Raw genomic sequence first — 67,180 nt, 5'->3', positions numbered from 1 at the left:
AAGTTAGAAAACTTAGTTTCAACAAAAATATGGAGATTCAAAGCTAGAAAGCTTGAATCTTGATTGTTCTTGAAGATCCTTGAAGCATGAAGCTAGATCTTCAAGTTACATGAAGACTACAAACGCAAGTTTGAATCTTTACAACAAAATACAAATATTAAAAGCTAAAGAGACTTAGATCTATAAAATAAGTGATGATTCAAAGCTAGAAAGCTTGAATCTTCCATGTTCTTGAAGGATTCAAACCCAAGTTTGAATCTACAAGATATAACAAGATCAAAAAAGCTAAAGAGCTTGATCTTAATGTTGATGATGAATTTGTGATGATGAGAAGAAGAAGAAGAAAAGAAATTCAAAATACTTACGAGTTTTAGACTAGAGAGAAAATAAATGAACAATTGTGTGTAATTTGTGAATGAGAGTAAGTGTGAAATGAATGGGATATGCTTGGTATTTATAGAGGGTGAGGGTGTGGGGAGGTGGTGGAGGCCGTAGGTGGTGGTGGGGGACATGGGGGGACACCTTTTTGCTTTTTGGTTAGTGGTTGTCTAAAGTTGGTGCTTATGTTAGGATCCCATGTAACATTAAGGATAATGCTTAACAAAAATGCTAGCATGTTCCCTCTAATAAATGGGCATTTGTCTTACATAATATTGGGTCACTAGTTACTTATAATTGGCTAATTAAATAGTCCACTAACTAGAGTAGGGTGGGCTAAGGTCCAACAAGGTAGAAAGTCCAACAAGACTAACTAGTGTGCTCCAGTAAATTACTAAGCGTAATTAAGCATCCAAAATCCAAGTAATTATTATTATAAAATAACAACTAGTATCTCGTAGTCATAATATTCCGATTATGACCAAAGTCAAACGTGTACCGACAAACATTGCTTGTTCAAAACGTTAAGTGACACTAATGGTCGTAAAAGCTTACGGGGATCAAGTTAAGTAACCTACTTACTTAAAGACACGTTCTAACATATAAACGAAAGTAATCCACATGTAGTGAGATCCCAGAGTATAATATAGCTCAGTATGCATAAATACGCAGTTTCGTGAAAGCACAAAGCACAAAAGCAAGTCGAAAAAGCCGGGTCGTTACACGTAAGTTTTGGTTTTCAGGCCCTTTTTCGTTTTATGACTAGATTAAACAAACGTGGCTAAAGTCAAACATAATAAAGATCGAATACGCACCTTTGAACTTCGTACGTCGACCAAAACAACATGCCAAAGGAAAAACGGGGTGTTACATTCATTTTTAAATGAGTTTGGTAATGGCTTTGGCCCTTTTAGCAACATGTGAATAATTACCACTAGCTTACTACTCGGTATTAATTTTTAATATAAAAAAGTTACTCTTAAAAGTTGCTTTTACCCATGACTTCAACAATTACTCAAATATTACTCCAATGTTTACAAAATGTACCTAAAACACCAACACTGTAGTAAACAACAATAAAAAGAAGAAAAAAACAAAACAAAACTATTTGTAACTATGATATAAAATCAGATCTTTTGAATTACTACACCATTTTAAACCACTTAATAAATGAACTCGCAGCCAAGTGTGGGCATCTACATGAGTGAGTTACATTCAGAAAGGTACAATATTAATATTACTCATGGTAATTAGTATAGTACATATACAATGTAGATTAAACTTTTTTTTTTTTGGATTAACATTTTTCTTCGATTTTTTTCACCCTTTATTTATAACGATTTTTTCACCTTTTATTTACATTTTTTTTCACTTCTTTTACATGCCATTATTTTGACCGCTAACCAGCTAAAACCACCGACCGTTAACCGACTGAAAAAAAAACTTTCCCCTTTCTTTACAACCTTTTTTTTCCCTTTTATTTACAACCTTTTAGTAATTTATTTTAATGTCCAATTAACCGATCGTTAACCGACCAATATCGCCAACTGTTAATCGACTAAAACCGTCGACCGTTAACCTACCGAAGCCACCCCACAGCAAAGTGCGGGTGTATTTTCCTCGTTTAGATCTAAATGTGAATATCTGACATGTTCTTCTCTTGTTCCTCCCTCATCTTCTTTTCTGATGAAACCCGCCGCTTCTCTTCTGATGAGACATCAACGTTACCAGGTCTAAATCTTTCCTTCCTCCCTCATCTTCTTTTTCTTTTTCTGCTTTCATTCCTCATCTTTTCTCGTTTCCGGCAAGTTTTAAGTATTCCTGGCGAAATTATTGATGCTCTGGAGAAATTGTTTCTGACTTTATGTTAATGTCTAATAGCCGATATCTTTGATGTAATTAGAATATATTTATATTTAGGAAAGATCTTGTAAAACCAATTCCCAAAATAGTGGAATGGTTGTTAGAGTTATATTTCTAGATGATTCTATGAGGGTGTATATATACACACACGTATTATTGTTAATGGGCAGACAAGAGATTATACTTTTATATGGTATCAGATTCTCCTACGATCCCTCCCCTCTAAACACATCCCACACGTCTTCTTCTGTGTTCTTCTTTACAACCCTAATCGCCAACTGTTTTCAATGGCAGACAACCAACGAATTCATCCCGCTATCACCGTTAACAACATTCGAAACTTTATCCCTATCCAACTCGAACTCAAGGATGGCAAGTACGAATCATGGGCTGAACTCTTTCAGATCCATTGTCGTGCGTTTATGGTTCTTGATCATATTATCCCCGGTACTGATGCAACATCTTCATCTTCTTCTTCGGTGACTGATCCTCCTACCACCACCGACGAAGCTCTTTGGAAACGACTCGACGCCATTGTTCTCCAATGGATATATGGCACGGTCTCGACTGAACTTCTGGGTACTGTTCTCGTACCTGGATCTACTGCTCAAGAAGCATGGGAACGCCTCAAAAATATTTTTCATGATAATAAGCATACCCGAGCAGTTTACCTTACTCATGAATTTACAAACACTCGTCAAGAATCGTTTCCCAACATGTCTGCATATTGTCAGGAACTCAAGAATCTTGCCGATCAATTGTCCAACGTTGGTCCAAAGATCGATGATGACCGTCTTGTTCTTCAATTAGTCACCGGTTTAAGTGAATCCTATGATACTATAGCCTCGCAAATCAATAACATGGAAAAGCTCCCCTCGTTTTATGAAGCTCGCTCCAAACTTATTCTAGAAGAAAGCCGAAAATCCAAACAAGCTCAACAATCGGCATCAGGTTCTACCACTGCCTTGCTTTCTGTTACGCCTCCAACTGCTAGTAAACAGCCTGTTTCTTCAAATCAGAATCAAGGAAATTATCGTGGCAATAACAGTCAATATGGTGGTCGCGGGCGTAACTCAAATCGTGGAAATTATCGAGGTCGTGGTGGTTTTGGTCGAGGTCGTGGTGGCCGCAACTCTTGGAACAATCCACCACATGGTTATTCCTCTGGTTATCCATCTAATGGATCGTATTCACAAAATAATTCTTTCCATGGTATTGGGCCGAATTCAACATGGCAGCCCAACAACAACACTTGGAGCAATCAACATCCGTGGAATTCTCCACCTTGTCCATACCCATCGAATCCTTGGCCCAGGCCCACTTACCCTACTGGACAGGCTGGACTTCTAGGCCCACGACCTTCTACTCCTGGCTATGCACAATCTGGAGGTTCTCAAACTCCCACTGATATCGAGTCTGCCATGTATACGATGAGTTTGCATCCACCCGAAGACAACAATTGGTACATGGATACTGGTGCTTCTTCTCATATGACACGATCACAAGGTAACCTTTTGTCTTATTTACACTCGGGTCATCCCAAATATATTTTAGTTGGTAATGGCAACAGGATTCCAATTAATGGCTCAGGTCATTCGTATATCTCTTCCACTCGCAAGCCCCTAATTTTATCTGATGTTCTTTATGCACCTCAACTTGTTAAAAACCTAATCTCTGTACGTCGTTTAACCACTGAAAATAATATTTCTATCACTTTTGACCCTTTTGGTTTTACTGTGAAGGATTTTCCGAAGGGGACCATCATTCTACGATGCAATAGCACTGGTGACCTTTATCCGCTCCACTCCTCCATGCTACAACAACTTTCGTCTCCATCAGCTTTTATTACTTTAAGTCAAGATTTATGGCATCATCGCTTAGGTCATCCGGGTGGTGATATTTTAAAATCTCTTAGGAATAATGATTCGATTCTTTGTAATTTGAATTCTAGAAATAAAGTTTGTCAATCTTGTGTTTTTGGCAAGCATATTAAATTACCTTTTTATACATCGCATGCTACTACTTATTCTCCATTTGATATAATTCACAGTGATCTATGGACATCACCTGTTGCAAGTAGTAGTGGTCACAAATATTATGTCTTATTTCTCGATAACTTTACAAATTTTTTGTGGACTTTTCCCATCAGTCACAAGTCACAAGTACTAAACATCTTTAAATCCTTTCATGCATATGTACGCACCCAATTTAATCTTCCTATCAAACAATTACAATGTGACAATGGTACCGAATATAATAATAAACTATTTCACTCTTTTTGTGACCAACAAGGCATCGTGTTTCGCTTCTCTTGTCCCTATACCTCGCCTCAAAATGGTAAAGCGGAACGCAAAATTCGCGCCGTCAACAATATCATGCGAACCCTTCTTTCTCATTCCAACGTACCTCCTACTTTTTGGCACCATGCTCTAGCCACTGCTACTTATCTCCACAACATTCTCCCAAGTAAGCTACTTAAAAATCTCTCCCCCACTCAAGTGTTATACAATTGTCTCCCCTCTTATAATCATCTTCGTATTTTTGGATGTTTGTGTTACCCTCTCATACCTTCCGTCACTATCAACAAATTAGAATCCCGTTCCACTCCTTGTGTTTTCCTAGGCTATCCCTCTAATCACCGTGGTTATAAGTGTTATTGTTTATCTTCCCATAGGATTATCATTTCTCGTCATGTTATCTTTGATGAATCTATTTTTCCCTTCCAAAATTCACTAATTTCTACCAAACACACCTATAATACCTTCACTGATGAACCTAATCCCCTTCTATATTCTCCACATATTTTTACATCTACTGTTCCTACGCCTCCTACCCCAGTCGGCCCAACAAGCCCAATATCACCCCCATTACATGAGCCCAATTCGTCCCCTCCTACTAGCCCACTTACTACTCCTTTAATTGCTTCTGATGATGTCACTGAACATACTACTCCTCTCTCTACTCCTCCTATAATGGCCACAATGCCACATTCTGTTCCCACAACTACGTCCACTATCCCCAACATATCGCCACCACCACAAATTCCTACAAGAACTATTCAAACTCGAAGCATGTCGGGTGTTTTCAAACCCAAACTTCCTTTTAATCTCTCTTCAACTACCACTCTTTCACCTATTCCTACTAACCCCAAAGACGCTCTTGCGGACTACAATTGGAATCATGCCATGGCCGACGAATATCAGGCCTTAGTGGACAATAATACTTGGGTTCTTGTGCCTCGTTTACCTAACATGCAGGTTATTAGGTCCATGTGGATCTTTCGTCATAAATTTAAATCGGATGGGACTTTTGAGCGATACAAGGCTCGCTTGGTTGGTGATGGTCGTTCTCAACAACCGGGCATTGATTGTTTTGAGACGTTCAGTCCGGTTGTTAAACCGGCTACTATACGCATGGTTCTTAGTATTGCTGTATCTAAATCGTGGCAAATTCACCAACTTGACGTTAAAAATGCCTTTTTACATGGTCATCTTAATGAAACTGTTTATATGTATCAACCAACAGGTTTTCGGGATCCAAATTATCCCGATCATGTGTGTTTACTGAAACGCTCTCTTTACGGTTTGAAGCAAGCACCTCGGGCGTGGTATCAACGATTTGCTGATTTTGCATATACTATTGGATTCACTCATAGTAGATGTGATCATTCTCTGTTTATTTTACATCAGGGACACGATATCGCTTATCTTTTATTATACGTTGATGATATTGTTTTGGTCACCTCTAATGACAGGTTAAGGCAACGACTTACGTTAATGTTTTCTCGTGAATTTGCTATGAAAGATTTGGGTCCTTTGCATTCCTTCTTGGGTATCTCGGTTACACGCTCCAATGATGGTTTGTTTCTTGATCAGCATGCCTATACCAAAGATATAATCAAACGAGCTGGTCTAGTTAACTGCAATGCCGCGACAACTCCAGTGGATACATGTGGCAAGGTTAGCTCGAAATTTGGTAAACCATACTCCAACCCGACGAAATATAGGAGCTTAGCAGGTGCTTTACAATATTTGACTTTCACCCGTCCGGATATTTCCTACGCAGTTCAACAAGTATGTCTCCATATGCATGACCCACGAGAATCTCACATGTTTGCACTCAAACGGATTGTTCGTTATCTGCAAGGTACTCCCACGCTTGGTTTGCACATACCTCGCTCACGCATGCCATCGTTAGTTGCATTTACTGATGCTGATTGGGGTGGTTGCCCCGACACGAGACGTTCCACATCGGGTTATTGTATCTACTATGGTGACACTCTTATTTCCTGGTCTTCCAAACGTCAAGCTACTTTGTCTAGATCTAGTGCGGAGGCTGAGTATCGAGGGGTAGCAAATGCCGTGGCCGAGAGTTGTTGGCTTCGCAATCTTTTACTTGAACTTCGGTGTCCAACAAACAAGGCTACGCTCGTTTTTTGTGATAATGTTAGTGCTATTTATCTTGCTGGGAATCCTGTTCAACATCAACGCACGAAGCACATTGAGCTTGACATTCATTTTGTTCGAGAAAAGGTTGCAAAGGGTCACGTCCGAGTATTTCACGTTCCGACTCGTTATCAGGTAGCAGATATATTTACCAAGGGCTTGCCTCGACTTCTCTTTGAAGAGTTTCGATCCAGTCTCGGGATTCGTTCCTCTCCGGCTTCGACTGCGGGGGAGTAATAGCCGATATCTTTGATGTAATTAGAATATATTTATATTTAGGAAAGATCTTGTAAAACCAATTCCCAAAATAGTGGAATGGTTGTTAGAGTTATATTTCTAGATGATTCTATGAGGGTGTATATATACACACACGTATTATTGTTAATGGGCAGACAAGAGATTATACTTTTATAATGTCGTATAGATTTCTGGAGTTGAAAAACCCTTTTATAAAGACTACATAAAAGATAAATTAGGCGCCCTAATTTTAGCTGCCAGATGCCTTTCCCGCTTTTTTCTGCTAAACACAAAGAGGCGCACACCTCACAAATCAAACCGTCTCTTCCAATAATCGATCAGCCTCAGAAAAAAAAAGGCGTACGTTTAAATAGAACACAGAGGCATACGTTCCAAAACGTTTTTTTTTTCGAAAACGCACTGAGGCGCGCCTCGAGGCGTACGCCTCAACCATTTTTTAAAACCATGATGATATTTATTGCTATTATTGCTTTGAGTAAATATAGACCTCGTATATATTCATGTTTGATAAAGATACCTCTCTTAAGTGAGTTTTGATATTAGGTCATAGATAAAGAAAGATAATTTGAGTAAATGATTTACGAACTCAAATATAAGGCAGAAAAGCAATATAATAATTGTTGCAGCTAGTAAAATTGTCAACTTATGAATTCAAGCTTTTTAAGTAGGCCCGATTTCACTTTATTTCTCAACTATTTACATTCTTCGTGTAATTAAATGTTCAAAAACATTTTTACTTCTACTAAAATAACATTTCAGCATAAATTTTTAGATAAACATTAAATCACTTATAACTTCAAAAAGTAAGCGTATTTTAGACTATATTATACGAAGAAATAAGGTCTATGGTGAGAGAAATCATCATCTGAAAGTGAATCAATGCTGATATCCACATCTAAAGCTTGCACCACAAAAGTTTCATTTTCGTCAACTAAACATTTCTTTACACTTGAAGATATGATAGCAAAGATACATTATCGTACATTAATAATTAATAATACTATCATGCATAAGTTGTAACTTCCTTGAAAGGCAACCATTTGAATTATCTTTAACCCTCACAAATCCAGTGATTTAACACACATTGCCCGAATTTGATGCCTGAACCCTTCAAAATCATATAAATATATAACCTTCAAATTAAAAATAAATAAATAAATAAATAAATACATAAGGTAAGATATACATGGTCAATGTAAGCACAAAAACCCCTAAATCAAATTAATAACGGACCATGTTTTCGTTATCAGGAAACCAAATTTCGGAATCAAATGGTTGAGTTTCATCTGCACATTTAGGTAGTTAACAAAACATGTGAAGGGATAGCATTATACCTGATAGATTTGAATTGCATGTCTGATTCTTGAATAATCGGATCTAAAACCTATAATTTGTATGTAATCGTATGTTCTTTGTCATCCACGTCGGTTTAAATTTCTAAGGTTTATGCGAAGAAGACGAAGCAGAGACGATTTAATTTTCTAGGGTTTATCTGGAGGGGATTCCAGTGAAGGATCGAATGAAACTTTTCAGTTTCAGGGTTTCACAGTTAAAGGGAAATTTGAACGCGTTGGTTTTTTGAACTACCCAAGTCATACTTTGCAGTAACTTCGGTTAATGATAAAAGAGACAACAATAGAAAGAAAAGTAGCAGGAGGCGTAAAGAGTTGAAGGCTGAAGGTTATTGAAAAAAGAAGAAAACGTGAGGCATGTTTTTTTTAAGGTTTAAAAGAAGGTGATTAGTTTTTAAGATGTAGTGATCACTCCGTATCTATTATATTCCTTTGATTATTTATTACTAAATTATTTAAGAATTATGACATCATATACATGGTCTCTAATTTTTTTTTATTTTTTTTAATAAAAGAAAAAGCTTATTTATGATATCATCATTTTAAGATACTAATAAAAACTATAGATAGATAGATAGATAGATAGATAGATTCAAGCGGTGTATATAAAAGGTATACATGTGAGTAAAACCTATAATCTACAATCTTTGCATTTTACTAATATATAATATAATAATAATAATAATAATAATAATAATAATAATAATAATAATAATAATAATAATAATAATAATAATAATAATAATAATAATATGTTTATGACTTTAAATTTAATTTTAATTTAAATTAAAAAATAACATTTAATATAAAGCGAGTTATGTGGAATAATTATAAAAAATTCATCAAATCTGTTATTGAGCAATTTTAGTGACCTCGATGTCGGCGAGCTAAAGATAACCCGATTGAATCCGGAACTTGAACGAAGATGATCGCGATGAGGAACAAGATGGTGGAGAGCGAGCGACTAAGTAAAGCAGCAGACACATGTATCAATATGTCTACTACCTTCGTTGAACGACTTTCGTTAAAGAAAATTATATATGATTAAGTATCAAATCTTTTTATATTCTACCAATCTCGCCGGAATCAGGTCACCGAAATCATTTTCTAATATATCGCTGAACAGATCTAATTAAGTGATTTCATTTTTTGATGTTGAACACAATTATAATTACTCCGTACAAAACGTCAGGCAATCAGACATATATTGATTATTGGGTTTTGGACTTTTGGTGGGTACAAAACAACGACCAATCATATTTTAATTGGTGGATTTAAATGTTAGATCATGTGTTTGGATTTCGTGTATAAGGTGGGTTTTTTATTTAGATTTTGATTTTAGATTTTAGTAAAAAGACTTTTTATTTAAAGATGAATATGTGAGAGAAGATGAACGGAAGAAGAAGATAAGATGAAGATATAATAAGGTGAAGAAAAAGATATGCAAATAGACGAAATTAGCCTCACATGATTATCATGTGACTAAAGTTAACGAATATATTTAACAAGCGTTAGTGATAGGGGGTGACTTTGGGATTCAAAAATCACTTTAAGGACTAATTTTGTAGTTTATTTTTGGGAGGGATGAAAAGGGATAAAAAGACTTAACACAGGGAGGATTTCAGCAATTTAGTCTTAACTGGTTGTGGAGCCCTCGCTTCGCGCCGGGGGCTCCGTTTTGAATGCGAGTTAAAAAAAAGTCTTTCCTTTTGTGGATCTATTTTGTAATTTTTTTTTTCGACATCTAACATTGAAGGGTTGTTCCTTTTGTGAAAGTTGCTTCTTTTAGCGTTAAAGTTAGTTAATCTATTTTGTAAAAAAAATATTTTTCGACATCTTTTGGTAGCATTGAAGGGTTGTTCCTTTTAAGAAAGTTGCTTCTTTTATCGTTGGAGATAAAAAAAATATGTAGCACAGTAGTGGCCTATGTGGGTCCTATTGTTTGAGTACAGTGTAGAAGCCGGTAAAGCGTGGTGGGTGTTTTTGGTATTAGTGATGGGATAAATAATAATTTATAGTTATAAAGTAGGGGGCTCGTTTTGTATTTTAATAAAAGTTAGGGGATTGGTTGGGGGGAAATTAAAAATTTAATAGTACTATTCATTAGACAAAGTTTGTCTGGTAGTTATATTTGTAATGTAATGTAATTTTAAGTGAAAACCATAGAGAAAAGTTGCACACATATCCGATTATCGGATGGCTTAAAAATACGACCAAAGCAGACGGTGATTAACGATATTCACTCACCGGAACTAAAATAATAATAATAAATAAATATGCAGCAGCACTTATCATTAGCATCATCATCATCGTCGTCTTCATTAATGCTCCGCCGCATTTGTTCTTCAGTTTCTGCCGTCCAATTTTCAACTGCTGCTTGTGTTGCTAACAAGAAAAAACTTGTATTCTTAGGCTCTCCATCGGTAATCTCTACTCTATTCCTGTAAATTAATACTCACTTAATTACGAATTTATGTTTATTATGAATCTCGATTTAATTATTTTAGGTTTCTGCTTCTGTTCTCGACAATCTTCTAGATGCTTCTTCTACTCCTGATTCATTATTCGAGGTACTTCAATTCATTTTGCAATCATTTATATTTAATCTACTGTGCGTCAATTTTAATTATCATTAAATATATGTACGTACAATACAATGTATATAATACACATGATGCTAATGAACTTAACCTAATGATAAAACAAATAACTTAAATATGCTCATTGATACACAAATTGTCAGGTCACTCACTGTCTTGTCCCCAATATTTGGAGTATTTATTTTACCTTAACTTTGCTTACTTGAATCTTGCCCTATATACATTTATAATTATATTTCTCTGTATCTATATAAACCGATGCACAGAGCATTTACTGTGTAGTGATATTTGTGACTAGACGACTAGTTAATGGCTTGGAATATAAGTGGTAGATGATGATTTTAGGTGTTATATGTAAATTAGGTTTCAGCAATTGTTACACAACCAGCTTCAGGAAGAGATAGGGGACGAAAGGTGATGCCGTCACCTGTTGCGCAGCATGCTCTTGATAGAGGTTTCCCTCCTCATCTTATATTCACACCTGTTAAAGCCACCGAGGTAACCACTTTTTTAGGTTGTTACATGCTTACCAACTTCAGTCAATACTTTAGTTAATGAATTCCTGTGAAGAGTTGGTAGATTGTATATTTAGCCCCCATCCCTCCTAAAGTTAACCAATTCACATTTATTATAATAAGCAATAAAATAAAATGGGGTCACCGTCAAGGCTAACGATTTCAATTTACATCAACTTCATAGTAACCAATCATAATCATCAAAAAGAAATCATCATTGAGCTCTATTACCTACCACATTGTCTTAATCACTAGTTTCTTATGTATGTCACTTTTAGCAGGAAGCATTTTTGTCTGACTTTAGTGCAATTGAGCCAGAACTTTGCATCACTGCAGCATATGGAAATATATTGCCCACCAAGTTTTTGAAGATTCCATCTTTAGGTTGGTTTTCTTTATCAGAAATTTCTGGCTTGTAAATATGTCACGATCTTTTTTAGCTATACAATCAAAAGTATCAAGTGTTGAAGAAGTTTTTAATGATTTACTTGAATATGATACAAGGCATGATCATATTAGAATATTTTTAGGGACTGTCAATATACACCCAAGTTTGCTGCCTTTATACCGTGGAGCGTCTCCTGTTCAAAGAGCTTTGCAGGTTTGTTCCTTGACTGCATCTTGAGTTAAACAAGTAGAATGTTTTGTATGCCATTGTAAGTGAAACACAGAATTCATCATTAAGGATGGAGTTAAAGAAAGTGGTGTATCATTGGCATTCACTGTCCGGGCATTGGATGCTGGACCCATTATTGCATTCCAAAAATGGGATATAGATGACCATATTAAGGTATGCAATTTCTCGCATTCTTTTTTCAAGCTTGAAAAAAGGTCATATTTGTAGGCTCACTCCTTGCCACCGATGAAGGATGGTTTGATACTCAGCTGTGATAAAAATGGGAAGTATTAGATTTTGTATGGATGTGCCTTTGCTTTTTGAAGTTTTAACAATCTCCAAGTTGTGATGTTGGTGGCCTGTCCATGCCCCGTATGGGATTGGTGCAGGTTTCCTCCTGGGCACGCAGTTGGGGGTGGGTATAATTGTGTAGGAGATGAACGCGTGGGTGGCTAAGTCCCCCTGGGTGATCCTAACAACTGTCGAAAAAAAAAAAAAAAAAGAATAATACCAAAAGGACATTCTTGTGATTTTTTTTTTTTTTTTGGAATGTCAAGAAAAAAAAACAGAGATATCAGTTTATGAGATGGGAGTAAAAGTTATTAGATTTAGGTTGGGGAAATTAGGCAATTTCGATGAAGATTCAAAGATTCTAAAATTAGTTACCTTTGATGATCAAGAAAAAAGTAAAAGCGATATACATTAACTCCTAAGTCCTAACACACTAAACTAGAGCTGGTAACACATTCATGCACAAAAATAGTTTTTGCAGACCATGATCAATGTGATGATCAAGTTGATAACATAGAGTGTAACTTTTTTGCAGGCTCCAGAATTGCTTGATCTGCTATTTGCAAAAGGTTGATTGTTCTTCTCTGCTTATTCGTTTCTAGACCAATGTTCTTTTTGCTCGTTCCTAAGATGAACTCCCAAACCAAATATCAACTTGGGCCTGTTTACCCTGTTTACGAGAGTTGGTAATAATATATGGCAGGTTCTGAACTTTTGCTTCAACAACTTCCCTCTATATTTGATGGTTCGGCAAGGACAAAAGCTCGAGAACAAGATGACTCAAAAGCTACTTTGGCTCCCAAGGTATATTTATTTCATTTGCTACACCTAATTTACTGATTCTGTTGGGGACTAGTCGGTCAGGACCTTAGAGGGAATAGTCGGTCAAGTCGGGGACAAGTCGGGGACTAGTCGGGCGTTGACCAACCATGACTTCTAACATTAGTATATTACTGATTCAATTTCTGATTTATAGCTATGTATATGGTGTTTTGAATAGATAAATCAAGAGGAGTCTTGGTTATCATTTGACCAAGAAGCTACAACTCTACACAATAAGGTATTATTCCCTTGCATATCTATATATTTTGTCTTATTCCAAGTCTGTTATCATGATATACATACAACATTGTAGGTGCGGGCTTTTGCAGGTTGGCCTGGAACCCGAGCCAAATTTCTTGTAATTGATGAGAAGAGCGATAAAAACACTGAGCTTGAGCTCAAAGTTATAACTTCTAGAGTTTATGAAAAGGGTAATGATAACAAAGATGATGAAGTGACCTTCACGAAAGGGTCATTGATCGTACTATGTGGCGGTCACACGGCACTTGAGGTAAGCATCCATGTGCATTTTATCTTTTTTTTTTTTTTTTTTTGAAAGATCAACAATTTTATTAAATAAGCGGATATTACAAAGGGGAGGCATAAAGCCCGAGAATACAAACACGAAAGGGAAACTATAAATTACAATTATAAACAAGAGGGAAACTTGAAGCAACTGTGTGAGTAGGAAAACCATTTATCATTCATAACAGTTTGAGTAGAGATGTGACTTGTGACAACAAGCTGGGGAGAATGTACAATACAGTGTCAGGCAAAACCAGCTACAAAGTATCTCGATTCGCCCCAATTAGCCTCCAACTCAACCTGATATATGAAGATATGGGATGAAAAACCTACTCTCAAGACTATTCCTTTTTTGCCACTGGATTGACATCAAATATCCTCGGGTTATTTATCCAATTTTGCTATTCAAGATGAACTTTTTTTTGCTTGACAATTAATCCATTCAAAGGATTTAGGCCAGAAACAATTTTCGGGGGGCACACTTTATTGTTACCAAAAGTGTAGTCGTTACGGTTTCTCCAAATGAGATAACTCGATACCCAAATAACAACTTGCCAAATGGAGGAGCCCGTTGAAGTATAGAGAGTAGGATTGGAACCTTTCGCGAGTTCTGAGCAATTAGAGAAATATAATTGGTCAAAATTCCACCAAAGGCGAATTCTTTTCCATATATCTCTTGCAAAATTACATGTTAGGAAGGTGTGCTCGAGCGTTTCAATCCCGTTATCACATACCGGACATCTTGTTGAATGTAGGCCAATTCCCCGGTCGTCAAGCGCGGATCTAGTCGGGAGTTTGTTTTGCTTGGCACGCCAAATAAAATTCCAACCTTTTGTGGTACCAAATTATTAATGATCGTAGGAACCTGTGATGTTGAGTTTGCGGTTTGAAGTTCAAAGAGTATGTTCACTAGTGATTTACAAGTATAGAGCTTATTGTTACAGAATTTCCAGGACCATTCGTCGCAATTTTTATTCGAAAAGGTCGGATGCTGCTCTCCACTTCGGTTCTGCTGTCCAAGACCAGTTAAAGGTGATGGACTAATCTGCACGGATGGTAAGGTCTGCTAGGGACTGATCTGCACGAATGATATGGTCTGCTACGGAGGCTTCTTTAGATGACTCGAGTCGATATAATCTTGGAAAAGTGTCTTTGAGAGGTTCGTCCCCTCACCATCTCCCGTTCCAAAAGCCGGTGTCCGAACCATTACCTATCAGTTTAACAAATGCGTTACTAATATCACACCCTAATTTGTTTAAAGTGTGTTCGATGTTGATAATATTAAACCAAGGTCTACTCGAAAGATTTTTAAAAACATTTGGCAGTGAAGGGGAAATACAACTCAAACCGCCATTCTTCCCGTAAATACTTTTAATTACCCTAGCCCAAAAGAGTTATTGTTATTTAAAAACCGCCACCACCATTTTAGCAAAAGAGGAAGGTTTTTATAGTTTAAGGACCCCACAGTTAATCCACCCGCATCATAAGGTAATAAAATTTGTTCCCATTTAACCCAAGCTATTTTTCTATTTTCCGAAGAGCCCCCCCCCAAACCCAAAAAAAAAAAATCCTGACGCAAACCTTCAAGCCTTAATCACACGAGACGGGGCTTTGAAAAGAGAGAAGTAGTATAGAGGGACACTACTTTTAACCGATTTAATTAGTGTTAGTCTCCCTCCGAACGAAATTGACTTAGCCTTCCAATTAGCTAGCCTTTTTTGAATTTGTCAAAAACGGGTTGCTAAGAGTGGTAAAGTTTAAGATTAGCACCAATCGGAAGGCCAAGATAATTAAACGGGAAGATACCTTCTTGACACCCGTACCACGAGGCAAGGAGACTAAGTTCATTATTAGTAGTTCCAATCCCGTACACACAACTCTTGCTCAAGTTAATTTTAAGGCCCGAAAGATCTTCGAAACATTTTAGGATTTTTAGGGTATTTCTTACTTCCATTTTGTTCCATTTACCAAATACGATCGTGTCGTCTGCATATTGGAGATGAGACACGATCACATTATCTTTTCCCACCTCGACACCCTTTATAAGGCTTTTTGAATGGCTTTGTTTAGAAGGTAGTTTAGGCCTTCACTTGCTATAATGGAAAGGAAAGGGGAAAGTGGGTCGCCTTGTCGTACACCCCTTTTAGGAAAAAAGTGGTCAGTCAAGGTGCCGTTTATGAGTACGGATATGGAAGTCGAGGATAAAACCCATGAATTGCATTATGTGGGCGAGGAATTCCCAATTTAAACAGTCGAAGGCCTTTTCAAAGTCAACTTTGAATATAAAACTTTTTTGCTTTTTTGCTTTTAGGTCATCAACTAATTCGAGGGAAATTAAGACGCCGTCTAAAATGTATCTATTACTAATAAAGGCACTTTGCTCGTCCCCGATTAATTGTCAATTAAGACGCAATCCATGTGCATTTTATTGTTATGGGATTTGTTTAAAGTTCCTGTATAATCTTTTTTAAATCAATTTAAATGTAAAATCATATTCTAATATTGTAGCTTATATTGATGTCATTGACTTTTAGATTTTGGAAGTCCAGCTACCGGGTAAGAAAGTGGTAAGCGCAGCTTCATTTTGGAATGGTTTAAGAGGTCAAAAGCTGAAGAAATTGCAGTTATAGTACTATTTTTTTTAATTCAACGTACTTAATATATTTAATTTTAATGAAAGAAGAATAAATTGTCAATTTTGGAGTTTTTGTTCAACTTTGTTGGTGAAAGAACATAAATTAAACTATACTAGATGGAGTGATCTAATTGAGTTATATATTGTTCATCAGAGTAGGGATGAGCAAAAAAACCGAAAACCGAAACCGTACCAGTACCAGTACCGAAATACCGTACCGATGGTATTTGGTATCTGTATCGGTTCCTAGTTTACACAAAAAACGGTTTCGGTACTATGCAATTCGGTACCGGTTCGGTACCGGTACTCCTGATATAAAAACCGAAATATAAAATGAGTATTATTGGTCATGAATTCATGGGTCATTATGTATGTAAACTTATAATTTATTAGAAGTGAAAAAAAGGTTATCAAGGTGGGCAATCTTTAACCCCATGCACCCTTTGGATGCCAACTGTACGCGGGTCAGCACAGCCCCAGGCAAGTGTGGTCGGAACCAACCCCTGTTTCAGCGCCTAATACAACTGGTGGCCGAACCGAGATTCGAACCTTCGCCATATTAGAAGTGAATTGCCAATTGACTAAGTCAACTGAGCATTTGCGGGGTACCCTGGCCACCCAGGCTATGCCCGGATGGTTTGTAAACTTATAATTTATAGAATGTGTTTTTTTTTTTTTTTTTTTATCTATGGTCATCAATTCCTAGTCATAGTTACACTTACAAAAGTTCATTTCCATTTTTTTACTTCTTGTTAATTATCTGGTCATATAAAATTTCCAAGTTATGCACACCAAATTTATAGTCTATTTGTTTCGTATTAACAATATAAAGGGAAAAAATAGCTAGTCAAAGTATGGCAATCCAAATTGAAAGAAATTTGTATTCTACACCATTGTTAAAAAATAGCGGTACCAAGTGGGTAAAAAATGAGAAATACTGGTCCCGTATCTGTACCGAAACCGGTACCGTATTGAAATTTCGGTACGGTTTCGGTTTTCTATTTTACCCAATTTCGGTACCGGTACTAACCGGTTTCGGTACGGTTTCGGAACCGATCTCATCCCTACATTAGACAGTGACTAGATTTTGCGAATCTATTCTATCTGTCTGACATATCAATCAATTAATCTTGGCCCTATCTGTCTATATTGAACAAACAATCAATAGACAGTATTCTCTGACTGCTGTTTTTCGATCCATAACCACAAATGTTTTAGAATCTCAATAATTCGAATAACCACAAATGTTATTTAATTATACTAGTATAACCACCACAAATGCTATCTAATTACAATCCAGAAAACCCAGGTGGCTTCCAGCTTCCATACGAGGCTTTACAAGGTGAAGTATCACCAGTAAGATAGATCACAATAGAAACAACTGTTTAACTATTTCTCATGAACAAAATATGCATACATTTACATAAACATATACACCTACACCATAATAATAATAATGTACTTATAAAGCTTTCTTGCTGCGGTTGAATTTTCCGGGGTCCCATAGCTAACCATCCTGCTTACATTTTTTCAAATTGACCGATAGATCATTCCACCTGACTTAATGCTCCTCCAGTCTCTGACTCTGACCAAAGTGTGCTCCCGTCTCCAACTGCATATTAACAATTTTTTGATTGAGATCAAATCAGGTCAGTTAGACTGGGTCGACACCGAGCACATTCTGTCCATATTTTGAATGTTAATAAATATTTTAGTTTTTTTAAATAAATAAATAAATAATTTAGTTAGTTAACATATGATAAAGTATCCTATTAATAATCTAATACTTGAGTAAAGCAAATGAAAAAGAGGTTATAGACATCAAAAATATGCTTTGAAAAAACTCTGCACCAGTTAAAAACCATTTGAACCCTTTTCATTTCAAGTAAACTTTTTGACATCGCAAATTCTACTCGTTAATGATAGAAGAACATAACCCAAATGAATGGGTCAAAATCTCCACTTTTAAAGTCAAATCAATAATTTGCTATGTATGATTACCTAGCATTTTCAATGCTGACATCTGTATACAATATGAAAATCAATAAACCATTGTTCAGTTGTCTCACATTACATAGATGATAAATCAACAATGAAAATCAGAAACAATTATTTGTTGATGAAATCTCGCAAAACAAAAAGGAAATGCAAGTGTTTTTGGACATCAGAAAGAGCTAATTTTGGAATTTTAGTGAAAGAAAGATTGATTTTTAACATAGCATGATAATTTTTGAGTTGAACCCATTAACGTTATGTTGTTTGCAAACAAAAATGAATATACTTGTAACTTGTGACCAACTCACAAAATTATTTAAGCAGTAACAATCCATAAGGATTCATGAAACCATTTGAGCCTCTTCAACATAAACACATTCAAATATCTTGAACAAGTTAATCGTGTTCTTTATCCATAAACAGATTAAGCCATTAAGATTTATACATTAGTTCATTGTTTTAACATTTTTTATTTGGGCAAACAATCAATAGACAGTATATTCTCTTGACTGCTGTTTTTTGGATCCATGACGCAGGTCAATTGTAGCATTTTTGGCTGTTTCTTAGTTAACAGGTGAAACTAGTTATAAATCATTGAGGTTTTGAAGGTATGATTCATTTAGGTTAGATTCAACAAAAGCGGATCAAATTACGTACTAGCATCTATATATGCACTTTTTAGCTCATTGTTTATTATGTCTTGCTCTGCATATTTTTAGAAAATCGTTAGGTTATCAAAAATAACCAAGCCGCGGAACCAACCCGGTTTCAAATAAGCCGACTCTTATTTAACTCGAGTTATTGGATAAATAATAATCTAAATGTTATTTGATATGCAAATATAACCATAACCATTAACCATCTCTACTTCTCTACTACACTAATAAGAAAATGAGTGACAAATCCACCTAAAAATAAATCTTAGCCATCCATTCTTAAATAATACTCTAATCTAATCCATTCATTTCAAAAAACTACCCTAATCACGTGATTAAGCAGTTCTTAAAGAGTTAAAATCTCCTTAACACCCCTAGATACCCAAAAACATACGTACCAAAAATTGAAAATAGGGGTTTACGCAATCACTTCTCATGAACGCCAACATTCAAACAATATCTCAACAATATCGGCTCCTCCTACAATCACTAAATTCGCAGATTAGGTGTGGTGGGAAATCAAATCATTCAAGTATTTATCCTGAAACAAAGAACAAAGATAAAGCTCTCCCCAATGCAATCTGAACCCTAATTTTCTCCCCAAAAGTCTAAAATCATATTCCGGTTTCGTATACTTAATCGAACCTTTTTAATCAGTTTACTGTAATAAGAAAACCGTATCGCTCTTTGTAACCCAAATTTCATCATAATGTTTGTATGCAACCTATATCCTCTCTGCAATCGAGAACGAAACCATTGTTCGATGTCACCATTCTATGTAAGTTATTGGTTTATAATCATCAGCAATAATCGATTGAGCTATTCATATTGATTTTGAATTGACAACGGTTTGTATCTTTAATTTCTTTTTGTCGATTTCTTATTTTTGAGTGTTGATATATTTGAACTAATATGTTTATTTGATTTGACTGAGCCCCGATTAACCCAAAACCTCGCTTTTCTGTAAAAATCGATTTTGATTAACATGTGTTATTTTGAATTATTTGATGCTGTGAAGATATTATCAAAATTATCTTTCAATATCCAGTCATTGATTTAAGATGGGGGGACGTTTATTCGTTAGAAGTATGTTTACTACTCAGTTAAATTCGAAAATAAAACTGTTGAAATCAAATAGGGTAGCAGTTATGAGTTTTCAGTGGTACTACATGATTTTGAAAACATGTAATTGCCTGAAGTTTTGTACCTAAATTTCATCTAGGTTATTAAAATCAGAAACTTTGTAATGTTATTTTCAAGGTTTCATACTGCATTTTTTAAATAGGTCATTTGAATACGTGACTGATGGGTGGTTGTTATGTTAGGAACCATTGAGTATATGAGTATTAATGGTACCTCTTAACTAATTTTTTTTTGTATAGCTTATATACGTGCAGGTTATATATGATTTCAGTCATTTGTTCACTTCTTTATTTGTTTATCAGACTACTATCTATTCATAGGTGTACCATGAGTGCATCTACTAACTGTTAGAACAAGAACTTCAAAATCATACATTTTAGTTATGATTCTTGGAACGCATATGATGAGTTTGTTGAAATGCTCACTATATAAGAAAAAACCACCATGTCAAATACAAGTTAGTTAAAAGGTTAATGACTCAGATGGATTGTAAGTTGGTCATTGTCTAATGTCTATTATTAATGAGTAAATCTCCTAATCATTTTTTTTTTTTTTTTTTTTTTTTTTTTTTTTTTTTTTTTTTTTTTTTTTTTTTTCAAAATGTTGGATTGTTTGGTTGGTCATTATTTTCAAAATGTTGGATTGTTTGGATAGTAATGTTTTCGGAAAATCATAGTATCATAGTAAACTTTGAAAAAAAAAAAAAAAATTTCATCATCATCATCATCATCAAGTAGCCAAGTCAGAGTGGCAACTTCTCAAAAATTCTAACTTTATTTCTTCTACATTCAGTTCAATTTGCCCCATCTCAGCCGAATATATCGCATTCCAACCAAATAATACCCGAACCCATACGTAAAAGTCGGAGGCCCAGATTCAGAGCATGAAAAGCAGATGTTGTTCCTTTCAACTTCTCCAGGTTTGCTGCAAACGTAACTACAAACTGAAGTTGGTCATGCAAAAGATAAGTTCAAGGTCTTTCGAAAACGATACTCCTACATTATTGAAGTTGCACCTAAATGGCTAAGTGGAATTCAGGTAAAACATATTCAAGAAGTTTCTTTAATGATATTTATATATTTCACAAAATACGACATATTTTATTGATTCAGATAACATGTTTTCACTACTCTGTACATATCTACTACGGAGTATATTTTAATTCATATAATTGTTTTTGCTGCCTAAATGAATGTTGTAAGCATATTTTTTACACTAGCAAGAAGTACAGGGTACAACATCAAATCAATGCAAGCGTCTATAAATATTGCTTCTAGCGTGCACCCACAATTAAAGTTAAATATCTTATCTATATTGCATATCATGTAAGATTGTGTAGAAGTTGCAGGGCTGACACATCTTTCAAGTCCATAGGAAATGTACCTTCTTTTATAGCGTCTACAAAGGCGTATGTCTTATTATGGTGTCTGAAGATCTCCATTTTTCAATTGCCTATATAATCCTATATGTATATATAATTATAGTTATAGTTATTTGAAATTATAAGTTTTTGGAATTAGTTGAGAAAAAGTAATGAGGATGTCGAAGAAGATGATGACACTTTTCGTGAATACAACCTAAAGTTGAAATCAGAAATGGGTGTCGCTGCTCCTGAAGGTTTGTTATTTTTTAATGTTATTAGTTTGTATTTTTTATTTAAATTTCAGTTTATTTATTATTTATAATTTATAATTTATAGATAATAAGTTAGAATATGTACAAAACCTTATTTCTTGAGCCCGCTTCTTAGTTAGTTCTTTTATGCAAATCTATTTTTTATTATTACGTAACATCTTTATGATGACATATGTTTTGAAAACGGGCATATGGCGAAAGAAGTAGTTCGGGCTCAAGTGTGTTGTTGGTCGATTAGTTATTTTTTTTTTCTTTCTATCTTTGGCCATCAATATGAAGTTATAAGTCTGATGTTCCTCTGACTTCATTAGCCGTTTTTGAAGGAGCTGGTCATTCGATAAAGGTGGTGCTGAAGAAACTTAACGAGTTTCACTTTTTGTTTGTAGATAAAGGATCTGACTAAGGAAGCGTTTCTGCATATTCTGCATCGTTAGAGCACTGGATTCTTTAGAGGAAACTCAAAATCACGTATGAGGTCATTGAAATCTCGAATGGAAAATCTTTTGGAAAGAAGTGAGAATAGTGAACTAATTCTTAAACTTACAATATCTTAACTTTTCGTGATAAAATTAATGCTTATTGGTGTTCATCCAGTTATTTTTTATTTTTATGTTGCCTTCAGGTACATCTACCAACCTACTGTTTGAGATTGATATTGAAGCTGCAATATTTGTAACCAATCTGATGTTCATTCTTTAATTGATCATAAGTGAAAGGGGAAATAAACTTTTGACTACTTTTTGCAGGGTGTTTTTATCAACCTCGAGTTCGTATAGCCATTTTGACTTACTTTGATCGAGGTGAGTCTTCTGGATAATATTTTTACGGGGTATTTTACACTTAGGTACACATGCCTGAATAGTATAATTAGCTTTACTCATTGTTTTTCATATAACAGGGGTTACCAATGGTTGCCACAAAAAATGGAGGTCCTGTTGATATACATCTGGTGAGTTATGTCTGTTTAATTTTAAGGCCGATTTCTTAGGGAGTTATGCGCAAGTCTCTCGATCTTACGGGTCCGCTCTGGTGCTACGGTATGCATTCTGAATTCTCTTTATATATATTTCACTCCAGGCCATATTTAAGTCAAGAAGTGAGAAATTTAAAATTTTATTTTACCAAATATTATGGATATAATGGATAGAGAAAATAATTTATAATTGTGCAGAAGTTGTTTGATTTTGGACCTGAACGGTTTCAAGTGGGCCCAATCGCTTTGGAACCATATGGATTTCGGGTCAGTTTGTTCATCTTCCTCATTCCGAGTATAATGGGTGATGGTTCATCATTGTCACAAAATAACTTCACATATAATCTTTTAATCAAGTTATCTTTTATAAGAATGGATGCAATAGTGTAGTTTTTCAGTTTTAACAGTTCATAGTACATACATTCATACTATTTGCCTAGGTATAATGACAAAACCACATATATTACATGTGATGTTGTAATCAGCATTACATTGCTTTGATTTATTAGGATGGTTATAAAGATTCTCACGTGAAAGCTATTAACTTTAATACTCCGTGTTAATTGGCTGCATTGTTTATATCCTAAGCTTTGACCCAAGGGAGAGGATAAACTGATGATGTTACTTTTGTGTATACAAACATTTATTCAGAGAGCAGAGATATAAGTAGCAACTATGATAGTGCAGGTACTTAAATACCAAAATATTTTGTCAAAAATATAATTGCATGCTTTTCCTTGAACAATTTTTGATTTCACTACACTGATTACATATGGCACATGTTAACTTATGTGATTTGAAAAGTAGTCATACACATAGTTACGTAAGCAAAAAGGGCAGATGAAGCTGAAAATAAGATTTTCTTTATACACAGCATTATATTAGAAATTATAATTAAATTGAGTGTTTGGCACATTCTATGGTTTATGAGTGAAGGATATTATTTTCAACTTTATATAGGTTAATTTGAAAGATTGGCTGGGACTTTGATTTTAAGATTAACTTGGACATTGATTCTTTCACACATCTGTGTTGTGGATGTATGAGCATACTTTTCTAACTACATATATCGATAGGCAGTACATAGCAATACAAGGATTAGTGATTACATGAACAAATTACAAAGGATCAAGGGACACATGGTGTAGTCATAGGCAGAAACAGAGTGGGACGGGGTGTCTGCAAAAGTGGATTAGAAATTTTCTGGCCCAAAAAAAAAAAAATCAAAATAGAAAACGATGATGAAACTGTGGGGCACTGCTCTCTTTTGAAACTTATATCAAGCACTCAGAGTGACAATTGTAGGTTTATGTTTAGAATGTTTTGAAGTGACCATTTAGTTTCATTATGTTATATTTAATTTAAATCAATAAGATACGTTCATGTATATGTATAGCATATTTAATACTGTTATTTGAGTATATGTAGAAGTGATATGTAATATGATACATTCATCTATATGTATAGCTTAACTGTTATTTGCATATTATAATTCATTATTATTGTTCCATCATATTTTAATTAAATGCTTCTTACTTCGACATAGAGTAATTCAGATTTAACCTTTATCACATGCATCAACTAAGTCACCACAGAGGACTCCACCAAGCTGACTGCAGATCTCTATTGATAATGTATGATTTTCTATCACTTTTTTGTTTTATGTTTTTTTATATTCTAGGTTGTTGAGTTTTATGATCTATTTAGCATGATTTTGACTTTTAAAGTGGTAAAAGAGTTGGTGCAATTTCAAATGGGTCTTAAAACAACCTTTAATCTACATTCAAAACGAAGTTGAATTCAAAACAAAATCCTAGCCATCCAATCTTAACACAACCTTAAATCTACAACTTGGAATTAAAATGTCTCGCCTAATCACGTGATTAAGGCAATCTTAGCATTCAAAATCTCCTTAATACCCTTATTAACCTAAAACATACGGGAACTCAGCTGAAATTAGGGGTTCACACATCTCCTACCCCATCACTTCTCATACCCAATTGAACCCCAACATTCAATGATTATGCTTTCTCAAATTCGTTTGGATTCTAATCTCTCATAATCAACAATCGTTGGTCAATTATACTGTCGTTGTGTTGAATAAGGTACCGGCGACGATTAGTCGATTAAGGACGTCTTCTCCAAATGATTAACCAGTTTGTTCTCCAAAGATTACTTTTGGGTATGCACTTTATCCAATTATGTTATAATACCATATTGACATGCTGTTTATAAATACTATTAATAAATTAGCCTTATGTACTTTATAATTTATAATACATCTCTACTATACACTAATATGTGTGTTCATGGGTTTAATTTTCAGGTTCCTCGGTTTATTGTCAAGTTCCACTAACTAACAAACTATGATTTTGAAAATATATAGTATATTGAAAGTATGATCTTCACCTTTAATTGGGTCAAAACGTGAGCATACTGAAGTCGGAAAATGCAGGCGACATAAGCTGTTAAGGAGCTGCACATCCATAATTTCAACTACCTTATTAGTTGTATATGATTATTCAACTTAATGCAAGAACTATTATTATAAAAATGAAGTTTTTGAGGTTCGAGACTACTGTTAATTATTTTGAAGCAAGGTTTACTTTGGTAATGCTTTCTTCCAATGGTGCATCCGAAAACGAGCATCGATATGATACCCCAAGCACTATACAATCTAGGGTGAGTACTATTTTTTGAAAATTTACTTGCCAAATTCTCCATATAAATTTTGAGCAAAACTCTTTTTCTAATTTGTATGTATAGATCAGAAATCGCACGACTTGATTATGAGGAATTCTACACACACACATGGTCTTGGAGAAAGATGACATGTTACTCTGTGTAGCATGCTTAAGGTACCTTTGGTACAATTTTCCAGTGTCATATAGCCATATTAGACTCTTATTCTCATTTTTCGTTTATTTATTGTGATGTATTTTAGTCCATTATTATAAGGATAAATAAATTAATAAATTATTACTCGTGATAAATGATAAACTTCATATGATATGTTTGCATTTTAATACAGGATTCATGGGCCAGAAGTTGCAGACCTGTCCCTCGTTGCAACATCCAGCAAATATCAGGGAAGTTGTAGGTTTACTTGGTTAGTTCTTTTATGCAAATCTATTCTCTATCAGTGAAGGAAGTAGTTCGGGCTCAAGTGTGGTGTTGGCCGATTAGTTGTTAGATTTTTATTTCTATCTTGGGCCATCAATATCAAGCTATAAGTCTGATGTTCCTCTGACTTTAATAGCCGTTTTTTAAGGAACGGGTCATTCAATGAAGGTGGTGTAAGATACGGGCTGCTGACAATGCGTTTTATTGATGGGTCGTGTGGTTGAAAGAAGATCATTATACATATAGAATTCTCAATTATTTCTTTTATATGGGTTGAAAGTTACTTATACATATTCGTAGTGTTTGGAAATTGCTCATCCTTTGTTGTTCTCTTTCTAATATGTCTAATTTCATTGTAAGATACGTTATAAATGTATAATTTCATTGAATATATGACAACTAACACTACCACTTTAATTCAATACATTCATTATAAACATTACTTTTGATTAAACCCTCACAAAGTCCCGCGAATTCACGGGTCTTTAGCTAGTATATATTATAAAAAAATTATAAATAATTTATTTGAAACCATACTCGTCAACTAATCACATCGGCCACCATTTTTTTTTAACCATTTACTTAAGTAATTCACATATGGTTCTACTTAAAATGATCAGTGAGTGCATTATTAAAATGATTCATAATACTAATTAACAAAACAATAGTTACCATATCCATGTCCGAGATACTGAGATGATATAGCATTTAAAATATTCGTTTGATGGTAAATATAACTAAATTTAAAATGCAGATATAGAAAAAGAAGAGATGCACCTGAAACATATGGTTTCAAGAAGTATATATCTCATTAAAATCCTTAGCAGTCCATGATGCTGGGGATATGAGAGATGAGGGGCCAGTAGTCGTGGCTTCCTCCTCCTATTCGACTTTTACTTTTACTTTTACTTTTACTTTTACTTTTACTACACCTTTCTTTCAGCTTTGGGCAAGAACTGATTGTCAAACTGAGAAGTGAAGGCAACAACATTTCTGGTAGATCTTTCATCTTTGGAGGGAGGTGAGGTGTTCCAGTCCCATTGATATCGTTTCCAATTCCTTAAAGTCACACAATCCGAGTGAAGTAAGAGATGATGGAAGAAGACTAGACATCCAACAATCGATTGACCATGACTTTCACCAATGATGGAAGAACACATTCTGATCACACTTTATTATTTCAAGTTGTCTTAGTGAAGGTAGTGCTTCGAGTGAAACTTTCACCAGACAAGGACACTCATTTATAACAAGCTTCTCAAGGCACGGAAACACATCCCTACAATCTTTAAAACTTAGAACTTTAAGTGACGTGAATGACATACCATTAGTAGTACCACCAGTAAACTCCATACCCACGTTTTTCACCTCATACATGCCTTCAATAAACAGCTCCTCAAGTGACATCAACTGCCCAAGCGGCGGTAAACGCGTACACTTTCTACAGCCGCGTATCTGTACATGTGACAACCTAACAAAAGAGGGATCCGCAACCCAATTTGAAAGCTCGTTTCCTCCATATGACACTATTTTGAGTTTTTTTAAATTATCATTGTGAGGCCTCAGCTCTTCTAGGAACTCCTTTTCAAGCTGTTCTTTACGAGAATCATCAAACACATCACTCCATTTCAACTCTAACTTGCTAATCATCTTCTGGGAAAAGTTTACCTCTCGTACATCAATTGCATTTTGCACTTCATGTAACCCTTCAACGGAGATTTCCCCGCACAAGTTTTTAAATTCTTTCAGCTCGTTAATTCCAAATCTATTACCAATAATTATTTTGGAGAGTGTTTGCAGGCTTTTTAACTTACTGATTCCTAAGGGCATCTTATTCAAACAGTCAGTTTCCCTGATGTCAAGGTGGTGCAAATTCTTAAGATTTGAGAAGCTGTTGGGCAACTTAGCTAATTCTCTACAACGAAACAGGATTAGTGTCTGTAAATTATAGAGATTGCAAACATTTTCTGGTAGTTGTTTGATACGAGTTCGAGATAAATTGAGATACCTTAAGTGCCTCAAACTACCAATGGTATCTGGTACCTCACTTATCTGAAAGTTACTTAAATTGAGAACCCTTAACAATGGTAGCTTTGGAAGTAAGTCAACGAGAATCTTGTTAGATAAGTAGAAGCGTTTCCACTTATCTATCACCCCAACAGACGTTGCCATGAATGTTCTCAAACTTGTAGCTTTTTCGAATGCCTTAAACCTATTATAGACTTCATATTCCTCACGAATAAATGACATATGGCGATACTTTCCTAATGCTTCACTCCCTTTATCCATCTCCATATCATTATCTAACCTGACAAAAAAGTCACCAGCAATTGAAGTCCCCAAGTCATTTATCAAGTCATGCATCACAAACAACGATCTATTGTCGTTTGGCGAATGTTGAAAAAACGCCCTTGACAACAACTCTTCAAAACATTCATAACCAAATTGTTCTTCTGTAGATTTGTTTAGAGTCGAATGGTGCAAAAATCCTTCTGCCATCCACAACAGAACCAACTCCCTCTTATCAAATATATAGTCTTTCGGAAAAAAAGAGCAATATGCAAACAGCCGTTTCAAACACGCAGAAAGATCATTGTAGCTTAATCTAAGGGCAGGAACTATTTCACCTCCATCATTATCATTTATTCTCCATATGTCACTATTTCAACACTTGCTTCCAGTAATATTCTTCCTTTTTTTTGCTCCTCAATAACCTCCCAAGTGCTATCAAAGCCAAAGGCAATCCGTCACATTTTTTCACAAGATCTACACCATGTTGTTTCAGCTCAGGATGTGAATCAAAGTTATTTACACCTAATGCGTGTAAAGCAACCAAAGACAGAGCTTCGTCATCCGACAGGTTCTTCATTTGGTCTATACGATCACAACCTAGTTCCTTGAGCAATTGCACCTTCCGTGATGTCACGATAATCTTACTTCCAGGCGCACATGCGTGAAATGGAAGTACGAGGGTTTCCCAATCTTTGTAACTTTCACTCCATACATCATCCAACACTAACATAAAACGTTTAAAACTTGATTTTTAAGAGCTTCTTGAAGTAGACTTACACTTGCAAAATCCTTGTTTTCTCCGCCCATAGATTGAAAGATAGCCTTGGTTATACCAATGCTATCAAAATCATCGGAAACACAAACCCATGCCTTGAGTTCGAAGTGATTCTTCACCTGGTTGTCATTATACAAAAGTTTGGCTAGAGTCGTTTTACCTACCCCACCCATACCGACTATCGGAACAATGCTAAATTTTCCATCACATGATTCATCTCTAAGTAACTTCTGGACTAATTCCTCTTTTTCTACTTTCCGTCCAATAATCATAGATTCCTCTACCAAACATGTCTCATCATCTTTCCTATTCATATTATTTGGCCTATCTTGTTTCACAACTAAACCAAGTTCATCTTTTTCCTTAACTAATTCTTTCAACTTGTTGTTAATAGTATCTAACTTGGGACTCACCCTCTCAGCTAATCTAAAATTTGTGCAACAAGTTGGGATGAGTTTTCTTACCATGCTGGTGGTGGCAACAGAATCTTGTTGGTTGAACTCATGCTGCAAAGCTTCGGTTGCTATACCATCGAGTACGTCATCAATATCGTAAGCCAAATGTTGGAGACTATTTAACCACTCTTTAACAGATTCATCAGTTACTTCTTTTTGAGAAGCATCATTAAGAACATTTTGGATCTGTAACAAACTCCTCTTCAGGTTGTTGAGCTCGGATTGAATTCCTTGAGATCGAGCAATTTTCTTGAATGCTTCCGAAGCCAATTTCTGAAAAACGGCATTAACCAGATCATAAGCAATGGTTTCAGCCATTGGTAATTAATTAGTTTATGATGAAGAAATTAAATCAGAGATATAGTAGAGAAGTAGATATAAAATTGTTGTCAAGAACTCATGTATTTGTATAGTCATAAGTAGTTGATAATAGAGTTTTAAGTCGTTGATATATATCTTGTGAAATCTCCATTGGCCAATAAGAAAAAGGCAGCAGTAGATATTTAGATTTATATTTATTATCTTTATCTTTTTTTCTTTTTGGAAAAAAACGATAACATTAATAAACGGATCCGGAGATCAACTCGTACAACCGATACAATAGAGTCGAAACCGAGCACCAGCTAAAAATCAAAATTCACCAACTGAATAAGAAAAAAGCGTTTAACCAAGAACATAACAACAACTAAAGCTATAACAGAGGAAACTACTATACCGGCTATACTACACAAAATTACTAAACAAACAAAAAGGCCGAGACGGTCAGGAGAATGTCGACCGCCACTGCAACAAAAATATAACAAAACCAGCAACCGTGATGAAAGCCAGCCGTCGAAGAGAAGTCAAACCACAAAAAACAAACTCCGTCCTCGGATCTAAACCAGATCTCCATCATCAAAACTTTAAAAGCGAGCTGAGTTAAAAACACCCCATCGTTTATGTTAATGTTAACGGACCTAAGAGACGCTATATAATTAGCCAATTATTTAATACTCCGTATTGTATTAGCCCATTTATTGTATGGCCTAAGGCCCATAATATTGCTAGAGAGCTATCTATACGCTTTTCACGTTCATATACCACCAATTTTTTTCATACCAGACTGAAATACTCGTAATTATTTTTACCATTCTACCATAAACTAATACAGTATAAGTTGCTCAAATAGTCATTTAAGAAAGGTAATACGGAGTATCAAATAAATTATTTTATGGTTTATGACAAAAATGAGGTAATGTACCTCCCATTTTATATCCATATATAATATAATAAACCCACTAATATAAAGTGACTAATTTAACCTTCCAATCCAGTCTTTCTTTACCACGGACCATACCTTCTCATCCCACTATTTCGGCATCTAAATTGACAGTAGCTCGCCAGCATCAAAACTTAGAATAAGCAACAAAATAAATCCTTACAAAAAACAACTTACAAATGTGCATAAAAAAGCTGATAAGCACAGCCCTAAACTCCTCCAACCACTACAAATAATCTTATTGTATGTGAACAACCCAGTAAACCCATAAGTTCCTTAAACGCCCAGTTAAATCCATTCACAAAAACAGCTTAATTTGTTGAAATTTGACATAAAATATAATGCATTTTAAACCTATATTTGTGGTAAAATATGAAAATATAGCACTAATTCAAATATAAACCATCTGAAAAATACCAGTAGTTTGATATGATATGAAGTAGCTAAAATTCATTACAGAAATATACCCTATAATAGATAAGTTTAAGGTACTATGATCATACGAAACATAATTGTACAACAAATTAATCATCATATAGCTGAGAACTATATTTAATATCTGGGTTTCTCATATCATCTTGACTCTGAATCAATCTAATCTCCAAGCTGCTTGTTTGCGTATCATACCCCGCCTTCTCATAATCCTTCAATGTTCGACTCAAAACTGCCTGTAACAATATAACATGTACTCAAAATCCGCAAGCTTGATACCGCAAGTACATACATGTAGTTGGAAAAGGTGACCTACCTGTAAGCTTGATACCGCAAGTTCTGCTGCTTTGTCAAGGTTATTGGGATATTTCTGCACGACAAAAGGACAGTTTATTTTAGAAACAGCAGTTTGCAATAAAAAAAAGTCATTTGCAAAAAAAAAAAAAAAAAAAAAAAAAGTCGTTACATTGCTCCATCCAAGTAACAATGCAGTCATCAAGTCGCCTGTCCCCTGCAACCATAAGGAGAGAGATGTCAGAACACGAAATAAATTCGAGTATTTACTACGTATATATAATGTTATAGTTATTGTAAGGGGTTAGGAGAAAAGTTATACTGTAAAATATGCAGGGATTTTAGGAATCACAATCTTGAATTGCACAGGAGATTGACCCTATTATAAATCAAAGTCAGATCAAAGTAAGAAAATTGAAATCGAGTTGCTTTTGCATCTAATAGAAAACAAATCAGTGGCTAAAGATTTCTAATGTGTGTACCTTTTCTTTCTCGTGACTTCCAATCAGAAGAAGATTCCCATCTAAGAATATGCTTGTTATCACAACCTGAAAAAAAAAAAAAAAGAAGGCCAAACATAAAAAAAACTACGTATATGAATAACATGTAAAGCTATAGAAAGTTACAAAAAGTAAGAAAAAGATGATGAAACTGTCATTGTAAATCAAATATAAATGTTTTAGAAAAACCTTTTTTGGACCAGCTGCATGAAGATACCTGCATGCTTCCCGCCCATCTTGCTCAGATGCAATTCTGCATAAAATAAACGAACATTATATAAACATTTTCAGGAGTTGTGTTTAATTATACTCTCAATTCCTGTTACTGGTCCATTTATTCGAGAAAAAATAGTGTCGGTTAATGTGAATATCAAAATACATCATACATGCCCCATCTAGTAATGCCTCCCTGTTATACCGAATTTATACAAGTTATGTAGGAACATAAAGCCAGAGTTAACAAGGAAAATACTGATTATTATTTAGCACTTTTGTAAAAGTACCCGATTAATCCTTTTCTTGAACCTCTCGATCCGATATTCCAAAATCCGAGTAATTAATTGGTCAATGTCGGTCAATGGGTCAGAATCAGATTTAGTCCGTCAGAATCTATCAGGTTGGTCAAAGGCAATATCGGTCAACTTTTAATATGAATTTAAATGTTTTTGAACAAATGAAGATTATATTTATGTTTCTAGACAATTATGTTAACGTTTAATATTGTGATTATGGTTATCTTCAATATTTATACATATGATTTTTGAAATTTATTACTGTATGAACTTTTTGAAGCTCAGTAGGATGCCTTAAATACCTGAATCCAGTCAATTGTTCAGCTTCAAACTGATTGGGAGTCAACATTGTAGCAACTGGGACAACCTACACAACAAGAAACAACCTGTTTTACATGTATACATGTTGTCTTTTCTGTTTGAGGTGCTTTGAATATTATGGTTCTTAGTGATAAATTCAATTGACAAGTAGATAATATCTCATCAGCCAAGTTTGAAAAAACAAAAACTTGGCTAAACTTTAGTACAGTGAACATGCTTTATGTTGTAATCAGTGGGTATGTATCATAATGTTACCTTTTCACGATATACAGAAACCAATTCTGGAGGAACATACAGCTTTCCTTGATCGCCCATCACTGGATCACAAACTGACAAGCCACACAATAGTATATACACAAAGTATATATAAATTAGTTTAAATTGCTTTATGAAGGAAAACAGTAAATTAGATAATCTGACATTTGTAACTTAAACTATCAATTGTCGCACTCACCGTATGTAAGTGCAGGATTAATGGACCGAAGCTTCTTGACTACTTCTAATACATTGTCTAAAAAAGATACCGAACCAATGTAACCTGTAACGGCACCAACAACAGTTATTATAATTCACCCGAAATCAAATCCAATTATTACATTTAATAACTTGTCATGTTCGTATTTCAACTTTTCTTTTAATTTTTTTTTTTGGGTAAAGGGGGTCACCCGGTGAATTTTCTATATATATATAAACAAACGGTTACAAGCACAAATGCTACAAGAGAGTCTTGAAGCCTCAAAACGAACCAGAAGACTAAATATCAAAAAGATACTAAAGCCTATACACAAGCAAACTCAAATTGAGCTGTACTAAACAAAGAACCACAAATCAAGGTACTCTCCATAAGGCCTTCATGTTTTGCACATCCTGAGAATTTTTAAATTTTAGCGAAAGTAGCTTGAGACGAACCGTTGAAGTAATAACCTGAACCAACTGTTCGATTGACCTTGTCTTCGATTGGAATAACCTTTGATTCCTTTCTTGCCAAACAAAATAAATCGTAGCCGAAAAAATAATCTTTGCAACCACTATACGAGCAAGCTGTTTCGAAGCTACAGGACTCAACAGATTAACCACATCAAGCCATCTAGAACTCGAGATAGGGATTTGAACTAGACTCTTCATCTTGGACCATACCTGCAATGGGTAAGAACATTCAAAGAATAAATGTGAATGGGAGTCTGAGACTGTTTTGCAAAAAGTACATAATAAGCTTCCACCATTCGCTCCATTCTTCTCCCAGTCCTTTATTTTGTCTTGAGTCTTGAGTTTTTCACCCATGAGAAGCCAAGTCAGGAAAGCGTGTCGAGGAATGCATTGAGAGAACCAGACTAAACTACACCATGGAACCACATTCGACCTGGGACGAATTGAATTACAAACCAAGTTAGCTGAAAAACGTTGCATATTACCGTTGTTGTCCTTCCACATCAACACGTCTTCATTATTAGTAAAAACGGGAGGATTGATTCGATGAAGGAAGGGATACTTCTGAACCCAAAATCGTGGCCATTGGCAGCCATCATGTCGAATAATATCCCTTAGCTTTGCTTGCAACGAGTAACCTGCCACTTTAATGTCCCTGCTCGAGATAATATTTGCAAGAGGACCGTATTCACACCAAGTGTCATGCCATGCTAAGATATTTTGCCCGTTCCCAACTTGGTGTATCAAATTGTCTCGAAGTGTATTACGCATTCTCAGCATTTTCCGCCAACCCCAACTACTATCAGCTGTAACAGTTACCTCCCAAAAACTTTTCTTCCGGAGACGATATGAATGAACCCATTTGACCCACAAAGATTGTTTATTAGTTAGGAGTCTCCATACCTGAGTGGCCATTAAAGCAAAATTCCGATTTTTTAGATGTTTGATACCAAGCCCTCCTTCTTCTTTCGGCAAACAAACATCATCCCATTTAACTTTAGCTCTACCTGTCTTCATATCCCCCTGACACCATAAGAAACCACGGAGCAATTTCTCAATGTCTTTTATTATAGCATCAGGGAGAGTAAACACGGAAGCCCAATAGATCTGCATAGAAGATAAAACGGATATAATAAGCTGAACTCTTCCTGCAAAAGATAGAGATTTATTCTTCCAATCGTTGATTCTAGCTTTGACTTTTTCCACTAAGCTCTTACAGTCTCTGTAGTGAAGTCTGGAAGAGATTAAAGGGACTCCCAAATACCTGACTGGGAGATGGCCCTCCTCAAATGGCATTAACCCTAGGATCTGATCTTTAAGAATTTGAGGAACATTCGCGAAAAAGGCTGTACTTTTTTGGATACTAGGAATTAAGCCGGAACATGCCTTAAACTCCTCGAGGGCTTCGGAAATAATTGTGACCGAACCAGCATCACCATGCGAAAATAATAAAAGGTCGTCCGCAAAACACAAACTTATCAGATTTTGCTTCTCACACCGTGGATGATAGATGAAATTACCTGAACGTTGAATATTACGGCTGAGAATTAAAGAAAGAACTTCCATGACTAAGGTGAATAAATATGGTGACATTGGATCTCCTTGTCTGAGGCCACGCCTACCTTTGAAGTAACCATGGAGCTCGCCATTAATACTAATCGAGAACGATGTTGACGTGACACACTTCATTATCCAGTTTATCATGGTTCTGTGGAAACCAAAATTATAGAGAATCTTCTCCAAGAACTTCCAGTCAACAGTATCGTACGCTTTCTGAATGTCCACCTTAAAAGCACATCTAGGCGTACCACGATTCAGGTGATAATTTCTCATAAGCTCCTGAGTAAGGAGAATATTATCCGAGATACTCCTACCAGGAATGAAAGCCGATTGATTTTCCCCAACAACATCATCAAGGCATGTCATGATGCGGTTAGAAATGATCTTGCTAATGCACTTATAGAGAACATTGCAACACGAGATTGGACGATAGTCATTGACCTTATTAGGGATAACAACTTTCGGAATAAGGGCCAGGATGGTATGGTTCAATTCTGTTAGTAATTGGCCGTTATCAAAGAAAGTTCTAACAGCTTCACATACATCGTCCCCTATAATGTCCCAAGTGCTCTTGAAAAATGCAGAAGAGTATCCGTCCGGACCAGGAGACTTGGACTCACCAATATTAAACATTGCATCCTTGATTTCAATGTTGGTAACATCGCGTATCATATAATTCGCATTTTCCTCCGATATCCTTCTTGTGAACAGCTCATCCAATTTCAAATAATTGCATGGGTACTGAGTGCCCAAGAATTGTTCATAATGCGTTACAAAAACATTCGGCACATCCTTGCCTTCCACCAAATTATCCATTTGATCATAGATTGCATGAATGTGGCTCCTGTTAACTTTTCCCCTAACAACCTTATGAAAATAACTTGAGTTGCTATCACCAACCCTTAGCCATTCCACTTTCGATTTTTGTTTAAGGAACCGCTCCTCCTCTAGAAGGGCTTCATTATACAATCTCAGCATATCCCTCTCTTTGGTTCGAATCTCAATCACGTGAGGGTTCGTATCAAGATGTTTCTGGATTTCATCTAATTGTTGGCGCAGAGAGGATACATGAGCATGAATATTTCCTTTGTTCCACATGAGCTTTCTAATGGGTTTTTTAAGTAATCGCATTCTTTTCACCACCCGAAACATCATGTGCCCTTCTATATCTGTTTTCCAACCATTAATAACCACTTCCTTGAAAACACAACATAAAACTGAATAACAGCAACCTACAGAATACAATACCTGTCAACAAATGTGTGTAATATAGAAGATTATTGGCTTCTAAGCCTTCAATCAACTCCGAAAGTTGCTTTCCGTTTAGCACTTGTCCCTTAAAAGTTGGGTAACCTGCAAAATACAAAATCCTGTTGTTGCTAAACCATAGACTACAGAGTGTAACGGTTGGTTGTTCACAAAGTAAACAAAAAGCACCTTGCCTGTATGGTTTGAGAATTGCACAGACATAATCGGATCAACGTCATAACCAAGTAATTGAAGCGGAAATACAGCTGACTTATTGCCAACATAACCCTATTATTCACAAGAATAAACCACACTAATGAGTTACTAACTTTTCATTATAGTTGTACCTACCGAACGCTGAAACTACAAAGTTAAGTGTTCAAACACTAGTGAACAAAAAGTAATATATAATACAGTACATAAATCTCTCACCATAGACAAGTTTGTACATTTTGTAGCACTCAAATAACCTAATGATGTCTTAGGTTAATAAGAAACTCAAATAAATTCGATTTTTAGTAACAATATTAAGCGAAACCCTAGTATTTGATATGCATAGTTCATTTATACGTTATTATATATACACAAATTGATGAATAAACTAGTAAGGAAGTCCGCGCGGTGCGGCGGAATCGTGTAACTATTGTAGCAAAGCGATAAGTGAATATAAAAAATAAATATTTCCAAATAGCGGAACCTATTTCACTATCTTCGGTCTTTTCATTTTTGAAAGTTTTTCTTATTAAACTTTTTGGTAATATATAATGCTTTTTGAAAATTGTACTAATTAATATTTTTAGAAATAAAAAAAGTAAATAATTGCATCATGTTGTAATCATATTACCAAGCTGCAATATACTAATGGTAACACCACATCGCGCTTTGCTACGGGGTGGTTTTATTCGGTTAACAGTCGATTAACTAAATATTTAACAAAAACGGTTAACGGTTCATAACTTTTTAACGATAGTTATATAAAAAAAACACGAATTTTCTTAGTTAATTAATTTTATAGTTTTCAGAAAGTCATATATAATCAGACAAAACATGATAAGTAATAAAATATTTTCAAATTACTAAATTTAACTTATTTTTATCACATATCTAATGTTATGGGTGTTTGGTCATTTGCTATGTAGCATATAAATCTTATTATGGATAATAGGGAGTAATTAATAAGATAAGCTTTGTTATGTTTATAAATGTAAAAAATATGGATAGTGATCCGTACACAATTAGTTTTTAGCTTTACACAATAAACATCTTTATGAAGTTATACACTCTAACACATTTAATAATATTTGATTGTGTCCGATTAAAAATTGGTTGTCCAAATATACAACACCAACATAAATTTATTCTAAAAATTAAATTTTATGGAATACTAATTTTTACTATTAAATTCCATTAAAAAATTAAAATATCTTACATACAATGTGTTCTAATACCCTTACCCTGGCAAACACCCCTAGCTTCCATTTCGTTGACACCGGCCCCCTTCTCTGTCATCATCATCTCATCTCTTTTATTTATTAGAAAAACCCCATTTTTCTCCATGAAATCAACCTCCAAAAATCACACTGAACTCACAAACATATATACACACCACAAAATTAAAAACATCTCCCCACTTTCCTCCCACCTAACCGCCGTCGCCGTCGCCGCCGCTACCTACTATTTCCGGCCGTCGTCGTTCAAGAATCAACCGTCAAATCCCTTTACCATCTCCCTCCTATTTCAACTCCGCGCTGACCACCGCCATAAATATAATTGTGTAAATGTTTCTACTTTGTGTTTTTAGCGAAATAAGGCGGCTGGTGGTGATGGAGGCGATGGTCACGGTGATGCTTGATGGCGATGGAGACTGTAGATGAATCTGCAGTCTCATTTGAGTTTAGGGTTTGAAGGTAAAATGAGTAAAGTCGAAGTTCACAAAAAAAAAAAAAAAAAAAAAAAAAAACTGATTTTTTCTTGAGATCTTTCAGATCTGAGTGGTATTGATTGTTGCCGACGTCGTTTTTGCTGGAAGTTGGTGTTAATGACGAATTGTTGCCAGAAGTGGCAAGTAGCTGTTGACGGTGGTTTGTTTCCAAAATGGTTGGTGGCGGTGGTGTTTTATGGAGGGTTCTTATGGTTGTTTTTGGTGATAAAAAATTCTTTATTAATCTTCGTTAGTTACTGTATTAATTTTAGTGTATGAATTTTGTTTTATGATCCACTCCAGTTTATTTATTTATTAGATTAGTTTGTAGATCTTGCAAATTGTTTACTGTATTAATTTTTTGGTGGTTTGTGGTGGTTGGAGGAGGTTGGAAGTGGTGGAGGTGGTTTGTGGAGGTTGCAGGAGGTTGCAAGTGGTGGTGGGTGTTTTTAAGAAAAACCAGTGATTAAATCAAGAAAGAAGGAGAAGTAGCCAGAAGTTTCTGGCTTTAACCATCCAGTAAGTATGTTTAAGGGAAAAAAATAAAAATAAAATAAAAAAAAAACTACAGTTTGACAGTGAAGAGGGGGAGGTTTTAGCCAATAGGATTGAAGGATGGGTAACGGGAATTAGTATGTAACTAGTTTGGAGTTCCGTGCTTCGCTACGGAGACCAAATTCACATACACATATAATTTCAAAACTTTTCTTAATCAATAATAAATAAACGGGTTATAAAATAAGGTAAATTATAAGTCGACTTCCAAAAATAGATAAAAATAATCATTACCTTTTGTATATAAGATAAAAATATAGGTAAAAAGTAAGTGGTTAAATGGTAAAGTAATTAAAAAGCATAATATAATGAATGTAATGTTTTAAACTGTGTATTTTTACCTAAAGACTATTAATATTAGACCGAGGAATAACATATAACAATATTTTATAATACTTAAAAAAGTAAACAATTTTTCTATTTTGTATGTAATATTTGTATATGTTCGGTTTCATATTGGCTGGTGGTCTTCACTTGGAGTTGAGAAAAGACTTTTCTTTATTGAAGGATAAATGAAGGATTATCAACGTCTCACCTCTCCTATAATCTATACATGTGACATTGAGTTTTGTTGTTGTATTGTTGTGTACAACAAATTTTATATTTTAAAGAAAAATCAAAGAAATCATTTGTTCAATTACTCAACCAACGTTTTAACCTTCAAAACCCACCAATGGGCCTCTGGGCTGACCCGTCTTATATATTATACAAACAAAATCAATTTTCCATTAATTAACTTATTTCTCCAGTGTTCTTTCCCCCTTCTTTCATCCCATATACCACATTCTCCTTCTCATTCTTTTCTTGTTATTCTTTTACTTATCATCTACTAAATGTCTAATATCTAATATCTAATTATACTATATATATATATATATATATATATATATATATATATATATATATATATATATATATATAGTTTTTCGACTCAAATTTTTGTTTGTATATCGATATACATAATATGTATATTTATAGTTGCAAAATACAGAGCAACTGTGTTTATCTATGGATTTATATTTTATACTCCATTGTGGAAAAAAAAAAAATTCAGAGCAACTGCGTTTATCTATGGATTTATATTTTATACTCCATTGTGGTAAGCGGAAAAAAAAAAAAATCAGAGCAACTTTGTTTATCTATGAATTTATATTTTTATACTCCATTGTGGTAAGGGAAAAAAAAAAAAAATGCTACAGTGATTTCGCTACAGTGCTACAGTAGCTGCTACAGTGATTTTTTGGTGTAGGTGGCGTGGTATGATTGGAAAAAATTAGTTCGCTATGAATACTTGAAATATTGAAGTTTTCTAGATTAATCTAGTTCGTTTAAAAATTATATATATATATATATATATATATATATATATATATATATATATATATATATATAGTTTTTCGACTCAAATTTTTGTTTGTATATCGATATACATAATATGTATATTTATAGTTGCAAAATACAGAGCAACTGTGTTTATCTATGGATTTATATTTTATACTCCATTGTGGCAAGAAAAAAAAAATTCAGAGCAACTGCGTTTATCTATGGATTTATATTTTATACTCCATTGTGGTAAGGGAAAACCCAAAAGATTTATATTTTATACTCCATTGTGGTAAGCGGGAAAAAAAAAAAATTCAATGAATTTATATTTTTATACTCCATTGTGGTAAGGAAAAAAAAAATTAAAAAAAAGAGGGAAGTAACCATTCGGGGGGAAGCGGGGGGAAGCAAAAACTTTTTTTTTTTTTCGTTTTTTGAAAAAACTTTGTTCACGAACATTATAGATGAGATGAAAATATGAACATTTAGTAGAGACACTTTGTGATAAATGTTTTTATTTTGGCGGAAAAACGCTAGAAGAAGTAATATATAACAATTATCGTGTTTTTCGAGCGTATTTTGAGGTTTTAGCTATTGGGGTTTAGATATTAGGGTTTAGATATTAGGGTTTATAGGGTTTAGATATTAGGGTTTAGAAATTTAGGGTTTAGGGTTTAGATTTAGGATTTAGATTGAGTTTTTAACACGAACGGTTTAGAGTTTAGGGTTTAGGGTTTAGGGTTTGGTGTTTTGGGTTTATTCCATAATCGTCATCAACTTATGTACTAGATGTAGCAGCCATGTTAAACAATTTTTAAAGCCCACTTAACTTTAATGAGTCCATATATTAATAGTCCATTAATATATATATATATATATATATATATATATATATATATATATATATATATATATATATATATAGTTTTTCGACTCAAATTTTTGTTTGTATATCGATATACATAATATGTATATTTATAGTTGCAAAATACAGAACAACTGTGTTTATCTATGGATTTATATTTTATACTCCATTGTGGCAAGAAAAAAAAAATTCAGAGCAACTGCGTTTATCTATGGATTTATATTTTATACTCCATTGTGGTAAGGGAAAACCCAAAAGATTTATATTTTATACTCCATTGTGGTAAGCGGGAAAAAAAAAATTCAATGAATTTATATTTTTATACTCCATTGTGGTAAGGAAAAAAAAATTTAAAAAAATAAAAAAAATTGCTACAGTGATTTCGCTACAGTGCTACAGCAGCTACAGTGATTTTTGTGTAGGTGGCGTGATATGATTGGTGGGTTTTGTTCATATGTAGTATATAGTATAGTATAGTATAATAATAATATAGTACGGAGTAATAAATGAATATGTATGATGAGTTGATCAAAAAAAGAAGGAACCTGAACAGTGTGAGACTGGATACTGAGAACCCGACCCGTTTCCGATGGTAACGCTAATGATAAAATCGGAGGTGCCATTTTCTTCTTCAAACACCTCCGCCTGTAATCCAGATTAATTCAGTTAACAACAATAATAAACATAATGAGGCTTAGATTGATAGGGATTTTTTTTTTTTTTGAAAGGCTTAGATTGATAGGGATTAATGGTCTACCTGAAAATTGATGAATTTTGCAATGCGATTAAATGAGAAGGAAAACTAGTGAATGATAAATTGTTATGTAATACTAATAACCTAATCATAGAACCGTAGACGACGATTTTTAGTGGAGTAGCACATAATCGGGTTTAAACTTGAGAAATTTGGTAGATTTTTTAGTAAAATTTGTAATTTAAGTAAATTGAAAATTGAAATGGTATTTCTTGTATTTTTTTTTCTTTCTTCCAGATATCTATCTATCTATATCTATACTATATATAATTAGGGGATGATAATGACCTTTGTTGATATGTAGACCTTTGAAGATGGGTTAATGTTTAAGTATCATTATATAGTTACTTTGCTGATGTAATAATTATTTTTTAATAATGTAATCTCCCATTATTGGATTTTCAATTAATTGAAACTTGAAAGTACTTAAATTGTCTACAAACAAAGTCTGTAATCTCATCATTTCTATTGGAACCATAAACTTCCTTTGCACGCCATGCCTCAAATCTTGAAACAATAAAACTTTTATTATAGCAATTTTTTTTTTTTAGAACATCAAAATTTTATTACTAAAAACAAGCACCCTCTAGCAAGTAGCTAGAGAGGACCAGAACGCCACAATTACACGGCTTCAAAAGCCAGTTGTTCCAACTAATTTTACATTTGCCTCTACTAATACACCAATTAAAAGATAAATTACGAATAGAATCAAAAAGCGTAGATTTCTTCAACTCTTCTCCGGTGAACACCACGCTATTTCGGTACCGCCAAATGAACCATAGAAGAGCCGCAACAATGGAGTAAACTTTAATCTTTATCTCCTCCTTCTCGCGCCAATTGTCAAACCACTCCATGAACTCGAGCCACGAATCAAAAGCCGGAATAAGAATACCTATCCAAATTCTACATTTTCTCCAAAGATCTACAGCCAAATCACAACTAAACATGATATGCTCGGCACTTTCACTCGAACGTGAACATACCGGGCAAGCTGAACTCGTAATCTCCACCCCTCGACGAATCAAATTTGGCCTAGTCGGCAACCTGTCAATAGCAAGTATCCATAGAAAGATATTAATTCTCCTAGGAATGAACTTAACCCACGTATTCGGTCTCATATACGTAGGTAACAACCGGTCGTCCAAAAACATTCTCGTTCCACTAACCGTAAAACTGCCCTCGTCATCAATATTCCAGGCCCACGAATCGGCCTTTTGCGACAGAACCACTCGGCCCAATTTTTCCGATAGATCCGCCAGTAACAACTCATTTCGAGGCCCAATTCTACGCTTCTAAGCCCAGGCCCAATCACTTGTACCGCACCTATCCGCTAACCTGCAATTCGCATCAACATCCAGGTGGAAAAGGCGACTGTATCGATCCCGTAAAACACCGTCACCCAACCAATTCTCCACCCAAAATTTAATCGATCTACCATCCCCAACTTTGGCCCGTAAAACATTCGGAGGTAATAAACCTTTACTCCTAATTTTCTCAAACAATTTCTCAATATTATACCACACCCCCTTACTCGAGAACGGCTTACCATCTAACCCACCATGATCACCATGTAAAGCGCAGATCACCCTAGCCCATTTCGAATCCGAATCCGATTTAAAACGCCAAATCCACTTAAACAAAAGGCTATAGTTAAAAGCCCGTAGACTACCAACGTCAAGACCCCCTTTATCGAAGGAAGCAAGAGCTTGGTTCCAATTGACCCAATGTATTTTTTTAACGTTATCATTTTTACCCCAAAAGAATCCGGCCCGTAAGGACTCTAGTTTGTCTAAAATCGTCTCGGGACATTTGAATAAAGAAAAGAAATAAATTCCAAGACTTCCCAATACCGATTTTAACAACGTAAGACGACCCCCGAAAGATAAAAGATTGGCTTTCCATCCCGAAAGTTTCTTAATAAACCGATCTTCTAAATCTTTCCAATTGGCCACCGCATTCATATTAACCCCAATCGGAAGGCCCAAATATTTAAACGGAAAATTACCTTTAACGCACCCGAATTGTTGAGCCACCATGTCCAACGTTAAATCATCAACTCCCATGCCAAAAAGACTCGACTTATCCACATTAATTTTTAGGCCCGATTGGATATGAAACTCGTTTAAAGTCGCTAAACAATTATCAAGACTCGCGGTATCTCAATCCGAGACAATAATCGCATCATCGGCGTAAAACAAATGCGAATTATTAAGATCCGAATTCCCAACATTAACCCCTTTTATTAATCCCTCCTCCACTTTATTTTTCAACAAGACGTGAAGACCCTCAATAATAATTAAAAATAAAAAAGGGCTAATAGGATCACCTTGACGTAGGCCTCGGTGGATACGAAATTCACTAGTCGGGCTACCGTTCACAAGAACAGACGTCCGTGCATTAACAAGACACATACGTATCCAATCCCGCCAATTTTGGCCAAAACCCATCGAATCTAACATATGGTCCAAAAAGTCCCACCAGATCGAGTCATAAGCTTTTTCAAAGTCGATTTTAAAAATCATAAGTTTTTTCTTCTTCAACTTATACCAATTTACCAGTTCGCTAACAATCAAAGGACCGTCAAGAATTTGTCTACCTTTAATAAAAGCGGATTGTTCTTTAGAAATTAAATTATCAATTACTAAAGAAAGCCTATTAGCGAGAATTTTTGTTATGATCTTATATTGCACCTCAATCAACGATATAGGTCTGTAGTCCTTAATACAATTAGGATTATTTACCTTAGGGATCAAAGTGAAGAACGCCGACAAGCATCCTTTAGGCATCGATTTAGAGATAAAAGCATTGCTAATCGAATGGATTAATAGTTTTAATATAAAGATTTACAATTGGACGTTCCTATAAATAACCATATACACTCGATCGGACGCGATGGGCGGGATATTTACATGTACGAATAATCGTTTATTTAACCGGACACGAGAATGGATTAATAGTCTATGGAATTATTAAAACAGGGGTGAAATTATGTACAAGGACACTTGGCATAATTGATAACAAAGTATTAAAACCTTGGGTTACACGCAGTCGATATCCTGGTGTAATTATTAAACAAAGTATTAAGACCTTGTTACAGTTTAAGTCCCCAATTAGTTGGAATATTTGACTTCGGATATAAGGATAATTTGACGAGGACACCCGCACTTTATATTTATGACTGATGGACTGTTATGGACAAAAACCAGACGGACATATTAAATAATCCAGGACAAAGGATAATTAATCCATGGGAATAAACTAAAATCAACACGTCAAACATCATGATTATGGAAGTTTAAATAAGCATAATTCCTTTATTTTCATATTTAATTGCACTTCTAATTATTGCACTTTTATTTATTGTCATTGTATTTAATTGCACTTTTAATTATCGTACTATTTAATTATCGCAAGTTTATTTTATCGCACTTTTATTTATTGCAATTTCATTATCGTTATTTACTTTACGCTTTAAATTAAGTCTTTTATTTATTTAATATTTTACATTAGGTTTTAACTGCGACTAAAAGTTTTAAAAATCGACAAACCGGTCATTAAACGGTAAAAACCCCCTTTTTATAATAATAATATTACTTATATATATATGTATTTTTATAAATTAAAACTAATATAGCGTTAAGCTTGTTTAAGTTTATCCCTGTGGAACGAACCGGACTTACTAAAAACTACACTACTGTACGATTAGGTATAATGCCTATAAGTGTTATAGCAAGGTTTAGGTATATCCATTCTATAAATAAATAAATATCTTGTGTAAAATTGTATCATATTTAATAGTATTTCGTTATAAAATATAAGCTATTTCATATACACCTCGCATAACATCAATTATTTTTGGCGCCGCTGCTGCGGAACAATTCTGCTTAAACGCCGGAAGCGCAACACTATAAAATTTTTTTTTTATAAATTTTTAGTGTACTTTTATAAAAAATACGCTTTTATAAAAATACGTTTTATATATATTCGAAAATATAAAAAGAAAAACAAAAATTATATATTTTTAATAGTTTGTTAAATATATATATATATATATATATATATATATATATATATATATATATATATATATATATATATATATATATATATATATATATATATATAAGTTTTATAAAGTTTCTTTATTTTTTTTAGTTTGTAAAAATATAAGTTTTATTTAATTTATATAAATATATTATAAATATATAATTCAGCAAAACAGAAAAAAAAATATAAAAACTCTCTGCCTGGTACTGTAGTAGCCCAACTCTGGCCCGAAACCCTAGCCCATGCGATCGCATGCCTGGGTAACTTAGAACTCATGCGATCGCATGAGCGTATCTGACAGGCCATCATCGTACAGCAATTAATACGATTAGGGTTTAAATTAATTATTAATTTTATTATTAACCCTAATTAAGTTTTATTATTTAACTAGTTATTAGTTTAAGTTTATTTTGTTTTTTTAGTTTATTTAGTTTTAATAAATTATAAAATTAATAGTTTTATAAAATAAATAATATAAAAATAATATTTTTATAAAAAATTGTACTTTTTACAACTTTAAGTTTATTTTTATATTTTGTACCCTTTAAATTGTTTTAGCGTAATATTTGTATTTTTCGCTCGTATTTATTTTTAAGTCATAGTTTTTGCCATAGTTATTTTTATTTCTAGATTTTTAGGCTTTGCCGTAAAATCCCTTAAGTGCTTTTTCTTTAGACTAAGATTTAGGTGCTTTAGAATTTTGCGACGCCTTTTTAAATTTTAGTACCTTTTTAAGTTATTGCCATTTGGGATATAGTATTTCTTTTAAGCTTTAATATTTTTAGACTCAACATTTAATTTTTAGTTTTTAGTTCCTTTTTAAGTTTCGACGCGCTACTTTCTTATTTTTATTTTTCGACGCCTATTATTTTTCAATCTTTTATTTTTCGACGTTTTTCGACGCGCTCTTTTTCTTTCTTATTTCTCGCTATTCTAGTTTTAGGACTTAGATTTTATTTTCTACTTCTTCTCTAAATTTTTTTAAATTAGGAAAATTTATTTTAAGCGGTTAAATTGATAGACATCAAAATTTTCTGGTTCGTAGTAATAGTTGGATTTGTACGTGGACCAGGTTATTGAAGCCAAACAGTACTCAATTATATTGAGACCAAACGAATCCTGCCCCTCTGCTGCATCTTTTGGCTATTCGAAACGTGGGTAAAATCAGAAAAGTCTATTAATTGGATAACTTATATAATTTTTCTTTATTTTTATAACTAATAGGATATTCAGTGAATGCACCGAGCAAAACGTTCACCGCCTTTTGTACGTTCACCACCTGTAACCAGATCAAGACATCTAGCAAATATTGTCGCCGTTGAGTTTTCTTTAGAATCGTCATCCAGTCGACCAAGTACTCCAATTCAAATTTCCGATAATCCATTTTTTGAACCCGACCTCACAATTGAGAATCCGGAGAATATTCAGGGACAATTCATAGATCCTGAACCATTAATCTTTCCTCCGGAACCACCAATCATTCAAACAGAGATTGTTGAGGAACCTATCATTAAATCAGAATCCTATAGTGATTCAGATTCAACAAATTCAATCATGGAGAATCTGGAACTTCTAAGTATGGAAGACCGAATGAGAGCTAAAAGCACTGTAACAACCCTCACTTTTTGACTTCTAAGTTTACTGAATTAACCCTAGGGTTATATGTCTGACTATATGTATTAAGGGTTGTTATATACAATTAAATATTGACCGAATAGTAATTTTTAGTCAACAATGTACGCTTAAATAAATAATATATTATTAATTTATATAATTTGACATAATTTAACTAAGTATATAAACTTTGTATCACTTTTATTATTTAGTTAATGTATTATATATTTAACTATATAATAAATCTAATTATGTATAAATGTAATAATATTTACAAACTTACTAAAACTATAGTTTAATAATTAAAATCATAATTATTATTAAAAATACAAAATACCGAATTATTTATTATTTTTATGCAAAATTTGTATTTATTAATTAAATAAAAAAAATAAAAAAAAATAAAATAAAATATTATTGACAAATATTCTTGGAAAAGCATTAAATCAATTTGTTTATTTATATAAAAAAAATCCTTAAAATAAATGAAAAAAATAAATAAATAAATAAATTACTTTTTAATTAAAAATTGTAATGGAAAAACTACTTTTATTATTTTATTTTGTGCATTATCCCATGACCTAACATTTAATACTTTTAAATTTTAAAATCCCATTAAGAATTAAATTATTTCTTTTTCTTTTAATTATTTTATTCTTTTTACCTAATTTTTTCAAGTATAAATACCCCTCATTTCTCATTCAAACTCACACCAAAATTTCTCTCATTCTCTCTTTGAAGAATTACTACTAGTAAGTATTCTTTTCTTACTTTTTATTTTTTTTACTTTTTACTTTTTACTTTTTACTTCGGTTATTATTTTTACCGAAACATGTAAATAATGTTATAAATTATATGCAATTAAAAATAAAATAAATAACATGTATACACTATTACTATTACTAGCACCTATAACCTACTACTTATATTGTAACATAAAAACATTTTGGAATATGTATTAGAGATGTATAGATCTTCGAACTTTCTTGACGAATGGTTTCTATGAGATTCTAGGCAGAGGGTTTGGATTTCCGATTTAAAGGGTCCTATGGCTCAAGCCCCTAGATCTAAATTAGCCATTCGAAGGGAAATGGGTGATTGGAAGCTTATCTAATACGGCAAGTATCCTAAAATGGAAAACACTGATAAAAGTAGAAACTCTCTAGTCATAGAAACTTAGTAAAATAAGAAACTTTCTAAAAATGAAAACTTTATAAAAATAGTAACTTACTAGGAATAGAAACTTAGTAAAACAAACACATACTTAAACTTAAACATGGGCAAAACACTTAACTACTCTTAAATGTCAATAGGTTGACTTTCCTGCTCACTCGTTCAACTCTTTATTCCGAGGAATAACTCTCTCTCTACTTACTAAGGTGAATTCATAGCCCCTCTTTATTGCTAGCAAACTTACTTACTTTTACTTGGGGTGAGACACATGCTGTTTTTACTTTTTACACTTTAGACACAAGTACCAAACTGTTAAACTATGCTATACCCGGCTATGTCCGACTAAGTCCCTACAGTGATATTTTTAATTGCTGCGGCATGCTTAATTATTGGGGGTAGGCCTATCGGGAGTAACGTCCCCGATACATTTGACCAAGTCATTGTATTACTTAATAATGAAATTAAACCGACAACGACAGACACAACTTGTCATGGGGCAAAACTTGAACGTTTAGTCTAAATATCACGCATTGGCATAACTTTTTGATCCTGCAGGAGATCAACTTTACAAACTAAATCTTGTGGTCTAAAACAACGACAAACTTTTTGTTAAACCTATGAACTTCACTCAACCTTTTTGGTTGACACTTTAGCATGTTTTGTCTCAGGTGCTGTTTGATTCAAGCTCTTATACTTACTGCTTATGTGATGCTACTTGGACATAGGATCAAGAGATATCGCATTTATTACTTCTGCATGTGAACATTTACGATATTGTTATTCCTGTCATTGTAACGACATTTCATTTTCCGCTGCGTACTCATTAAAGTTAAATTCATCATTTAGTATTGTTCTCGTTTATTATAATATGTTGGTATGTTTTGATAATAGTGACGTTCCTTCCAGACCCTATTGGGAGGACGTTACACGCACTGGCCAAGGTCACGCAATTACTCAACCAGACATTAATGCGCCAGATTATGAAATCAAAGGACAAATTCTACACATGGTGACTAATCAATGCCAATTTAGTGGTGCGCCGAAGGAATATCTAAATGAACATCTTCGTACCATTAATAGGATCTGCACACTATTTAAAATAAGAGAAGTGGAAGATGAACAGATATATCTCATGTTATTTCCCTGGACTTTAAAGGGAGAAGCCAAAGATTGGTTGGAATCATTACCTGAAGGGGCGATTGATACATGGGACGTTTTAGTTGAAAAATTTCTTAAACAATTCTTTCCGGCATCTAAAGCCGTAAGACTTCAAGGAGAAATTGTTACGTTCACACAGAAGCCAAATGAAACTCTATATGAGGCATGGACAAGATTTGAAAAGTTATTGAGAGGATGTCCGCAACATGGTTTAGACACCTGTCAAATAGTACAAATATTCTACCAAGGATGCGACATCACTACAAGAAAAGACATAGATATAGCAGCTGGTGGTTCTATTATGAAGAATACAGAAACTGATGCTTACAAAATTATTGATAACACTGCTTCCCACTCACATGAGTGGCACCAAGAAAAAGATATCGTTAGATCATCTAAAGCAGCTAGAGCCGATTCTAGCCATGACTTAGATTCCATTTCCGCAAAGATAGATGCTGTCGAGAGATGAATGGAAAAGATGACTAAAGATATTCACTCAATACGAATTAGTTGTGAGCAGTGTGGAGGACCACATTTGACAAAAGATTGTCTCAGTATTGAACTAACAATGGAACAAAGAGAGAATGTTTCATATCTAAATCAAAGGCCGGGAAATAATTATCAGAATAATTATCAACCGCCAAGAACGATCTACAATCAAAGCCAGAATTATAACCGAAATGTTCCATACAACAACCAACAAGGTCCTAGTAATCAACAAGTATCCAATAATACTTACAATCAGCAAAGACCTAATTTTCAAAACAAACCACCACAAACCGATGATAAAAAGCCAAATTTAGAAGATATGATGATGAAGCTAGTTGAATCTCAAACACAGTTTTTCACATCTCAGAAATAAACCAATGAATAAAATGCTCAAGCATTTAGAAATCAACAAGCTTCTATTCAAAATTTGGAACAAGAAGTAAGTAACCTAGCAAGGTTAATAGGTGAAAGAAAACCGGGAAGTCTACATAGTGATATAAATGCTAACCCCCGGAATAAAACAGCTAAAGCTATTACCACAAGAAGTGGTATTACACTTAAACCACCTGAAATACCCGTAATTTCTGATGAAGCTATTCCTACTCCACAAGAACCACAACCTGATCAAGATAAGGAAAAAGAACCGGTAGTTGAAAAGGTTAATAAAGATAACACAGTTAAGGCTAAAACTTATGTTAAACCATACCAACCACCACTTCCTTACCCAAGTAAAATGAGAAAAGAGAGACTTGAAGCCGAGCAATCCAAATTATTGGATATGTTTAAACAGATAAATGTAAATCTTCCTTTCATTGATGTAATTTCAGGAATGCCTAGATATGCTAAATTTCTGAAAGATCTAATCACAAATAGAAAGAAAATGGAAGAACTCTCGGTCGTTACTATGAATGCTAATTGTTCTGCAGTGCTGTTGAATAAGATACCAGAAAAATTATCTGATCCATGAAGTTTCACAATTCCATGTTTTCTGGGTAGTCTTAGTTCAATAGAAGCATTGGCAGACTTAGGTGCTAGTATAAATTTGATGCCGTATTCACTATACATTAAACTAGACCTTGGAGAATTGAAACCAACAAGAATAAGCATACAACTAGCCGATCGATCAATAAAAGATCCTCGAGGGATAATGGAAAACATGCTAGTTAAAGTTGGTACTTTAGTATTTCCAGTAGATTTTGTTGTTCTGGACATGGAAGAGGATTCTTAAGTTCCTCTCATATTAGGAAGACCATTCTTAAACACGGCTAAAGCAATGATATACGTGTTTGGTAAGAAACTGACCTTAAGTATAGAGGACGAAAGTGTTACTTTTTCAGTTGATAGAGCAATGCAATAACCGCAATCTGCAGATGATACATGTTATTATATTCAAACTATAGATTCACATGCAGAACTGTTAGAAGAATTTCCAGAATTACAAGGAACAGGAGAATGTTCTTTAGGAGAAGGAACTGAACCAATTGATGAAACTGAAATGTTAGCTACACTTATGGCTAATGGATATGAACCAACAACAAAAGAAATTCAAATGCTAAAAGAAGAAGACAGATATCGATATAAATCATCGATAGAAGAACCACCGACATTAGAGTTAAAGCCACTTCCAAACCATTTGGAATATGCTTATTTACATGGTGAATCTGAATTACCTGTAATAATATCGTCTTCTCTTACTGAAAATGAAAAATCTCAGCTCATTTCTGTGCTAAAAGCTCATAAACCAGCTATTGCATGGAAAATTCATGATATTAAAAGAATAAGTCCTTCGTATTGCACACATAAAATCCTTATGGAAGAAGGTCATAAAACGTATGTGCAACGCCAATGAAGACTAAATCCTAATATGCAAGATGTTGTTAAGAAAGAAATTATTAAACTGCTAGATGCAGGTTTAATTTATCCAATTTCTGATAGTCCATGGGTAAGCCCAGTTCAATGCGTACCTAAGAAGGGTGGCATGACTGTCATCACAAATGAAAAAATGAGCTTATTCCTACTAGGACTGTAACAGGATGGCGTGTTTGTATTGATTATAGAAAATTAAATGACGCCACCAGAAAAGATCACTTTCCCTTACCTTTCATTGTTCAAATGTTGGAAAGATTAGCCGAAAATAGTTACTATTGTTTTCTTGATGGTTTTTACGGATATTTTCAAATTCCAATAGCACCCGAGGACCAAGAGAAAACCACATTCACGTGCCCTTATGGTACTTTTGCTTACAAACGCATGTCATTTGGACTTTGCAATGCCCCTGCAACCTTTCAAAGGTGCATGATGGCGATTTTTCACGACATGATAGAAGAATGCATGGAAGTTTTCATGGATGACTTTTCAGTCTTCGGTGATACATTTGAATCATGTCTAGTTAATCTTGAACGAATGCTTATTAGATGCGAACAATCAAATCTAGTTCTAAATTGGGAGAAATGCCATTTCATGGTTAAAGAAGGCATCGTTCTTGGTCATAAAATTTTAAAGGAAGGAATTGAAGTGGATAGAGCTAAAGTAGATGTAATTTCTAAACTCCCACATCCCACCAATGTTAGAGGAGTTAGGAGTTTTCTAGGGCATGCCGGTTTTTACCGACGTTTCATAAAAGATTTTTCTAAAATTGCCACTCCTGTGAATAAACTCCTAGAAAAGGATGCTCCATTCATCTTTTCAGATGAATGTATCAAATCTTTTAATATACGTAAAGAAAAACTCACTAATGCGCCAATCATGATAACTCCAAATTGGAATCTATCGTTTGAACTTATGTGCGATGCAAGTGATTTTGCAATGGGAGCCGTTTTAGGACAAAGGATTGAAAAATGATTTTAACCTATTTATTATGCTAGTAAGACGTTACAAGGAGCACAAACAAATTACAAAACTACTGAAAAAGAACTCCTTGCTATTGTCTTTGCTTTTGACAAATTTCGTTCATATCTCGTTCTAGCTAAAACGGTGGTCTATACCGACCATTCTGCTCTTAGATACCTATTTTCGAAACAAGATGCCAAACCACGATTAATCCGTTGGATCTTACTCTTACAAGAGTTTGATATTGAAATCCGAGATAAAAAGGGAGCAGAAAATCTCGCCGCTGATCATCTTTCTCGTCTTGAAAATCCCGAATTAGAAGTTCTAAATGAATTGGCCATACAAGACAACTTTCCTGATGAATATCTATTGAAGATAGATTATAATGAAATTCCATGGTTTGCAGACTATGCAAACTACTTAGTATGTGGATTCCTTGAAAAAGGATTATCGTACAAAAACGAAAGAAATTCTTTAGTGATATAAAACACTATTTCTGGAAAGATCCACATTTGTTTAAAAGTTGTCCCGATGGAATAATACGCCGATGTGTATTCGGAGATGAAGCTAGTCAAATCTTAAACCATTGTCACACAGGACCAACATGAGGGCATTATGGGCCTCAACTAACAGCAAGAAAAGTTTACGATGCTGGATTCTATTGGCCTACAATTTTCAAAGACGCACACCTTCTTTGCAAATCCTGTGATGCTTGTCAAAGGGCCGGAAAAATAAGTCAACGTGATGAAATGCCACAAAATGTCATTAAAGTATGTGAAGTATTTGACATTTGGGGTATTGACTTTATGGGTCCATTTCCAAAATCTCATAATAATCTATATATTCTCGTAGCCATTGATTATGTATCTAAATGGGCGGAAGCACAAGCTCTCCCGACTAACGATGCACGAGTTGTAGTCAACTTTTTAAAACGTCTTTTTGCAAGGTTCGGAACACCGAAAGCTTTAATAAGTGATCGGGGTACTCATTTTTGTAATAATCAACTTGAGAAAGTTCTCAAAAGATATGGAGTAACTCATAAAATCTCCACCGCATATCATCCACAAACAAGTGGACAAGTTGAAAATACCAACCGAGCTTTAAAACGTATTCTAGAGAAAACCGTAGGATCAAATCCGAAGGAATGGTCCATGAAATTGGAGGATGCACTCTGGGCTTTTAGAACAGCCTACAAAACTCCAATTGGAACCACACCTTTTAGACTCGTTTATGGAAAAGCATGTCATCTTCCAGTAGAAATTGAACACAAAGCATTTTGGGCTTTGAAGACATGTAATCTTGATTTACATGAAGCCGGACGTCTACGGTTAAGTCAACTAAACGAATTAGAAGAATTAAGACATGAAGCATACGAAAATTCGTTGATCTATAAGGAAAGAACGAAGAAATGGCATGATAAAAGAATCAGAAGTTCAAAAGAATTTAAAGAAGGAGACAGAGTTCTTCTTTTCAATTCACGATTCAAGCTATTTCCTGGAAAATTGAAATCAAGATGGTCTGGACCATTTATAGTCAAAATAGTTTTCCCATACGGAACAATAGAATTAATAAATTCAAATGGGATTGAATTTAAGGTTAATGGTCACAGAGTTAAACATTACATAGATAGTCCAATGGAAGTCGACAACGAAGTTAATCACAATTTCGACACCACAGCTAACTAAGTGTGGGGAGAATCAAGTCTTTAAAAGATAATATGTATTTATGTTAGAGTTAGATTTTCTGTATTCGTGTAGTTCTCGAGAATGGAACCCGAATGGTCTTTCCCTAGCAGACCCTAAAGAACTAGTCTTCTTCCCCCATTCTGAATTTTTATTTTTTTTAGGTTTTACGAAATGAAGACTTCCTGTGAACTAAACCATGATCTAATGCTACACGCTTTGATCACTAAACGTAATAATGACACCCTTCCAAGTGAAATAGTATCATTAATCAGAGGTAAATTGGACGAAGTAAGAAAAGAATCGAGAAACGAAAATAATAAGTTACAATTTGGTAAAGGAAAATCAAAATCCGCAGCGAAAAGAAGAGCACGACACCTTGAAAGATGTCACAAATGCGGAAAATGGTCACACGAATGAAAATGCTCGACGAATCAGACATATTCCAATACCGAGTTCGTTACTTTATGCAGAGATGGACCGTTCATATGTTTAGAAGAAAAAACGTTGAATGCTCGAGGTTACGCCTATGTAGCTATGGAAAACCAATTAGTCCGACTATCTTATGAGTGGGCTAGAGCATATCACTAAGAAATCTATTTCACGGGTAAGTTTGTACAGTTTTTTTTATTTTTATTTTTATTTTTAACCTTTTGATAATAAACGCTAATTTGTTCGCTATAAAGTATTAAATTGGTATTCGATAAAATTAGGTCTTGCGACCGAAATTATTAATATCATACAAAAATTTATTACATCACTGCGAAATTTACCGTTTATTCTTAAGGTATAAATTTCTTTAATCAATCAACCCAAAATATTTCAAAAATTCGTCATGAGTTAAACTAGGTTATGAACCGAAATTACTTTACCGAAAAGAGGGGCGTATATTTTTGATAATATTTGATTGATTAAAGTGGGATAAAAGAAAAAAAAAGATTTTTAATTTTATTTTTACTTTGTTTTTAAAATTAATATATAAATATTAAATTAATATTGTAAACTTCTTTAAAATTGTAAATATTTGAAAAATTAATATTTTTAATATAAGTTTGTATGTATAAAAACAAAAATATAATTTAAGTTTGGTGTGAATTCATAATATGAATTTTTAATTTTATGCATTTTAAATTTAAGTTTGGTGTGAATTTAAAAATAAAAATTTACTTTATTTCGCTAAGTTAAAAATATGATTTTTAAAATTCGTCATGAGTTGAAGACTAGGTCGTTGAACCGAAATTGCTCTACCCAAGGGAGGGACGAGAACTTTTATTATCATTATTTTTAATCTTATTGAATTAAAGTATGCCAAAAACATTTAAAAAACCCAAAAATCTTTACTTTTAAAACCGCGCTTAAAAATTGACAAATTTTAAAATTTTGTCGAGGGACGGACTAGGACAACGATCCGAAACGCCTTCATCCTAAAAAGAAGCAAAATTTTAATTTTATTAATTTATGTTTTAGAAGTTATAAGGTTTTTATAAAAAAAAAAGAGCAAATTTCACTGTACCCGGACCCCCATGCGATCGCATGGGGTTTACACTCCAACCTCATGCGATCGCATGAGGCTGGAAAACTGGCCATAAATAAATTCCAGCGAGCTGCTTCTGCTCTTTCCCACAAACACACATACATACACGAACACACACTCAAATCCTCTCTAAAATTCACCATTTTTCACCGTAATTCGTCAAATTTTTCGCTCTAATCATGAAATTGTTCAGAAGTTTATCAAGAAAGGTAACAATTACACCCCTAAACCTCTTTAAATTTAATTTTTAGTGTTCTTGAGCTATATTTTACCTAATTTGATTTTGTTTATTTCTAGTGTAATTAGAGTTAAATTGATAGTATTTTATGCATGTATAACCTAGATTGATGCTATTTAACATGATTTGAAGCCAAAAACTTCAAAATTTTTAGAAATCTAGGGTTTGTGTTCTTGAGCAATTTGGGTCTTTTTGATATAAACAGGTTATGGCCGATTTTTGTCATGAATTGTTGCTAAATTAAGTAGTGTAACATGTTTAGGTAGTTAAATAATCCAAACTTTGATCCTAAACATGATTTTTGGAGTTTAAAGTAGACTTTTTAAGTCTAAAATTCATGAACTTGATTAATTTGATATAATTGCCATTTGAGACTTGTTTAATTGCTAGTAATGACTATTTTGACATGTTATTTGAGTTAAATGCTTATGAACTTTGTCTACATTTTCATATGTGCTTATTTGAAAAAGTGTAGAATTGTAAAAATTGTGAAAATGCGTATAAGTTTATGTTTGATTTAACATGTTATTGTGGTTAATTTAAGTTGTTATTTTGCTAACACTAATGCATATTTGAATGCACAAATTTTGTGTTTAATGTGTTTTGCAGAGAGCCGATACTGGAGGTTCAGGATCATCATCATCTAGACGACCTGCTCCAGCTCCAGAACCAGAACCAGAAATGCAATATGAACCCGAACAAGTACCACAACAGGAACCACAACATCAGCCTGATCAACATGTACCTTATTATGATCCGCTACAGTTTGTTAATAAATTCATAGTATTTCCGATGAATCCACCTGTAGAATACCCAACGATTCCTGAACACACATTGCATCCTAATCTGAGATTCGATAGACGATGGAGAGATTACCCGGCATATCAAAGTAATAAATTTAAATTGGTAACAAAAGAGGTAGAGGTGCCGAGGGTAATTGATTGGAATCCTTTGGAAACGGTGCATCTAGCTGACCGTGTTCGACAACATTTGATTCAAAGGTATGGCAGTTCTTCTTTTACAGATTGGAAACGTCTTTTCACTATTCGTAGACCTGTATATAAGGAATGGTGTGTTGAGCTGATGAGTACTATAGCGTTAAATGTAGATGTAGATATGTTAGATGATAGAAGTTTTCTTAGATTTATCCTTGGCGGTAGGATGTACAGAATGTCCATGATGGACATGGCCAGGGCATTACAGATTTACACTCCTAGTGAATTGCTACTACCCGATTGTATGAATTTGATTTATCATGGTGAAAGGGTAGATAGGAATTTTGACGCGAACGCCGTTTGGAGGCGTATGTCAAACTATAATGTTTTTACACTGGGAGGAAAACACTCCTACTTACATATTAACAAAGCCGAGCTTCGTGTAATTCATAGATTTTTGGCTAACTCGATTACACAGAGAGGTCACAATAAGGAGAAAATGACCTTACATGATTTATTTTACCTAAAGTGTATTCGAGACCCGAGAAGCTTTGTTAATATCCCTTACTGTGTTGGTTTTTATTTATCTAAAATGGTAGAAGGAATGCAGGACGGGAGTATAATAGGAGGAGGTATTTTTGTTACTCTCATTGGAGAGTATTTAGGTGTTGATAGGAACCAAGGGAGTCCATTACAGGTTTGTAGAGAACAGGATGAGACCATAGGATTGCGGGTTTATGTGGGTGCTAAGGTATTGAAGAGTAGACGCAACAAGCAGTTCCCTATGAAGGTAATCATCCTCAGGTAGAGAGAGGCTCAGATGAGGAAATGGAGGAAGCGGAAGACATTAGGGATGTCTTTCGAGATGCTATTCTTGACGTCCACGTTCGTATAGATGAGGAAGCAATGACGAACGCGGCCAGACATAGTATGTATGAGCAGTAGAACTCCGAACGAGTATACGAGGATTATAGGCGACGCCAACACGATAGCTGGTTAGTTCATCAGCACCAAATCATGAGCCAGCTATCATATCAGGTACCAAATAATTACGTGCCTACTCGACCTGCTCATTTTCCGCCACACAACCCCGACATCCAACCACCCTTTAACCGGTATGACTATAACCAAGCCTATCAGAACACCTATAACCAACAATGGAACCCACCTGACGAGATGAACTGGAACCCCTATCCAGACTGATTTGGTTCCATTGGTTATTTTTATGATTTTTATGTTTTTATCTTTTTACTTATTCATGTTTAAACTTATGTTATTGGATATATTTGTGTAATTTTTATCATTTTTATTAATATTGTGTACTAATATTTCCCATTTAGGATTTGAAAGTTTGAAAGTGGGATTTTAAGTCCCATTTCAAATTGCCATGCATGTTTATATTTGTATTGTATGTATATTGTCGATTGTACAAAACATGGTAAAACAGCGCATTTTCAAAGACTGGCATTAAGTTCAGCAAAAGCTAGTACTTTTGACGACAAAACGAAAAACAAATGTGATGTAACAACAAGACGGAATGAACAAATGATGTGCACCATTTATCATTCAGCAAACAAACGCCAATATGTTTGGAAACTTTGGTAAAATTTAATTTTTTTTCTACGCTAATCACCCTCAATAATTTAAATTGTTACTGATTTCTTGCAAATGAGGGCATTGCAAGATCTTAAGTGTGGGAAGGGTTAAATTCTTTCGGATTTTTAAAATTTTTAACTTATACACTTGGTTACCATTAAAAATACTAGTAACGCAGTTGTTGTATTAGAATCTAGTGCTCTCTGATAATAAAGAACAGCCCTAGTCTTATATACTGACTACCCAATTCTAGTAAAATTTTTCAAAATTTTCAATTAAATGAATTCAAAATCATGTTTATACATATTTATAAACGATAAAACTAGGTGTTAACACCGAAATTATTGTTACCTTGGAAAGGACATAAATTGAGAAACAAACCAAAATGTTAGAATTCATTTAAAATGGAATAGAGGACAATAAAAAGGCAAATAAAAGAAAATAAAAGTTAAGTGTGGGAAAATTTACCAAGTTATTTAAAACATAAGTCACATATTTTTGTAACAAATAACTGAAGATACTTTTGTTTTGAACAATTTTAATCAGTTTTACCCGATTTGCTGTAATATATTTGAAAGAAAGATGGATCTACACCAATGAATCAATTCCATCATTAAAAGGAAGTAAAGTCTTCCGAAAAAAACACGTGCTTCTTGATTTAGGTCATGAAGTTGTTGTCCAGACCAGCTGTAGGTTGACGAAAAATCTAGAAAAGTCATATCTAAAATCAGCAGGAAATCCACGGACCTCAGCATCAAACAGGGTCGCCAAGTGGTCAGACTTATCCTAACCATGAGAGGATCTGTCTCGTAAAATGGGAAGGACGCCGTGCAAATTAGCTTGATAAAACTAATGAATCAGACCCCCAGAAAGGATAATCTCCTTTAAAGATCAAAAATCAGCTTTTAAGCCTGATATTACTCAATCCTAGAGATTGACCTTAAAGATTGAGAATTACAAACTCATGGAATTCGATGATATCTAAACTCGAGCTTGAACGAGAAAATATTTTGATCAAAATTGCAAACCGATTTGTTTTCTGAAAACCCATTTTCAATGCGTTCATTACCATTGAACGTAAAATCCTAGGAATTCACCTGGAATTCATTAGGTCACCTGAACTAAATCGGGTGTCAACCATAAGAACGGTGGTTGCATAGCATGGTCAACGACAGGACCTTGTGCCAGACCGAAGAAAAATTATAAGGGTGAGCTTTACTATTGATCCTACCAAGGATAGTAATTGCATCCGACACGTTATAGACCAAAAACTTAACCGCATGTCAGGGGACATTGTCTTAACAGTTGCTTGTTCAACGCTTTCCTTTACAACCGGACGGTAGTTTATCGAAAGGTAATATACGGAGCAAGTATACTGGACGTGTTGCTTTCCCAATACAAGGTTAGCAAGTGGGTGACACAAAACCTTAAGTTTTGAGCTAAAAATTTTAAATATGAAACCCACCAAACCCACAAAAAGAATTTGCAAACACCGGTGAAGGGTTATCCCGGAAAACTTATCTAGGGTAAAAGCTAGATTTAATTTTCAAAAGATCAAATGTTTTCATAAAGATCCAATTTCCTTAATGGATCTAAACTTTTATAGTCATGTGGGACTGTAAACCACATCGTTACTACCATTGTTTATACCGCCGTATAGAAATCACTGATGTACAAAGTGTGAAGAATAAAGAAGTGATTCTAGTATATTTCAAGACTATATTGCTTGAGGACAAGCAACGTTCAAGTGTGGGAATATTTGATAATGCTAAAAACGAACATATATTTCTTAGCATTATCCCTCAAGAAAGACAAGCTTTTAGTTGCAATTGTTCTATTTACAAGTGATATTCGTTTAAATAATAAAAGGTGAAGACAAAAGACAGATTCGACGAATTAAAGACGCAAAAGACCAAAAAGCCCAAAAGTACAAAATACAATCAAAGTGGTTCCAATTAGTGATAAGAAACGTCTCAAAATTACAAGAGTACAAGAAGCAAAACGCAAAGTACAAGATATTAATTTATACGCAAGGACGTTCGAAAATCCGGAATCGGTACCAGAGTCAACTCTCAACGCTCGACGCAACGGACTAAAAATTACAAGTCAACTATGCACATGAATATAATATAATATATAATTAATTCTTAAAATTAATATATATATTATATTATATTATAAAAACCGTCGGCAAACTAAAAAACAAAGACATGTGAGCCTCCCCAGCTGGCCATGCGATCGCATGGCCTAGAGGAGTAAAGCTCATGCGATCGCATGAGCCCCTGTAGCAGCTGACATGCCTATAAATTTCGCGTTTTTGGTTGATCATCACACATCTTTTTCTTCTTCCTTCATACGTAAACATATATATATATATATATATATATATATATATATATATATATATATATATATATATATATATATATATATATATATATATATATATATATATATATATATATATATATATATATTATAATTTTAATTTTAATTTTAATTTTAATTCTAATAATAAGGGTATGTTAGCGAATGTTGTAAGGGTGTAAGTCGAAATTCTGTCCGTGTAACGCTACGCTATTTTTAATCATTGTAAGTTATGTTCAACCTTTTTAATTTAATGTCTCGTAGCTAAGTTATTATTATGCTTATTTAATACCGAATTAATCATGATGTTGGGCTAAAAATATTAAAATTGGGTAATTGGGCTTTGTACCATAATTGGGGTTTGGACAAAAGAACGACACTTGTGGAAATTAGACTATGGGCTATTAATGGGCTTTATATTTGTTTAACTAAATGATAGTTTGTTAATTTTAATATAAAGATTTACAATTGGACGTCCCTATAAATAACCATATACACTCGATCAGACACGATGGGCGGGATATTTATATGTACGAATAATCGTTCATTTAACCGGACACGGGAATGGATTAATAGTCTATGGAATTATTAAAACAGGGGTGAAATTATGTACAAGGACACTTGGCATAATTGATAACAAAGTATTAAAACCTTGGGTTACACGCAGTCGATATCCTGGTGTAATTATTAAACAAAGTATTAAGACCTTGTTACAGTTTAAGTCCCCAATTAGTTGGAATATTTGACTTCGGATATAAGGATAATTTGACGAGGACACTCACACTTTATATTTATGACTGATGGACTGTTATGGACAAAAACCAGACGGACATATTAAATAATCCAGGACAAAGGACAATTAACCCATGGGAATAAACTAAAATCAACACGTCAAACATCATGATATGGAAGTTTAAATAAGCATAATTCCTTTATTTTCATATTTAATTGCACTTCTAATTATCGCATTTTTATTTATTGTCATTGTATTTAATTGCACTTTTAATTATCGTACTATTTAATTATCGCAAGTTTATTTTATCGCACTTTTATTTATCGCAATTTCATTATCGTTATTTACTTTACGCTTTAAATTAAGTCTTTTATTTATTTAATATTTTACATTAGGTTTTAACTGCGACTAAAAGTTTTAAAAATCGACAAACCGGTCATTAAACGGTAAAAACCCCCCTTTTTATAATAATAATATTACTTATATATATTTGTATTTTTATAAATTAAAACTAATATAGCGTTAAGCTTGTTTAAGTGTATCCCTGTGGAACGAACCGGACTTACTAAAAACTACACTAATGTACGATTAGGTACACTGCCTATAAGTGTTGTAGCAAGGTTTAGGTATATCCATTCTATAAATAAATAAATATCTTGTGTAAAATTGTATCATATTTAATAGTATTTCGTTATAAAATATAAGCTATTTCATATACACCTCGCATAACATCAGGTATGGACCAAAGTCCAATCTATCATCATGAAGCATGATTGTAACATGGTCCGAATAACCTCTATTAAGCGCCACTAAATTATGATCCGACAAGTTCAAGAAAGCGTTAAGAGAGACCAAAACATGATCAATCTTACTCATCTTTGTAGCCGCTTTATTCATCCAAGTGATTTTTCTCCCATTAAGAGCAACCTCAACTAGCCCCGTGTCATCAATAAACGAATTAAACACCCGTGCTTCTTCCCTATTAAAAGAAGATCCTAACCTTTCACCCTCGTTACGAACCTCATTCATATCACCAAAAAATACAAATTCCCCCACGTGTAAATTGACAAACGTACGAAGCCTATCCCACAATCTTACTTTGGCTGCAGAAGTATGAGGCCCATATACGTTCACCATAAAGTAATCTTGATCAATAACGACCCATCTCCCCTTAACAATCATAAAATTACAATCACACCAAACCCTATTTTTGACAAAATAGTTCGGATCTCAGATAGAAACAATACCTCCTGACATACCACGTGACAACGAACAAGCTTAATCAAACGAATAGTTTCCCCACATAGACTTCAACTGAAATAACTCTAAAGTCGTCATCTTCGTTTCCTGGATACCTAGAAATTGAATGTTGTTCGCATAACACATCTCCTTGATCCAAACCCGTTTTTTACCTTTCTTACTCCCCTGAATATTAACACTAAGGAGCTTCATTTATGGACCATAGTAATCCCCACTGACCCGATAATATGCAAATAAATTTCTCTAACTTTATCCGCATCAATACCAAACTGGGCACCCAATTCTACAAATTTCTCTTCCTCCTCAGCCCACACGTTATTCTTTTTTGTAAAATCAGGATAAGAACTAGGACCATTCTCATATGCTTCTGTTTTGTTGTCAGCAGTATCTTTCATAACCGATGGCATAGGGGAGCTAGTTTCGAATTTGAATTCCTGATTAGTTTCATCAATTGATGACTCATATGTATCCGAAGGAGTAGACGATACATCGTCTGTTTCCGCTTTATCGCCACTATTAAGTTTGTAGGTCCATGAACCAACTTCGTGTACGTGTACCTCATATGTTACCTCGTTTACATCCACGTGCACCCATTCATTAATTATGCTTGTCTGATGGGTAGCGATACACACTCGCCCTAAACTCAAAGCATCGTTACCTTCTTTGTCAAAGAAGATAAATTTACCCAATAATTCTGAAACCTTTTTGAATGCGCTCGACTTCCACGCATAGAGTGGCATTCCTGAAATCTCAATCCATGTTAACCTCTCATCGACCACAAAATTTTTACAGATCGGTCTAACGGTGGAGTATATCAGCTTGAGAGTTTCATTAAGTTTGAATGAGGCACACGCATCCACCGAATCAAACACACACCAAGTCCACAAACCGCCCACATAATTGACCGTTACCTGGTGGAAACCTTCCTCCTTCATTGCCGTTTCGAATGTTGGGAGTGATCTGATGTCTTTGAGCTTGACCAATAGAGATTCCATTGGGTTTGATAACTGAACGAGGTCGTGTTCCACCATCGTTACTCTCTTCGTTGGCACAGTTTTAAAAGCACCACCATTTCTATTGTCTTTAACTGTATTCGCATACGACCCCTCAAACGTGCTTGCTTCCGAGTGTTGTGAAGAACCTTATGTTCGTAAATTTGGTTTACGCTCCGAAACCCTAGATTTTGTATGATTATCATTTTTTTCCTGAAACCTTGCCACCGTGACAACCAAATTCGTCCCTTCCACCTGTATTGTTGACAACAATTTAGCCAACGTGGTCGGCTCTTTAACGTCTGAGAAACGCACGAAGCCGAACTGTTTCCCTTGTTTCGATTTCTTGTACGCCACATACGCGTCAGCAATAGCCCCGTATCCTTTGCACAAGTTCCACAAACCCTTGCGATTGATGTTTTCTGGAAAATTCGTCACATAAAACGAGGTCTTGATCGACGATGTTCCCGGTTTATAAGGATTAGCAATAGGTATTTGTTGCCCATTACGAACCCTATACATCCACCCCTTACCATCCGATTGATACCTCCTTTTACCCATGAGATTGCGCCGTTGATAGCAATGAAATCCGATTGAAAAACTAGCCTGAATGGACGGAAAAAGGCCCCACTGCTTGATTGAGTGCAGTCAAAACCCTAGCCCTCCGAAGTGGTCGGAGAACTTTACTCTTTTTTACGAGAGATATATATAGCTACAAGCCTACAACTATTACCAAAAATTAGATTCAAGTACCAAAATTTTTATTATTTATCTCCTATTCCAGTGAAATGCCCCATCTTAATCCATCTGGACGAAGTCATCAACATTTGATCCCAGAGCGATGATCGACTCCAAGTAATGTCCTTAAAATGAGAAAATGCACAGCGGAAGATTTCTTTCATACCTGAGAATAAACATGCTTTCAAGTATCAACCAAAAGGTTGGTGAGTTCATAGGTTTATCTTAAAACAATAAAATTCATCATTTTGATAGACCACAAAATTTAAATGCTACATGGTACAAATGAGCCCGAATCCTATACACACTTGTAATGTACATGCTATATCTTTTAAATACAGCACATCTTTCTCGTGTACGAAACCATTTTCATAAATCATAGTAACCGTACACATATCTTGTGCACAAAAATAACATACACATAATCTTTGTACAAAATCATTCTCTCGATATATAACATTCACATCAACTGGTGGCAATTATCATGTCCACATAATTCAATGGTGGCAATTATCATGTCCACATAATTCAATGGTGGCAATTATCATGTCCACATAAATTCAATAATAATCCGCAGAACTTCTGTCTGCATAATAATTCATTCGAGGAATGTTTTGCTTGTGTCTATCTCGTCAAACATTTATAAAAACATTTCATGTATTCGCAGTTCAAAATATATTTCAAAAGCATTTAATAAAGCATTTATAAAAACAGCGCATGTATTCTCAGTCCCAAGAATATAAAGAGTAAAAGGGAGCATGTGACGACCCGGAAATTTCTGACCCAAATTTAAGCTAAATCTTCATACGAATTCGACACGATAAGCAAATTCTGTAATATTGAAGTCTCAAAAACTTTGAACTGTGCTCATGTAATCATTTGACCTTTGACTATTTTCGACGATTCACGAACTATTGTGTGTAAATAAATATAAATGTATATACATACAAATATAAATGTAAGTGTATATACAATAGCTTGAATTAATAAAATACACTTTAATCATTTGAATTAAAATGTAAAATAATAAATAAAGTAATTAAGTTACTACCATATGAATATATATAAATATACATATGATATTGATACATCTAATTTGTTATATCATTATAATTAGCAGTAAAATTATAAATTTAGGTTATTACGAATATTTATAATTATTAATCTCTTTAATAATATTGTTAATATCATTAGAATTTTTATAGTTATAAATATAAGAAAACAACACACTCTATTATTAATATCTTTATTATCATTTTTATGATTAATAGTAATATTAATATTATTATTAATACAAATATTATTATTGTTATTATTATTATTATTTATTAATCATTAATATTAGTTAATTATATAAAATGGGAAATTCGTACAAATCTTTTAGAGGTATCGATCAAACTATTCTATATTATAAACCCTGTCTCCAAGTTGATTCAAAGTCATAAGAGGATAACTAGATATCAACAAAAGTGGTTTACAATCACATTCAACTTCTATTATTTTTTTTTAAATTTATGTATCTGGTAAATAAGCTGTCAACTACGATATACAATAAATCAAACGACTTTACTTTTTTTTATTTAACAAACTCATTCAATTCAGATATCTTTTCCACTTTTCTCAAATACAAATCACCACCTTCACTTCCTTGTTTTTGATAATCGAACAACCTCACACCCATTTACTTTGGTCAATCACCACCATTTAATCTTCATCAAACCATCACCAACTCTTAATTACAACCATCAAGAAACACTGTGATCGAGCTGCTGTTATGCAATATTTGCTGCTACTATTCGAAAACCTTCACAACCATTAAACTAAAGAATACTGCTGTTGTAATTGCTTGTTTACATTCCTGGTCAATCACTGCTACAACTGCAGCTGCTACAAGGTGCCTGCTTCCCGTTCAAATCAAAAACCTTTTCCTACAGCTGTAATACATTTCTGTTTTCAATTACAACAATTGCTGTTACACCTG

The 67,180-nt window shown here is 34.1% G+C and overlaps 3 protein-coding genes, 2 long non-coding RNA genes, 1 other non-coding gene and 1 pseudogene across 20 annotated transcripts; 2 read left to right on the top strand and 5 right to left on the bottom strand.

Moving 5' to 3' along the window:
- The first annotated feature begins 9,157 nt into the window (after positions 1-9,157).
- Positions 9,158-16,418, top strand: LOC139892149 (uncharacterized). Of its 8 annotated transcripts, none has more exons than XR_011773986.1 (13): positions 9,158-9,282; positions 10,646-10,719; positions 10,804-10,866; positions 11,260-11,394; positions 11,690-11,795; positions 11,942-12,012; positions 12,097-12,201; positions 12,854-12,887; positions 13,022-13,122; positions 13,319-13,378; positions 13,454-13,651; positions 14,421-14,824; positions 16,200-16,317. XR_011773986.1 is itself a non-coding variant. In XM_071875190.1 (11 exons), exons 1-11 carry the CDS (start codon positions 10,573-10,575, stop codon positions 16,293-16,295), a joined length of 1,113 nt encoding a protein of 370 aa, XP_071731291.1. In that variant the 5' UTR covers positions 10,496-10,572; the 3' UTR covers positions 16,296-16,418. The 8 variants fall into 8 exon arrangements, 2 of the variants coding, with proteins under 2 accessions (XP_071731291.1, XP_071731290.1); XR_011773987.1 differs by having other exon boundaries at positions 9,159-9,386; XR_011773989.1 differs by lacking the exon at positions 9,158-9,282 and adding an exon at positions 9,536-9,608.
- A 1,127-nt stretch (positions 16,419-17,545) lies between these two features.
- Positions 17,546-26,649, bottom strand: LOC139894472 (uncharacterized). Its single transcript, XR_011775027.1, has 2 exons — positions 26,603-26,649; positions 17,546-17,912 (listed from the first exon to the last, which is right to left on the bottom strand). It is a non-coding gene; the product is annotated as an uncharacterized lncRNA (long non-coding RNA).
- LOC139894471 (uncharacterized) lies at positions 19,363-26,155 on the top strand. 8 transcript variants are annotated; one of them, XR_011775026.1, is made up of 12 exons: positions 19,363-19,729; positions 20,887-21,711; positions 22,116-22,242; positions 22,352-22,401; positions 22,476-22,529; positions 22,628-22,766; positions 22,901-22,969; positions 24,249-24,336; positions 24,808-24,884; positions 25,029-25,384; positions 25,469-25,560; positions 25,734-26,155. It is a non-coding gene; the product is annotated as an uncharacterized lncRNA (long non-coding RNA). The 8 variants fall into 8 exon arrangements; XR_011775025.1 differs by adding an exon at positions 23,354-23,389 and having other exon boundaries at positions 22,628-22,969; XR_011775022.1 differs by having other exon boundaries at positions 20,887-21,132; positions 21,615-21,711; positions 22,628-24,336.
- A 173-nt stretch (positions 26,650-26,822) lies between the features above and the next one.
- On the bottom strand, positions 26,823-29,739 carry LOC139894470 (putative disease resistance RPP13-like protein 1; annotated as a pseudogene).
- A 1,360-nt stretch (positions 29,740-31,099) lies between these two features.
- Positions 31,100-32,162, bottom strand: LOC139889055 (pyridoxal kinase-like). The gene is made up of 7 exons (XM_071872029.1): positions 32,155-32,162; positions 32,018-32,081; positions 31,811-31,876; positions 31,651-31,707; positions 31,501-31,545; positions 31,351-31,404; positions 31,100-31,270 (listed from the first exon to the last, which is right to left on the bottom strand). Exons 1-7 carry the CDS (start codon positions 32,160-32,162, stop codon positions 31,127-31,129), a joined length of 438 nt encoding a protein of 145 aa, XP_071728130.1. The 3' UTR covers positions 31,100-31,126.
- A 36-nt stretch (positions 32,163-32,198) lies between these two features.
- LOC139889054 (pyridoxal kinase-like) lies at positions 32,199-41,703 on the bottom strand. Its single transcript, XM_071872028.1, has 7 exons — positions 41,606-41,703; positions 36,591-36,684; positions 36,397-36,501; positions 33,116-33,199; positions 32,917-32,990; positions 32,603-32,707; positions 32,199-32,237 (listed from the first exon to the last, which is right to left on the bottom strand). Exons 1-7 carry the CDS (start codon positions 41,681-41,683, stop codon positions 32,199-32,201), a joined length of 579 nt encoding a protein of 192 aa, XP_071728129.1. The 5' UTR covers positions 41,684-41,703.
- Positions 41,704-49,912: 8,209 nt separating this feature from the next.
- LOC139894898 (small nucleolar RNA R71) lies at positions 49,913-50,019 on the bottom strand. The gene has a single exon (XR_011775376.1). It is a non-coding gene; the product is annotated as a small nucleolar RNA R71 (small nucleolar RNA).
- Positions 50,020-67,180: the final 17,161 nt, after the last annotated feature.

This window comes from Rutidosis leptorrhynchoides, chromosome 2 (genome assembly GCF_046630445.1).
Source record: "Rutidosis leptorrhynchoides isolate AG116_Rl617_1_P2 chromosome 2, CSIRO_AGI_Rlap_v1, whole genome shotgun sequence".
NCBI classification, from domain to species: domain Eukaryota; kingdom Viridiplantae; phylum Streptophyta; class Magnoliopsida; order Asterales; family Asteraceae; genus Rutidosis; species Rutidosis leptorrhynchoides.
Note: the sequence above shows the minus strand (reverse complement) of the source record. Positions and strands in the feature narration are given on the sequence as shown.

Excerpts from the sequence above, each read along its gene's own strand:
- LOC139892149 (XM_071875189.1), top strand. The coding sequence starts at position 10,573 with ATGCAGCAGCACTTATCATTAGCATCATCATCATCGTCGTCTTCATTA. Across the intron at positions 11,395-11,689 it reads CACCTGTTAAAGCCACCGAG|CAGGAAGCATTTTTGTCTGA; the intron begins GTAACCACTTTT and ends TGTCACTTTTAG. Across the intron at positions 13,379-13,453 it reads CTACAACTCTACACAATAAG|GTGCGGGCTTTTGCAGGTTG; the intron begins GTATTATTCCCT and ends ACAACATTGTAG.
- LOC139889055 (XM_071872029.1), bottom strand. Across the intron at positions 31,708-31,810 it reads GAAGTCACGAGAAAGAAAAG|GGTCAATCTCCTGTGCAATT; the intron begins GTACACACATTA and ends GATTTATAATAG. Across the intron at positions 31,271-31,350 it reads TTGCGGTATCAAGCTTACAG|GCAGTTTTGAGTCGAACATT; the intron begins GTAGGTCACCTT and ends ATATTGTTACAG.
- LOC139889054 (XM_071872028.1), bottom strand. The coding sequence starts at position 41,683 with ATGGCACCTCCGATTTTATCATTAGCGTTACCATCGGAAACGGGTCGG. Across the intron at positions 32,991-33,115 it reads TAATCCTGCACTTACATACG|TTTGTGATCCAGTGATGGGC; the intron begins GTGAGTGCGACA and ends GTGGCTTGTCAG. Across the intron at positions 32,708-32,916 it reads TTTCTGTATATCGTGAAAAG|GTTGTCCCAGTTGCTACAAT; the intron begins GTAACATTATGA and ends CTTGTTGTGTAG.